Here is a 72,089-nt window from a genome sequence, read left to right as displayed (position 1 = left end):
AAAACACGTGTAATCAGGAGACATTTTACTGCTGCAACGTCTCCCTGCACAAACACAGAAGAAAAAAAACGTCAACGCGACATGTCATTGGAGTGCATGCTTTGAAAAGCGCGGGTCCCGTTTGGATTGGTTGACAGAAACGGTTGGAGAAGAAGAAGAAGAAAAAGAAGAAGACGAAGACATGCCATTGGCTGTTGGGACACGCGACGGTTCCCGTTTGGTCACAGAAACTTGGAGCAAACAGCAGCTAATGTCGAGGCTGGAGGAAGGACGAAGGCAGAAGGCAAGTATCAAACTGAAGCTTAGTAGTATTAGCTTCATTTACCACCATGCCTCTGGCCACCATGCAAATCAATCCGCTAGCATGTCATCAATTGCAAATTATGATGACAAAAGTATGGCCGGGGGCAATGTCATCTGTCCACGCAGACTGCTCCTACTCCTCCACTTGCAGGTGCCGCTAGTGAGACATTTTAAAAATTTTAAATGGATTTTCTTCCAAAGAAGAGAGAACAAATGTTTTCTAAATGATACTGACATTTGGTAATGGGTTATTTCAACCAGCTACTCTTTCTAAAAACTATTATTTTCCTCTTGCCTCTCACAAATATAGGAGGAGCGATCTACTCTGCCTTTTTCATGGTTTTTCACGTTTTAATTTTGGTGCAACACTAGTCAGTGGTCAACATGAAATGCAAAACAATACTGAAAAATATGTAAAGGATAAGATGACGATCATCTTCTAATTTATTGAGGGGAGATCTGCTGACACAGTTTAGGTCGACTATTTCACAACCAATAGCATTTATTTTGATTTTGGCAAATTTCATGATTCATCATTGTTTTTTCTTTCTCTCTGTAGATAAGTGGTGAGAGTTGATTTAATGGCATAAACTGGTGGTTAAGAACTACACTCCTTTCCATGCTGAATTGTACAGTAAAGCAGTGCGCTCCACAGTAGGAGAAACCTTAGTCAAAGAACCCAATGTTGAGCAGCTACCGAGATGCAGTGGAAAGGCACTCAGTACGAAAAGGTACTCTTTCTGTGTTTAAACCAAGGTGAGGCACTTGAATTCAGACAGATTGAGCTCATGCTTGTGATGCAGGACCAGCATGTATACTTTATTGTTACACCTCATGACGTGTCCTATGTGCCAGCATTTGCATTGTATGAAGTGAAACAAGCATGAAATGTTGGAAGCCTGAGCAGGTACTAGATTATTACCCTTTGCCTGTGTACAAGCTTAGTGGGACAAGAGTAATTTCACTTAAGCATAGCATTGTTGACTCGGAGTAATCTGGAATGTGAATTTTTTGTAATGTGATAGTGAAAACAGTATTTTTCATCCCGTCTAGTCCTCCTAGTTATGGATGCAGAGTGTCCACTTCTGTCTTTCATCAAATCAATGTGTAAACTCAGAGACCCTGAGCCTTTCCTGGCGCATCTGCAATGTTTAGGAGCTAAGGACCTGGAGGACCTGAGCTACCTGCAGAAGAGTGACCTCCTTTCTGTCCTGAGACCAGCTGAAGCCAAGAAACGTCTGTCACTGCTCAAAAAGACAAATATGTGTTTTGATTTTACAGAATAAACTTTCGCATTAAAAAATGTACTTATTAGGTCCACCTGTTCAAATGAATGCAGTCCAATACAGCAGTTCTAATAAAACTTCAAAGAATCTTCTCTACATTTTTGTTGATCTATTGAAAAATGTGATGACTACACCTTGTTCTTCACTGATTTCATAGTGGGTGTCACAGTAAATTCTAACCAAATCTAACCAAATATCTAGTTTTGCAACAGTTTGACGTGTTTTGAAAGATGAATCACATCATTTTGTGTCATATACTGTTATATTACATCAAATATAAAGCAATATACAATCTCTTTTGATAAAATAATGTCATTAAAACCAACTAATAACAGAACATTTCTGTAAATTTAAGCTTTCTTTTTCGTAATGCAACATTTATTTACCATAATTCTAGATAATTTAATTGTTTTAAAATATGAAAATGTTTCTAATTAAATGCTAAAACAACCTGAAATAAGGCAAAAATCTTGTTAAAATTACAAGTACAAACTGTATTTTAATTACCGAAAATAACTGTATTTTTACGAGAACGTAATTGTCTGTTATTTTACGGTATTTTTAATGGTGCCCCAGCTGCCAGAAATGTACCGAAATGTCCTCAATCTGATGGTATGAAACTTAAATTGGTTCTCAGAAAGATAGCTGTACAACACACACACACACACACACACACACACACACACACTAACAACCTTCCCTCCTGACACAGCTCCCCACCCCAAGCTGACTCAGCTCTGTTTTAATATATTTAACAAAACTGCTACTTGACATAGTGACAGTCTGACCTAGTGCAATGAAAGAAAACCTCAGTTCAACCTTCCCTCCTGACACAGCTCCCCACCCCATATATTTATTATATTTTTTTCTATTATATTTGCACTACGTTAGCCAGGAGCTAGCATCCAAAATTTCATTATGTACACAGATAATGACAATAAGTTATTCTTGATTTTGATTATGTAACCCCAATTCAGAAAATTTGCTGCAGTGGTTGAAGCCCTCATGAAACATCACAGTCTCCAGCTATGTATCACTGTGACCTTTTAAAAGGATTTTTTTTTTCATTATTTCTGGTTTTCAACATGGTAGCATGGCCACTTACTCAGTATGCTGATGGAGGCTCTGTTACTGTGTGGAGATGGATGTTGTCCTCCTCTACGCTCCACTGTATAATAACATGTTACTTCAACCTCAGCAGGTGAACTCTGCTGTGACATCGACAGAAGCTCAGTTCCTGTCAGTGGCTTCAGACAAGAGACAGCTCCGGACGTGTTTGTTCTCATAAAGAACAAAAAACACTGAGACACAGAAACTGATGACGGAGTCTCACAGATCAATGCCACCGACTCTGTCTCTGTGATCAGCTGTGGAGTCACTGTCAGTTTAGGCTGAGGAGCTAAAAAGGTAAAAACATGGTGGATGGAATAAATGACTAACTGGGAAATGAAACATGTTGATACATTTACAAGTGTACTCACTTTGTATGGTGATGGTCAACATGTTACTGTGTTCAGACTGATGCACTCATAGGTAACAACATGTCACTTCAACTGTAGCAGGTGAACGTTGTTGTACCAGTGACAGCAGTTCAGTTCCTGACAGTGTCTTCAGACAAGAGAAAGACTTGGCTGCTTTGTCTCTTAAAAACTTGAAATAACACTGAGACACAGAAACAGATGGAGTCTGACCGTTGAGAACGACCGAGTCTGTTTCTTCAGTCTCTGTTTGATTCACCATCAAATTAGGAGGAAGGTCTGAAATGTTAGAGGTAAATGTTACATGAATTACATTTACTAATGATCCATGATGAGACATGACGAGTTTTTCAAAATATAATTAAAAAAATACTGTTAAACTGCTCTTCCAATGAAAAGAGACAACATTAAACTCAGAGACTGACCTTGTGCTTTGAGCTCAAAAAAGAAACCTGGTGGAGGAAATGTTAAAAAATTCAAAACAGATTCATCAGCAACTCTAATTTGTTATAGTGGTGTAAGACAACACGTCAGTAACACAAGTCAGTGACATGAGTGTCATCACATGTCTGAGGATCCTACATTAAACATTAGGCAACATTAACAAGAAAAGAAGCTGAGAATAAGTTTTAACTCACACATGAGGATGAGTAGCTGCAGGTTCCCAGCCATGATGAAGTTGAACTATGTGATGGACTACACTACTCTGTAGTCTGACTACTGTGACATCCACCTGCATTAAGAGAATTTGTTTTCAGGAAAACCACAAGATCAGAAGCCACAGAAGTCACATGAATGAGCCACAGAAAGGCAGACGTTTGTTAAACTCGCTTTTAACACAAAATTGTCAGGCCGAGACTCAAAGCAGGACTCAGAATGCAGAGATGACAAAAGGCTTTATTTGGATTCTTCAGAGATCCCTCACAGAGGGACAAACAAAATGGCTACAAAAAACCTAGACGTTAATCTGACTACTGAAAATGAAAAAACTCTCCAGAAGGAGGAAAACTCAAATCAAAGAAACAACTCAAAAAAAACACAAAACACTCCGAATGGAGGAAAACCTCAGGACTATGGATCTAAACTAAGAAAAGACTTAACAAACAAAAACTCTCTCTTCGAGAGGATTCACAGGCTTACTTGAAAACTTCTTTGGTTGAAGACATGAAACAAGGCACGAGAACAGGTTGAGTACGATAACACTCTGGCTCGAGACAAGGGGAACACAGACTACTTAAACACATGGAGGGAAATAGGTGACAGGTGGACACAATCAGGAATCAGGGAAGACAATCAGACTGGTGACACATGAGGAAGGGCAAGTGACCTGAAACGAGAGGAGAGTTACTTTTCAAAATAAAACAGGAAATGACAGGACAAAACAACCCCAAGACAAGACACCCTCACCACGGTGTGACAAAAATTAAATGTTGAATAGATCTTTATCTAATAAATTTTGATCAACTCTACCACAGGGAAGGAAAAACTGATACATACAGGCCATAGTGGCGATCTCACTGAAAATACAAAACATTTGATGAGTGTTTTAATTTTTTTTTTTTTATTATGATTTTATTTTTGGTATGAATGGAGAATTTGTATTTTTGTAAAATTTGTTAATGTGTGGTGATTATTATTTTGATATTTAGAACCAAGGTGTCTGTTTCCACCTGTCAATACTTTAACTGACAAGAGTCAATTTAAGTGAGGTCCTCCAGGGCTCAGGTTTAATAATCTTTATCACTGTGGACAATTATTTCAATATGCAGGCAACAAGAAGATACTGGATAGAGACATAGTGGGTAACTTTATGTATTTAGAGACTCAAATAATTGAGACAAATAATAAAAGAGGGTAAACATTTAATGCACAAATAGGAAGTGAGTTCAGACCACAGTAAAAGGGAAGTGGTTGAGTCTCTGAGATCCAACAAACAATAGAGCCCAGTAGGTCTTTGACCTTATTACTAATATAGACAAGCTAATGTAGGCCAGGTGTAAAACCAGGTCACTTGTCAGATAAAATTAATGAGAAATCCCTCTGTTTTCTTTTACATTAAGAAAATGATTAAAATGTAGCAAGCTGGCCAGGGACCAGTTCATCTGAGCCTCAGAACGAACTCAAATCACTTTATGAACTGATTCGTTCTTTTCTCAGTTCAGTTGAACAGAGCTCAGCCGTGAGCGTGTGGTCTGTGCATGTATTCTCTGACTCGTGACTCTTTGTGAATCTTTGGCCAATGATGCAGCTAGCTGGCAGATAGCACCAGGGGACAGTTTGTGTGTACGTGTGTATGTGTGTGGAGGTGGGGGATGGGGGATTCACTAGAATCACTCTGTCTGAGAGTTCTTCGCCTCCTCCTCACGTCTGAAGCCAGGGATATGCTCTCATAACTTCTGTTTCTCCACGCTAACGGCTAATGTTGAGCCAATCCACACGAAAACAAATGCACACACGTAGTCTCCTTTATTTTAAGAGACTTAGGAACACTTAAACTTGGCCTATTTTTATTTTTGATTGCATTTAAGTTGATATTTCATTCACATGTTAAAATGTACAGTTTACAATAGTGTTTGTCATTTTGCTTTTTATTTATTTTCCACTTTAACAATTTCTTCTTTTCATTTCACAGCAATAAAACACAGTTAACAACCAGACAGTCACATAGGCTACATTTTTTCATTTTAAAGGCTGGAAACGCCTTTTTTGGTGGGTATTCCCACTGCGCAAAGAGCCATCCAAACAACATCTTTTCCAAGTCGTTTTTAGACGTCTAATTTAGGTCCCCCGAAGGTGCAGATTTTAACGCCTTTTTTCCGTCATCTACTGAACGGCAAGTTTTGACGTTCACAGGACCTCTGTATAAGGGCTAGTTCTAATCCAAATGTGGTCGCTGTACACGTCTTTTCTACATCAAATTTAAACTCATTTCGGCCATCGGTTCGATGCTGATTTGATGCTATATAGCTTAATTTAATCGTCCCAGCAGCAGGGACGTTTATTCTTACAGATTATTTTTGTATTTTAAAAATACAGAAACATTCTGGATAATCAACGAAAAAGACTGCAATTTTACATATCAAATGTAAAATAACATGAGATCACTGTAAATGTGAAAATTCGTGTGAGCACATGATATTTCTGTTCTTTTACAAAAAAAATAAAAATTAGAAAAAGAGATTTATTGTTAAAATATGTTCACAAATGTGTCGTAATTTTACAAATATTTGTCTGTTATTTAATGGAATAAACTGTAAAATTCAACAAAACTTAAAAAAAAACATTTAAAATTACTGAGAAATTAATAGTAAAATAACTATTTAACACTGTAGGCCAGGCATGTCAAACATACGGCCCGCGGGCCGGACCCGGCCCGTTGGGACATTTAATCCGGCCCGGCATAAATTTCTGAGTATGTCAAAAAAAGAAGCGAGTCTCTAGCTAATTTCTATTAAAAGTTGTGATTTTTTAAAATAAATACAAACCAAATGCTCCCTCCGGCCGCTAGAGGGCAGTAAATGTGTACAAGCGCTCACGTCAAGCATGCGGCACTGACACGAGTTAGTCACAGGAAATAAACATTCGCAACGTGATGTGTCCAAGTAAAAATAAACCGGCAATCTTGCTTCACCATTCACCACTACTAAACAAGTTATCGGTCAACACACCCTTCCCAAAATGGCACTGTCAAAAAAAAGAAGAGTGGACACGGAGTGCAGAGTTTTCCAGGAGAAATGGACCGAGAAGTATTTATTCACAGAAGTGAATGCAAAACCAGTGTGCTTGGTATGTAATCAGCAAGTTGCAGTGTTCAAAGAGTTTAATATTCGGCGCCACTCATCATAAAGACAAGTATGTCATATTAAAGACAATTAATATTGTGCAGTATATTCTCAGCCTCAGTAGGCACAGCCTAGTAGTTTGATCTGATGTAGTCTAATCTTATTGCCCATGCACTGCTATAACTTTTTTTTTATTTATTTTATTTTATTTTGTATTTCTTTTTTTATTTATTTCAAAGCAGTATGACAATTAAGGCGAAAATATTTTTTTTTATAGCTCCCACTTGAGTTTGTTTAGTGTGGTGAGTTGGTTCAGGTGTAAAACTGCATTCACTCAACTGTTAAAATAAACCAGTTGTGAACACATTCACGGCCAAACATGAAAAATCATTTTTTCCTCATTGTTTTTGAATAAATGTATTGCGCTTAGAAAAGATCCCTTGTCATCCGTGATTATAATATGTAGGGAAGGCTACAAATGTAGGCTGAATGATAAAGCATAGTACTGAAAAACAAAGCTAAATATTTGGAGTTGACATTCTTTTACTGATCCGGCCCCCCTGAGAACAGAAAGTCTGAATCCGGCCCCAGAGCCAAACTGAGTTTGACATGCCTGCTGTAGGCTATTGTGTGTATATATATATACAATCCAATGTAAATCACAACGTCTTGAATTATTTCACAGCATGTCTGAACAAAACACGTATAATCAGGAGACATTTTACTGCTGCAACGTCTCCATGCACAAACACAAAAGACAAAAACGTGAACGCGACATGTCATTAGAGTGCGTGCTTTGAAAAGCGCGAGTCCCGTTTGGATTGGTCGACAGAAACGGTTGGAGAAGAAGAAGAAGAAGAAGAAGAAGAAGAAGAAGAAGACGAAGACATGCCATTGGCTGTTGGGACACTGAACATCCGTCTTTGACGTTACGCTTAACAAGGTCAACAACCACCACGCGGCGGTTCCCGTTTGGTCACAGAAACTTGGAGTAAACAGCAGCTAATGTCGAGGCTGGAGGAAGGACGAAGGCAGAAGGCAAGTGTCAAACTGAAACTTAGTAGTATTAGCTTTATTTACCACCATGCCTCTGACTTTACTCAGTCGACAAAACCAATCCGCTAGCATGTCATCAATTGAAATGTTAGCTAACTAAGATGACAAAAGCATGGCCGGCGGCGACGGCGGCGTCTTCACGTGGCGTCTGCCAGTGTTAGTCATAGATATATATATCTATGAGTGTTAGTAGTCAGCCAGACCAACCACTTTTTATTTTATTTACGCTAACGTTAGCTTAGCACTTAACAGTGAGTCATTACGTTTACTTTTGTGAACTGACTGACACAGGCGGAGAGAAAGAGGAACAACATTTGTTTAGAGCTGCAACAATGAACAATAATCGATTATTAACCCTCTTCTACATTTTCACTATTTTTTTGGCCATAACTTTTACTGCGTATCTTGAAATGGCATGATTTCTGGCTAGGATAGGAAGTTGGATTTTATGGAACGTGTCAAAATGTCAAAGTCAGTTACTCTTTCTTAAAACTAGTATTTTCATCTTCCTCTTGCCTCTCACAAATATAGGAAGAGCCACCTACTCTGCCTTTTTCAAGATTTCAAATTTTAATTTTGGTGCAACACTAGTCAGTGGTCAACATGAAATTCAAAACAATACTGAAAAATATGTAAAGGATAAGCTAATGATCATCTTATAGTTTATTGAGGGGAGATCTGCTAACACAGTTTAGGTCGACTTTTTCACAACCAATAGCATTTATTTTGATTTTGGCAAATTTCATGATTCATCATTTTTTTTCTTTCTCTCTGCAGATAAGTGGTGAGAGTTGATTTCATGGCATAACACAGTGAAGCAGTGCGCTCCACAGTAGGAGAAACCTTAGTCAAAGAACCCAATGTTGAGCAGCTACCAAGATCTAGTGGAAAGGCACTCTGTACAAAAAGGGTCTTTCTGTGTTTAAACCAAGTTGAGGCACTTGAATTCAGACAGATTGAGCTCATGCTTGTGATGCAGGACCAGCATGTATACTTTATTGTTACACCTCATGATGTGTCCTATGTGCCAGCATTTGCATTGTCTGAAGTGAAACAAGCATGAAATGTTGGAAGCCTGAGCAGAAACTAGATTATTACCATTTGCATGTGTACAAGCTTTGTGGGACAAGAGTAATTCCACTTAAGCATAGCATTGTTGACTCAGAGTCATCTGGAGTTTGAAAGATTAAATCTGACAGTAACAGTGTTTTTCATCCCTTCTAGTCCTCCTAGTCATGGATGCAGAGAGTCCGCTTCTGTCTTTCATCAAATCAGTGCCTAAACTGAGAGACCCTGAGCCTTTGCTGGAGCATCTGCAATGTTTAGGAGTTGAGGACCTGAGCTACCTGCAGAAGAGTGACCTCCTTTCTGTCCTCAGACCAGTTGAAGCCAGGAGACGTCTGTCACTGCTCAAAAAGACAAGTATGTGTTTCAGCTTGTACAGAATAAACTTTCACATTAAAGAAATGTGCATAGTTAAAATCTACTTATTAAGTCCACCTGTACTAATCAATGCAGTCCAATACAGCAGTTCTACTATGAATTATACTTCAAAGAATCTTCTCTATATTTTTGTTGATGTTTTGAAAAAGTTGATGACTATACACTACACCTTGTTCATCATTGATTTCTTAGTGGGTCTTAGTGGTGGTGTACTGCATTATATTGAGAAAGGAACAGTTTAAAATATATCAATGGCTACTGAGGATAGAATTATGTAAGCTAATAATATACCCACATTGAGCTATGTGATGTCTGTGTTTAAATATTACTACTATCTGTCCTTTAATAAGGCCAACAACATGTCTTGGACAGTCCTCCAAGCAGCCAGAGCAACCAACAGTTGAGCAGAGCCAGTACCAGTACAAGTCCAGTAACACAGTCTGATGAGATGCCCCTCTCTGGTGAGTACATGCATCTGTTGCACACAATTACTCTTTTGGGTTAGATGGGCTGAAAAATAACATAATCTACCTGTAACTTAGTGTAATATAGTACAATCAGCAGCAGTGAATTGACAGTGTGCTTAGAAATCAGTATCATCAGTTGGGTCGATCTTCTCTAGATTCTGATTCGGTAGCAAATGACACATAACTAATGATGGGATGGGATTATGGGATTATGGGATGAACACAGGATACTTTATCACAATGTACAGAAAAAAATGACTTTTGTATCCAGCAGTAACAATAGTTCCCGCAACAACAATATGTTGTTCATTTAGTTCCCATGTGTAGTCAGTCTGGTGTGTATTTTCTTTGTAGTGTGTTATGTTGAGATCTTGCAAGCTTGTCTGTCCCAAAGCAATGGTGTCATCTATAGTGGGACTCGTGTGACTGCTGTGGTGTTGGAAAAGGCTGTATCTTCTTGCACCTTTATTCTGGTCCTGCCTCTTTAACTGTTATTGGCTGTTATTATTTAATAACCGCTAATGTTTTCTGTCTTCTCTTCAGGTGGTTACAGCTCAGAAACTGCAACTTCACTACGATCAACAAGTAGTTCAAGTATGGACACCACACCTCGTCAACTGTATAGAGCAGGGGTCGGCAACCCGCGGCTCCGGAGCCGCATCCGGCCCTTTCGTTCCTCTGTTGCAGCTCTTAGCAGCGAGTGGTGCGGAGCAAGGATGCTGATCAAAGCCGTTCACTTTTTCACGCTAACTAACTGCCTCAGAATAGCGGCAACTAGTCACTCATCAGTGAACAAGCAAGAGTTACACAACAACTGAATGACACTGAATGCTACACCACACCATGGTTGTAACATCAACCAAAAAACACTGAACTCCCACAGTGTATTGCAGCTCATTTACTAGTTGCTGTTGAGTATTTAATTCAAATGTATTTTTATTTTGGTGCATTAGTGCATATAATTCTAAATTTGAATTGATGGTGATCTTTTAACATTAAAATAAAATGTATTTAATTTTTTGTGCACAAAATATACGCCACAACTGCCGACGTGCAACACCCGCCGGCAGGTCCAGCCCGCAAATTTATTCGACCCCAGGTAAGCCAACCATGGATAAATCCCCGTTATGTATGCATAATGCAATTTCGTTTTCTCTGTAGCAGTTGTTTCATTTCATAAATGCAACACACTATGGGCCTAGCATAGAGGTGAAAACGATATATGCAGTGTTACCTTCATTTTAGATGTCAAGGGGTTTTGTGGCTCCCAGTGTTTTCTTTCCAAATCGCTCTTTGAGTGCTGAGGGTTGCCGACCCCTGGTATAGAATATGGATTCATTTCCAGTGACGTTTCACCAAGTTTCTAATCAGTGTTGTGGATGTATGGTGACTTGTATGTAAATTGGTAACTATTTTTTTTTTATTTTTATTTTTTTTAAACCTTTTTCTTTCATTACCAGTTCAGTTGAATTTTGTTTTGGTTTTGTTTTTGTTTCAGAACCAGTCATTTTAATTGAATAGATTTTGGAATATTGCTGTAATAATGGTTACCTGCTACAGTTGAATAAAAATTGTAGAAATTGTAGCTGTTCTTGTTCAGCTTGGTCTCATTTTTTCTCATGTTTTGAAAAGATCAAATTGTTGTTGTATACTGTTATATTACATCTAATCTAATATAGCCTACAGCCTTTTTAAATAAAATAATGCCATTAATATCTAGTTTTGCAACAGTTTTTTGACGTGTTTTGAAAGATTAATCACATTATTTTGTGTCATATACTGTTGTTTTACATCAAATATAAATTATTATACAATCTCTTCCCATAAAATAATGTCATTAAAACCGATTAATAACAGCACATTTCTGTAAATTTAAGCATTATTGTTCGTAATACAACATTTATTTACCAATTTCTAGGTGATTTAATTGTTTAAAAAAATTATGGAAAATAACTGTATTTTAACGACAAAGTAATTTTCCGTTATTTTACGGTATTTTTATGGCGCCCCTGCTGCCAGAAATTTCATTTTTTTTACTTTTTTTTTTTTTTTTTTTTTTTACAGTGTGGTTTCACATCAAACTGGTTGCTGAGCCAAACGAAGCTACAGGAAAATCAACTGGTACAGCAGGGGGGTCAAACTCCTTTTATTTCACATAAAAAATTTTAATTTGATCTGAAGGGGGCTGGACCAGTAACATAATATTGTATTACCCTATAAATAATGACAGCTCCAAATGAGTACCTTTGCTTTAGTGCAAATAACATTATGAAAGTGTTTACATTTAATAAACTGGACATCTTTTAAGACAAAGTGCAATAAGTTCCATGTCTTATTGTCGTGTTATATCCATTTAGTTTTGTTATTTTTCATAGAAGACGTTTTGCCACTCATCCGAATAGCTTCTTCAGTTCTGATAAACTAGGGGGAAATTGAAGTTTAAATAGGAATAAACTCTGTGAGTAACACCCACCTGAAACTTGCTTGACCAGAAACTGGGGTCACTAATTCCCATAATGGCTGGTACTTACCTGTCCTTGAATGGGGTGGGAGGGTGCCTAGGCTACTTACCCTATGAATAGAGCTCTAACGAGGCTATTGTCAATGGGAGCCTGGAGGCATAAAGTGTGAATGTTGTTGAAACTTCTTGGGGACAGAAGTCAAAACTGAATTATAAATAGTTGGTAAATTAAATCTCTAAACAGAGTAATGTAGTGTATACTGTTCAGTGTAGTGAGAAATGTACAGACTTGTACATTGGGGAAACAAAACAACCCATCCACAAACGCATGGCCCAACACAGGAGAGCCAGCTCATCAGGAAACGACTCAGCAGTCCACCTCCACCTGAAGGACAAAGGACACTCCTTTGAGGATACCAACGTCAAAGTCCTGGCGAGAGAGGACAGATGGTTTGAGAGAGGAGTAAAGGAAGCCATCTATGTCAAAGTGGAAAAACCTTCTCTAAACAGAGCAGGTGGATGAGATTTAATTTACCAACTATTTATAATTCAGTTTTGACTTCTGTCCCCAAGAAGTTTCAACAACATTCACACCTTGAGCCTCCAGGCTTGTTAGAGCTCTATTCATAGGATAAATTAGCCTAGGCACACAGTTCCCCCCATTCAAGGACAGGTAAGTACCAGCCATTATGGAAATTACTGACTCCAGTTTCTGGTCATGCAAGTTTCGGGTGGGTGGTACCCACAGAGTTTATTCCTATTTAAACCTCAATTTCCCACTAGTTTATCAGAACTAAAGAAGCTACTCAGATGCGTGGCGAAACGTCTTCAAGAAATTCTACAAGTCCAGCTGACCTTATTCAGCGCTTTTTTGGATTACCATGATCTGAATGACTGAGAACCTTTACAGACATAGGCAAATGATTTACTAACTCAGATTTATTTTGCAACTTTTAATACGTGTGTTACTCCAGGGCTGGTTTAAATGCCTACAGTGATGATACAAACACAATGACGTTAAGCAGGTTTATGTTTAGCATGTTTATTATCTTATCAGCTGAGTCTGATGGTGTCTGATGTTTGATCATTAACCAAAAAATACATGTCTATGGCAGATTACACATTGGACATAGCAACCAGGACCACTTGGCACATATTCTCTGATTGTTTCCAGGTAAATTAAAAAATGTACATTATATTTCATCAAATTATTTTATTTAGCATCCATGTAAACACTTGAGTTAAAATTTCTGATCCGAATTATTTAAACTGTGCTGTAAAAATATTGTCTATGCAAAGGAGCCATTGACTGAGACTGCAGTTAAATAAAGCTGTTACACTGTTATAAGAACTTCCCTATGGGATACTAATGCAAACACCAAGTAACTTTAATATAAACAAGCATGCAAGAAAAATAATGATTTGCAGAGTGGTCAATCAATCTGGAGCTGGTCCAATGGCCCGAGGGTCTGAGGTACCGCTGCTGTCACTCTACAGAAAAGAAACACAGAGAAATAAATGGACATTTCATTGATTTGGAGCTGTAATGACATGTTATGTGTTTCCGTTTAACTATAAGCCACTTTCAATTTCAGCAGACGTTTCACCACCAAGTGAATAATCTACCTGACTGTTACATCCAGAGAATGAAGTAACTCACCATTTTTTCACTCATAGTTGACAGTACTGTAGGTTTCATCATAATCAGCCTGCAAATGATTTAATAAGATGTTAGATGGAAAGGAGAGTGAGGACAGTCTTATCTACAGACAGAATAGTTATTGTATGAAGGTAAATCTGCCACCATCATCACAATTTTTTGTGATACTTACCAAAGATTTCCATTCATCTAAAAGATAAACAACATCTTTAATAATCACATATAAATAAAATACACTGTGCATAAATAACATGATGTATTGGCATGATTAGAATGATTGGAGTGAATGCAGATGAGTAACATGTCTTGATTTACCTACGATGCTAACTTTTGCTCTGAAGGGAAAAAAAAGAATAATAGTTTATTATATATAATTGTTTATGTCTTTTAGAAGCACAGTTCATGGCCACATTATTCTCCACAAACATCCTCAGCATAAGCTGATATCTTATGTCATGTTCACAATATGAGTGACAACAGTTACCAGTCAAGCATGGCCAATGACACGGTCAGAGTGCTGCTGTTAAAGTGTTGCTCAAGAGTGAATGGATTTGGATTTTGTCATCCATTATATTGGAAACAAATGTATATTGGACAGTATCATAGGAAGACAATGAGAAAAATGAGAGAATGCAGAAGCTGCACAAGCCTCCTCAAGTGTTATAAATGACAGCCAAACCACCCTGAGATAGAGTACAACAAGGAAACTAAGAAACTTTCTTTCATTTGAGACAGTCATAACATAACAATGGTTGGTTTTGTCGAAGTGAAACAATCAATGCAAAACAGAGCAGTATTCAAAAAGAAGTTGCACTCATGTATTTAAAGTATAAAAAGCCTTACCCCTTGGAAGCACATTTCTCTAAAATAAAATGAAAACAAATATATTTAGAAAACTTCATTAATGCACCATAAAACACAGAATCATTTCCGTAGAACAATTAAATTGCAATACACAATTAAATTTCAGTTAACATCGGTTCCTATTCAGTGGTTGCAAAAGTTTTTGGACACCCTTAAAATTTCACACAGTCTCAAATATTATGATGAAATATTTGTGGAAAAAAAATAGTTTCAAAAGATGTTACTGCATTAGACAGACACAAACAAATTATATTTATCTTGTTCGTTGTTTACAAGAAAAACTGAGAAAAATGAAATTCTTAACAGTTTCAAAATGTCAGTTCTCAACATCGTTCATATCAACGAATAACAGAGATTGTGTTCAAAACTGAACAAAAAATAAATAAACCATCATGTCACCAAATTAATATTTAGTACCTCTTCACACAGCTCTAATCTTGGCTGCCATGTTCCTCATAAACCTTTCACACTGTTGTTGTTACTTTTTATTCTTCTAAATACGTTGGTTTGCACTTTGAAACAGACCTTTTGATAATCCACCACAGAGTTTCAACAGAGTAATGTAGGTCTCATGGGGCTCATGGGGACTGACCTGGCCACTCTAAGACCTAGATACTGTGCTCCTCCTGCAGTCAAGTTCTACTTGCCCTGGATGTGTAGCAAGGGGCATTATCTTGTTGAAACATCCAGTTTGGACCTCGATGGAACACAGCATGTGCAGAAGGGAGCATGCGACCATGATACTGCCTCCACCATGTTTGACATTAGGTACTGTACATGCCAGAGATAATAGAAGGAGGAAGATAAAGATGGAAACCTTCTTCCAGTTCCTGACTGTCCCTGTATCTGTACTTTCTGGCTGTACTCTTCCTGTCTGACAATCTGTATCTACAGACGTGTTTCCTGCGTTAGGTTTCTTGTTTTAGTCATTTTGGTCTCTGAAGAACTTTCAAATGTACTGGTTTTAAATCGACACAAAACACAGTATTTTACAGAATCAGTCAGTTTTAAGTTTTTAATGTCTGTTCTAAGAGTGATTCTTAATGTAATATTTCACAAATGTATGGGTGTCCAAAAACTTTTTTTCTACCACTGTACATCTGACTAAATCAAACATGTAGAATCTAATAATGTCAGATACCTAAGCCGCTTCTCATGCATCTGTTGAAAACAGCCGATTATAGCAGCTCTTGCTTTCAGGGGAAACATGTGAGACTTGCTACATCAGTGTAGAGGTGGTTTCTCACTAAAGGGTCTGCGTTTAATTTTGACCCTGGTCGTGGGTGAGCTGTTGGTTTCCTTTTGCAGCTGCACATAGTCAGAGTGCACATGTACACTTTGACTTGAGATACTTAGATGGAGTCGTCCCAGTTACAAACATCGTTGTGCCATTTTTGTGCCGGCGAACTTTACTAAAACACCTTAACCGCGTCGCCTATGCCTGCATAAAGACCGAAACATACGCGTGTGTACAGGCACGTGTACACCAAAAATGAAAGGGTGACGGGTGATAAGTCTCATGCCATATGCAAACGCAGTGGACGCCTGTGTGCATGCTCGTCTCAATGTACAAAAAACGGTCTGTTTATTGGTTTTAACAACCAAAAAAAGAGCTGGGTGGCTAGTGGCAACAGGTTTACTCAAGTTTTCTAGCCAGAAAAAACAGCATGTTTACTTTTTCTGGCCTTAACAGGGAACGTTGTGGACTTAGAACTTTTCCTGCGGTGCTGAAAACCCGTTCAGACGGCAGACGCAGAGCACAGGTACTTTCTGGCCACTCGTGACATCAGGAGAAAATGCCTGTCGTCTGCTTGTATAACAGGATCCAAACAGTAGGCTGTTATTTCAGCTGCGACGGTGTCCTACCAAGGTGAAGTTGATTTGATATTGGATATTCGGATATTCAACAGATATTCAAAACATGGAACGGTGTCTTTTTTCAATACCTACCAAGTCATGTGACCTAGTGACTCCAAACTAATGCGGAATAGTTCTCCTATATAAGTGCATTGCAATTTTTTATAATGACGGTAATGGCGGTATTAAAACTGATTTTGAAAGACACCGCCATTACCTTATTACCGTATTACCGCCCAAACCTATCCTGGTAGCTCTGATGGGGCTTGGGGTTCATCTATAAGTTATGGTTTCTCATAAACAATCCCGTATGAACCTGCGACTATGTGTAACAGCGGATCTGTGTAGATATGCTGCAGAACATAGAAAATGAACAACTGCCAGGTCCTGATGATCCAGTGTACCTCGTGCGTAAATGCACACAGCCTCTTCATCAGTACAGCCTGAGCAATGTTACAGTCCTTGATATACCTCAACATCCTGTTATAGGCGTGCACAGCTATAGGCGTTAACGCGTGTGTCACTATTGTACTAAAGCCGACGCTTCAGATGCCTTACGTGTGAACGTGTAGACTTGAAATAGCCTAAACTGTCACATTGTCTCTTTTGGTAATACATGGACTGCTTGAATTGTGAAGCGGACCTGCTGTTAAACTCAAAATTCTTCATTATAAAATAAATGATTATTTGTCCATTGAGACGAGTGTCCACTGCGTTAACATGTGGCACAGCACGAATGACCCCTTGCTATTTGATTTCCACAAACACCATACAGTGTGTGCCTGTACACTCTAACAGTCACGTGTGGTTTTCATATCACGTATTTGAGGAGTAGTTCACCCGTCACACACCCGTCACGTAGATGTATGCGCAACGATGTGTGTGTGAGTATGTGTGAAATTCTGAATTTTTTGCCAAAAAAGTAATCTACAGACTTAATATATGTGTTCAGGTTTAATTAATAAAAAAAAAAAAAAAAAGAAAAAGCATTGTTCCCACCTTCTCTCTGTTGATTCCACACAAGTCCAATTCCCAGTAACACAACACCAAAGTTACTCCACAAGCAGTCATGATCACAACCATGACACTTCTTCTTGTATCTGTTTGATGCGATTGAACAACAGAGCAACAAAATGTTCACACAAGCTGATGACATTTAAATCTTCAGTATTACTAATACTAGAGCACAGGACATGAATGAGAAAGGAAAACAATATAGTTTAGGTAAAAAATAAAATCCAAAGGGATTTGTGAACATGACATACATACAGCGGGTAAAATAAGTATTGAACACATCACAATTTTTCATAGTAAACACATTTCTTAAGGAAACTCTGATTTTTGGTTCGTTCCATAGATTTTCCATTGGATTCAAGTCAGGTGATTGGCTGGGCCGTTCTAGCAGCTTTATTTTCTTTCTCTGAAGCCAGTTGAGAGTTTCCTTAGCTCTGTGTTTGGGATCATTATCTTTCTGAAATGTCCATCCTCATTTCATCTTCATTCTGGTAGATGGCAGCAGATTTTTCTCAAGAATGTCTCAGTACATTTTTCCTTTCATTTTCCCTTCAGTTATATGAAGTTTGCCAGTACCATATGCAGACAAACAGTCCCACACCATGATGTTCCTGCCTCCAAACTTCACTGTCAGTATGGTGTTTTTGGGGTGATGTGCAGTGCATTTTGTCCTCCAAACATGGTGTGTGTTATGGCATCCAAAGAATTAAATTTTGCTCTCATCTGACCAGACTATGTTCTCCCAGTATTTTACAGGCTTGTCCAAATGTTGTGCAGCAAACTTTAAACAAGCTTTAACATGCTTTTTCTTCAGAAGTGGAGTCTTGCGTGGTGAGCCTGCATACAGGCCATGGCTGTTGAGTGCATTGCTTATTGTTTTCTTTGAAACATTGATTGTATCTGCTAATTCCAGGTCTTTCTGAAGCTCTCCACAAGTGGTCCTTGGCTCTTGAACAACTCTACTGATAATTCTTTTCACTCCTCTGTCAGAAATCTTGCAAAGAGCACCTGGTCGTGGCCGGTTTATGGTGGAATGATGTTCTTTCCACTTCTGGATTATGACCTCAAAGGTGCTCACTGGAACGTTGAGACGTTTAGAAATCCTTCTGTAACCAACACCATCAGAATGTTTTGCAACAATAAGGTTGTGAAGGTCTTCAGAGAGTTCTTTGCTTTTACCCATCATGAGATGCTCCTTGTGTGACACCTTGGTAATGACACACCTTTTACAGGCCATCAGTCTGGACTGAACCAGCTGATATTCATTTGCACTGACAAGGGGCAGGATGGCTTTCTGATCACTGATAGATTTCAGCTGGTGACGTGGCTTTCCATGCCTTTTTCCACCTCCCTTTTTGCGTGTGTTTAATACTTTTTCCTTCTGTTATTTGACATTATTACACATAACTTCAGAACTACACAGTTCTGAACTTATTTATTTTGGTTTCTATCTATGTATGGATTACTTGGGTTGTTACCGACACCTGATAGAAATTTCATGTCAATAGTACCTTTAGAAATGTGTTTACTATGAAAAATTGCGTTCAATACTTATTTTGCCCTCTGTATCAGTGGGCTTGTCCGGGCAAAGTTTCATATTAACACCATGCATTAAGTGGAAAAATTGTGGCAACGTTCAGAACTAAATCAGGAACATTAAAAGCCATCTCAGTAATAAATGACACAAACGTTTTGTATAATAATGTATGTGAATCATTAGTCAAATTTAGCAAGTGCGTCACCTGATGCTGGGTTCATTGTTGACTGGGAAGCTGAGGTGGTGGAGCTCACAGTGTTATGTGGCATAGAAGCAGTCGAATCTGGTGGATAAACACAATATGCATCAGATATCATCCAAAATCAGTGCAACTTTAATATTCATGTGAACGACTCACTGCCACTTTTGAAAAAAACACATATATGCACGGGTGCACACACACACACACACACACACACACACACACATCCTTGTATGACCATCTTTGTGAGGACACTCATTGGCATAATGCATTCCCTCGCTCACCCAAACCCTAACCATCTCAACTAAATGTCTAACCCTAACCTAATTGTAACCTTTACCCTAAAACTGAGTTTTAGCCTTCAAAACAGCCAAAAAGTGAGGACAGGTCAAAATGTCCTCACTTTACACAAATGTCCTCAATCTGCTGAACTTCAACTGGTTATCAGAAGGATAGCTGTGCAAGTACAAACACACGCACACATATTCTGCTATAAAAAAAAAACATCATATTCAGCCATTAAAAAAAAAAAAAACATCAATTCAGACATTTATTCACAAATATTATTTAGACAGGTTTAAACTACAATACATCCAACATTAACTGAACTAAAATTCAACTTAAATTTAACTGATTTGTGCTGACTCTAAAGATATAACAACATATTAAAGTCACTCACTCTGTATGGTGATGGTGGAGAATTCACTGTATGGAGACCTTTCAGTTTGGACTTCATAAAAACAGCTGACTTTAACCACAGCAAGTGGTAGGCTGTTTACTATGTCCAGAAGCTCAATTCCTGTCAGTGTCTTCACACAGGGGAAGTCTTTAATAATTCCTTTTGATGCAATTAAAGTGTAGAAATGACACTGAGACACAGGAACAGATGATGGAGGCTCACACCTCAGTGTGACTGAGTCTGTCTCTGTGATCACTGATCTAGTCACTGTCAGTTTAGGAGGAGGCAGAGCTGAAAAGACAGAGGTCAACATATGTGGATGAAATATGTACGGATACTGTACGACTGATCATTAAAAAAAAAAGATAATCTCAGGGACTGACCTTCAATCTGATGAAAAGAATCTGTCAGAGAAAGATTTTTAAACAAGTGAAATAGATGCACTAGTCACTCATGAGAAACCTCACCACAGCATAAGAATATTTAACCTGCAGCTAAGATGCAACTAATGTAAAACTGTTAATATACGCTGCAGATAAAAATACTTAGTGAGACATATAACGTATTAACCTTACAATCGTAAGTAATGGTGTTCCTGTATCGTTGTGTAAGCGCCAATGTTAATGATGAGACGTTTAACTTACAGATAAGGACAATAAACAGAAGGTGTCCAGTCATGATGAAGCTGAATACTACTCCTCCAGGAAGTTTTCTGGTATCAGCGTACAAGTCACTGACACGTTATATACTTAATGGCAGGAAACCACAGTAAGCATGAGAAAGAGATAATAGCATTCAACAGGCCACAGAAGCACACACTTCTGTAAATGTCCTCACACGGCAGCACAACAATCATCTCATCTTCTACTACCGCTTATCCTCAATAGGGTTGTGGGGGTTGCTGGAAGAAATCGGAGTACCCAGAGACAAACCACAGGTCTCACACCTCAAAATGCAAACTCCACCCAGAATTACGTTTATTTATACAATATGAAGAAGAATCCACATTGTCTCAAGATAATTTTTCAGAGGAAGAAATGTTGAGCAGAATGTTGAGCTCTTATGAGAGGGACGTCTGCTTGAGGCCAGATGAGTAGAGAGAGAAAAAACATGAGAGAAGAGAAGAGAAGAGAAGAGAAGAGAAGAGAAGAGAAGAGAAGAGAAGAGAAGAGAAGAGAAGAGAAGAGAAGAGAAGAGAAGAGAAGAGAAGAGAAGAGGGAACAAGATGATACAAACATCTGTCTAAATCTTACATATACATCTAATCATGATACAAATAAGAGTACTAGATAACACTGATGCATGTTACATGACATATTCCTATGATATGATATACAACGATCAGGAGCAACACTATGAACTCCAAAACAATTGTGACTCATCAGAGAATGGATGGATGTGCAGATCGATACTGAAATATCGATACTGATACCAGTTACCAGAAAATCGATTTCTCAAATGTGTCTCAAACAAAGTGTAAAGTAACTATAAACTACAGAAGGACAGAAGAGGAGAGCACAGTGTCAGAATTAAGAGGCAAGTTTCCATTATTATAGTAGTTAAGTTCAGTCTGATGGTGCAGCCATCAGACTGAACTTAACTCCTGTCGATTCTGTGGATTTTGTTTGTGTGTTATGCTGATGTCTGTGTAACTTTGTGTACAAGCTACTGGACACTGAATAAAGTATTTTTAATTCATCATTTGTAAATACACTACCCTTAAGTAGTGTTTAACCAGACACATTAGGTGTATTTGCACAAGGTATCGGTATCGCCGATACCAGCCTGAATTTTAATCAGTATCAGATCAGAAAGGAAATCGGTTGTATCGATAGGCTTTGGGTCTGATGAGTTAAGGAGAGGGGCCTGTGTGGATACTTGGATCAGTTTGGGATCTAGTGAATCTGGAGGCCAGGTCAACGCCTTGTGCTGTTCTTCATGTATTTTCAGTTGTTCCTAAACCACTTTTGTGTGTGACTGTGTCAGGCTGCATCCTGCTGGGGATGGCTGCTGCCATCAAAGAGTGTCATTGCTATGGGGTGGGGTGCCTGGTCTGGTCCATGTGGGTGGTACATAAGTAACATCCACATGAATACCAGGTACACTGTATTGTCACAAGATGGTCAATGTTATTTACTTCTCCTGTCAGTGGTCATAATGTTGTGGCTGATCGGTGTATACTTACAAGCTCTTTCTAAATTTGGTATGTTACAATAGTCTTTATTATACTCTAGGAGCTGAACCCCCTGAACCCTGTAAGGAGGTCAAAAAAGCTCTTAAACATTTTGTAAATAATGGTAAAATCTGTTTATGTATGTACACAATATATGCATCTCATTTTCATTATAAAAAAAAAGGCAGGCACAAAGCTGTGAATGTTACTGTACATATACTTGATGTCCAAAGACCACGTTTTCTGCCTGGATAATTACTGACAACATTTGTTTCTGACAGGATAAAGCCTGTGGACGAGTGGACATGCAAGGCTCAGGTTCAACAGCAGAGGGCAGGATATGTGTTCTGTATCTGCAGGATGTACTAGGCTCTGTATGAAGCCTTTACAAACATACTAACCAGGTTGCAGATATTTGTTGCTATGTTGAAACAGAAACTTGCCATTATTCCAAAAATAAATACAATAAATAAATGTTATATCTCCCTGATACTAATCCTGCAGGTCTTCCAGTGTTTACTAGTGTTTCATTACAGTGCTGTAGGCGTTACTGTCCAGAGCTACTGCAGCTGGCTCCTCAGGGATTACATCATACACATGGTATACTTCAGACTAGGAAAAAAAGACAGTGAGAGCTCTTTAGTTCTAAATAGTAATCATGCTCAGTTCTACAACTAGTAAGTTTGTCACTCACCTTCTCATTTTCACACGAATGTCCAGTAATTTGATCAAATCCTAAAAAATTACAAGAATCAGAAGTGTTTTATTGCACCATTTGTCTTAATAAACTTAATGGGACAGTTATTATGTTTTTTTTAATTATTGAATTTTAATAAAGGTAACTGAATGTTTTGCCTTTTAAGTCTGATCGTTTTATCCTATACAGTGTATAGGATACTGTGCAAAAGTTTAAGGCAGGTGTAAAAAAATGCTGTAAACTAAGAATGTTTTCAAAAATGGAAGAATTAATAGTTTATTTTCATCAATTAACAAAATGCAGTGAATGAACAGAAGAGAAATCTAAATAAAATCAATATCTGGGGTGACCAGCCTTCAGGACAGCATCAATTCTTCTAGGTACTTGTTGGAATTATTGTACATAAGTTATCCCATATTTACTCTGAGTGTTTATGTATCTATTAATCTCCAGGTAGGCCAATGTGCAACAGTATATGTCTGTAGAGTTGTTTTGCAGGAAGGAGAAGTGGAGAGACGTGGTTTCATCCCGGAGCCATCGGTGACATGCAGGAAGTGCGTCTCCCCACAGAAATAAGACTGAAGACGGAGCACACAGTCCTGAGGACAAGGTCGAAGTGATTAAATACGTACCAAGAAGAAGATAATGCTTGTATCATGTGAAGAGTTACAGCTATGTATTCCCCTCCCCATTAGTGCTGTAACTCTTGTTGTAAATCAGGGACCTCCCTAAAGAAATAAAGAGAGGGTACGGCAAGGTACGTTTCAGAGCGGTAGGAGATAACTGAACGTATCTCTGCTGTTCTCCTCGCGAGTAAAAAGGAACTCTTGTCTTTCTCTTCTTTGTGCAATGTTTATGAATGTTTTAGGTCGCTGAACCTGACAGTACTTGCACATGGTTTTAGAGGGAACTCGACTGGTAGGTTGTTCCAAACATGTTGGAGAACTAACCACAGATCTTCTGTGGATGTAGACTTCCTCATATCCTTCTGTCTCTTCATGAAATCTCAGACACACTCCATGATGTTGAGATCAGGGCTCTGTGGGGCCATGACATCACTTTCAGGAATTCTTGTTCTTCTTAATGACATTGGCTGTATGTTTCTCTTTTCTGCTGCAGAATAAATTGGGGCCAATCATACTCCTCCCTGATGGTACTTCATGATGGATAAGTATCTGCCTGATTTCTCAGCATTTCAGTGAACAAACTGCCTTCAGCTACAGACAAATATTTATATCGACGTGATGTGATTTTCTTCGAAGTTTCCTTGGCCTTTCACTTGACCTTGACCATCCTGGAGAATCCCTGACTTTGAGCACCTATAAGGATTGATGCTGGTTTGAAGGTAAAGGGTAGTAACACCAAACATTGATGTGACTTAGGTTTTTCTTTTGTTCACTCACTTCGCATTTTGTAAATTAATCAGAAAATAAACAACTATTATTTATAATTTTGATAGCATTCTGAGTTTACAGCATTTTTCCTTACCTGAGTACTGTATATATACAGTGAGTACTGGTGTGGAAAAATGCTGTAAACCAGGAGTCTTCAATGTTTTTCAGACCAAAGACCCCTGAAGTGATGGAGAGATTAAGAGGGAACCCCCACCTACTATATGTCTTCTATATTACACTCTGCGGTAACGTCTTCCTTTTATCCCTCTACTAAAATATGTCATATTCATGTAAATGTGTATTTAAAGAATGTTTGATTTGTGGGGGAATATTAATCAATCCCACAGATTGATTATAAAATGTATATATACATTACTCGGGTGTGGAAAAAATGCTGTAAACTAAGAATTCTTTCAAAAATATTACTGTATATCCACAGTACTGTGCAAAAGTTTTAGCCAGTTGTGGAAAAAATGCTGTAAAATCCTAAAACATTTGCACAGTACTGTATATATGTACAATACCATATTTTTTCTAATAGCGGATTGGGTCTTTACTTACTCAGCCATCCAGATCACCTACCATTATGGAGGCAGACCTTATTTAGAAGGAGGCCTTTATTTCTAATGCCTTTGTTTCATATACGTGCCATATACTCAAAGTTTTCCTATGATTTACATTTTTTTCCCACTTAGCAGCTACACCATTCACGCAACAGCAGCTGGGCAGGATTAATAAACACTTAAGCATGGGTGGTCACAATGGACAAACATATAAATGTCACTACTGTATCAGTTTGAACTATGAAAAATAAACAAGGTCCATTTATTGAGTAAATTGACGAGGTTTTAAATGGTAAGATACACACATGAAAACATGACCGATAAAGGGTAACCGTCCCAATGTCAGAACAACTTATTGTTCGCGGGTTGATATTAAAGCGTTTCACAGCTCCCTCCCCTGTATTTTTTTTCCTCTGGCTATTTACTGAATACTGGCCACAATCAGGGGAAACACAGTGTTTACTTTTTAAAAACAACTCATGCTAGACATAATTATGGTTTGTTGTCATAAACACTAGGAGAAAAAGCAGAAGCTTACCACCAGTGGGATAGTTGGCACCAGGCAATGAGCTGATCACATGGTAGGACTCAATATTCCCTGCAGGTAACTTTTTTTTTTTTTTTTTTTTTTTTTACAGGAGGAGAGCAGTGTTAGAGGCGAAAGAAGCCTTGTTATGCACATCAGTAGTATAGGATCTGTGATTTTGACTTTTGCCAAAAGGAAATTACCAGTTCTCCAGGATCAACACTCGTCATGTTCACAGATTCACCTACAACAGGGGACAAAAAAAGCTCAATGCACCGAAAACAAAGATGCAAATCATACCATATATGTATGAAGTGATGTTGTGATGTTGACCAATCAGTAAACGTGTACATTACCAGTAACACTGGCTTGTAATCTGTATGGGAATGAATAAAACTCTTGTTAAATAATCCAGGATGTGAATATGTTTTTTCCCTCTGCTTCAGTAGCTGATGCTCCAGTGAACCTTTACTCAGCATTTACCTGAACTTCATTGTTAAACAAGGTAACTCAGCTTTTGTTGAAAATAATTTTTTAAAACAAATCTTACCTCTTGTCACTATACTTCCCTGAATAATGTAGGAAAAAGAAAAAGACGAGAGTATGAAAAGTGCAGTCAGTAACCACTGAGATCAGTTCACTTCTGTTGATATTTTTAGTGGTTGTCATTTCCTGGTTATAGTCGACAGAATGAACTCTGGTCCAAAAGACGGAGCAGCTTTTGCATCTTTTTACATTTGCAAACTGAGGTAAAAGTGGTACTTCAACGGTGTACACACAGAAAAACACTTTGGAGCTTTCAAGCCGAATGAGTTCAGTCCTTACCACTTCTTCTTTTGATGTGAACTAATACCACTCCCAGTAGGATGAAGCCCACAGTCACTCCAAAACCAAGCACAACTACTACCAACTTCCACATCCACAGATCTGTTTCAGAAAAACAAAGACCACAAGTCTCAATCCTACAGAATCAGAACAAAAGAATCAGATGACATTACACCAACAAGATAATATCTACCACTAGACTGGAGGTAGTTATGTTAAACATTGTAAATATGCAAAACTTGTTTCTGAACTGCATGACAATCCACAAACACAGCACAAGGAGCATTGTTACAGAAACATGATATCTATGTGAAGAAATTTTGTTCACCTGAAGATGCCTCTGGTGTGGTGACAGGAAACAAGCCCAGGGTCAAAGCACCTGTACCAGGTCTGGTAGTTCCTCTAGAAACTGTTTCTTTAAGAAACAAAAGACAAATATAAAACAATGAAAAGAGAAACGTTTTATTGTGCTCTAGATCTAGACCTGGTGTGTCATTTATTGGGAAACTCATTTTGTGTGTCACCTTTTAGGGAAGTAGATAGTGAACCAAAACTGCTACGTGACATAGTGACAGTCTGACCTAGTGCAATAAAAGAAAACCTTTAGAATAGTTTCAGTAACTGGTTGATGTAATGGACTGATGTTTAGATACATGTCTCACCTGTGGTCATTCTGAAAGATGTGATTGTCTGGGTTGTCATCTCCTGTGTTGTTGTAGATGGACTTGTGTCTGTCAGTTCTACGTGAACACAAATAAATTAAACTGAGTCAGTCAGTTGAACTGTGAAATCCTCCCTACAAACACACACACACACACACACACACACACACACACACACACACACACACACACACACACACACACACACACTAACAACCTTCCCTCCTGACACAGCTCTGTTTAAATATTTTTTAATATATTTATTATATGTTATAAGTTATTCTTGATTTTGATTATGAAACCCCAATTCAGAGAATTTGCTGCAGTGGTTGAAGCTCTCATAAAACATCACAGTCTCCAGCTTTGTATCACTGTGACATTTTAAAAGGATTTTTTTCCCCCCCATTATTTCTGGTTTGCAACATTGACAATACATTGACTTAGTGATACAACTAAGAACATGGTAGCATGGCCACTTACTCAGTATGCTGATGGAGGCTCTGTTACTCTGTGGAGATGGATGATGTTCTCCTCTACGCTCCACTGTATAATAACATGTTACTTCAACCTCAGCAGGTGAACTCTGCTGTGACATCGACAGAAGCTCAGTTCCTGTCAGTGTCTTCAGACAAGAGACAGCTCTGGACGTGGTCTTTCTCATAAAGATCAAAAAACACTGAGACACAGAAACTGATGATGGAGTCTGACAGATCAATGCCACTGACTCTGTCTCTGTGATCAGCTGTGGAGTCACTGTCAGTTTAGGCTGAGGAGCTAAAAAAGTAAAAACATGGTGGATGGAATAAATGACTGTTACTGGAAAATGAAACATGTTGATACATTTACAAGTGTACTCACTTTGTATGGTGATGGTCAACATGTTACTGTGTTCAGACTGATGCACTCGCATGTAAGAACATGTCACTTCAACTGTAGCAGGTGAACGTTGTTGTACCAGTGACAGCAGTTCAGTTCCTGACAGTGTCTTCAGACAAGAGAAAGACTTGGTTACTTTGTCCCTTAAAAAGTTGAAATAACAATCAGACACAGAAACAGATGATGGAGTCTGACAGTTGAGAAAGACTGAGTCTGTGTCTTCAATCTCCTGTTGATTCACCGTCAAATTAGGAGGAGGAAGGTCTGAAATGTTAAAGGTAAGTGGATGTTACATGAATTACATTTACTAATGATCCGTGATGAGACATGATGAGTTTTTCAAAATATAATTAAAAGATACTTTTAAACTGCTCTTCCAATGAAAAGAGAAAACATTAAACTCAGAGACTGACCTTGTGCTTTGAGCTCAAGAAAGAAACCTGGTGGAGGAAATGTTTAAACATTCAGATTCAACAATAGTTCATCAGCAACTCTAATTTGTTATAGTGGTGTAAGTCAACACGTCAATAACAGAAGTCAGTGACATGAGTGTCATCACATGTCTGAGTATCCTACATTAAACATTAGGCAACATTAACAAGAAAAGAAGTTGAGAATAAGTTTTAACTCACACATGAGGATGAGTAGCTGCAGGTTCCCAGCCATGATGAAGCTGAACTATGTGATGGACTACACTACTCTGTAGTCTGACTACTGTGACCTCCACCTGCATTAAGAGAAGTTGTTCTCAGGAAAACCACAAGATCAGAAGCCACAGAAGTCACATGAACGAGCCACAGAAAGGCAGACGTTTGTTAAACTCACTTTTGTGATGTGCAACAAAACACTGAATAGATCTTTATCGAATATATTTTCATCAACTCTACCACAGTGAAGGGGTTTGAGATGAGTCGGGGAAACTGATACATACAGGACACAGTGGCACTCACATTGAAAACATTAACATTTTCTTTTAGTGTTTTCTTAGCGCTCATTCTAATGTTTTTACATATGCACTACTTAAGCAAGGAGCTACCACCCAAAATTTATAAATAATAATGACAATAAATGATTCTTGATTCTAGATTTAGAACCAAGGTGTCTGTTTCCACCTGTTTCCAATCTTTGTGCGAAGCCTAAATCAGCTGGCTGCAACTTCATAACAACCATGGACGCACAGCGCACACATGTCAAGTATGGAGGAAGTTGTAGAGATGAGGACCCAGATGCAGGACTATAGATGAGGCACGAAGTTCAAACAAAAAGTATTTAATAACAAGCAAAAGGCGCTGCAAGCATAGCAGGAAAATACAAAATCCAAAAATCAAAAGAAATCATCAACATGACATGGGAACATGAACCATAGCATGAAGACATTAAGCTAACATTAACGACGCGACAAGGAACAAAGGGAAAGGCAGGGCTATATATACACATGAGGACTGAGGGATGACAAGACACAGGTGAGACACATCAACACAAGTGAGACCAATAATCAATCGCGAGACAAGGAGGCACAAGACAGGAAATCCACAACTTAACAAAATAAAACAGGATACACAACATGACACAGACAGACATGACAAAACCACACGATGGACAGGAATCTCGGAAACTTGGCAAAATAAAACAGGAAACTTCAAAACGTGATCACAAAATAAAAGACAGACATAGAACCTTGACAACACAGAACTAATCCTTTATAGCAACAATGCAAACTTAAGTCTTTTCTGTACAGTCAAACGTTTTTATGCCTGAACTGACAAGAGTCAACTGAAGTGAAGTCCTCCAGGGCTCACTTTTAATAATCTTCATCACTGGGGACAGTTCTTTAAATATGGAGGCAACAAGAAGATAATGGATAGAGACATAGTGGGTAACTTCACTTAGTTAGAGATTCAAATAATTGAGGCAATAGTAAAGGGTAAATATGTAATGCATATTTGCATCGTATATAGGAAGTTATTTTAGACACCACTAAAAGGGAAGTGGTTGAGTCTTCAGCCAGGCTAACACGTTTCTGAGACTCAAGTAACAGCTAGAGACCAGTTGGTCTTTGACCTGAATACTAATATGGACATGATAATGTGCCCACAGTGACATCAAGGAGGTTTATGCTTAGCATGTTCATTATCTTAGCAGCTTAGGCTTTGGTCTGTTATCATTTTAATATTTGGTTGTCTGGCCTGAATTGGCCTAGACCAAGGTACAAACTCAAATGCAAATTTTTGAATCCAAATTGATGAAGCAACTTTGTGACTAGTATGATGTTGGGCCTACAAGCCTGAGTGGAGCATGTTTGGTTTGACTACAGCCTGACCACAGGAAAGCGCCAAAAAGTTCAAACAGAGGAAGTCCTAAAAAAGACTTCCTTTCCCATCATTCACTGCGGCCTTCGAGCCTATGTGTGAAATCCAGTGGAGTCAAATCCTTGTCTCTCACCAGTGACTGTATCTACTGAATGAGCCCACAGGACGTGATGTCACCGTTACTATAACTACCAGAGACGCCCACCCACTCGCTGCTTCCAAATGTAACTCTCGCTACCGTCTGAGGTACACTAGTAAGATTACTTTTCTTTATTTTAACAAGGCCACATGTTCACTATCTTGCCGGAAGAGCTCGTAGACGTTCCCTTTCTTTTTCTTTTGTTCAGTCTAATGTTTTGGATTTACATCGAGGACGCTGCATAACCAGCCATCACCTGCCAAGGATCAGCCACCGTACAACAGCTGGTAAGTTACGGACCCATGGTTGTCTGAGCATCAAGAAGCCGAGCCGGACCCCAGAACGACAGGGAAAAGCCGCTGTTGTTAGAGCCATAAGGAGCCCAGTCGAAACTCAGAATGACAGAGATAATTAGTTTTAATTAACTTGTATTTGTGAAACTTGTGAGTGCTGCTTATTTAGTTGACAGTCATCCACTGCGATCAACTGATTAACCAATATCACTGGACAAGAACCAGTTCCCGACCAGGCAAACTCTGGTTCGCTAACTCTGCTATTGTATGGGAATATTGTGATTATCAGCTGAAGTGACGACTCTCTCTCTCTCTCTCTCTCTCTCTCTCTCTCTCTCTCTCTCTCTCGAGTGCATGCTGGGAGATTGTGGTGTGTGAGTGAGGCGCTGAGCGAGTTTGTGTTTTCAAACTTTTTTTCTGTTTTTTGTTATGTATTGTAGTTTATTTTGACTTATTTAATTACTGGGTGAGGTTTTCAAGTTTTAGTTGTTGGTTTTTGGGGGGGAGTTGTTTTTTTTTTGTTGTTTTTTTGTTTTCCTTTTTCTCCTGCCGGCGTCTCAGACGCCATGGTAAATGGAGAGTTTTCCAGGCTCACGCGGAAGCATGGCATTAAAATCTCTGCCAGCTTCCCGTGCAGCGTGGAAGACATTGCACTGGTGGTGGGGGAGAAGGTCGGACACGGCAGCGTAAAGTCGGCCGCAAGGATGAACGGCGCCGTGGTCATCTTCCTGGACCAGGTGGACAAGGTGAACCGCGTCATCGAGACCGGCATCACGGTGAACGGTATGTATGTACCAGTGCTGCCGTTAACGCAGCCTGCAACCAAAGTGATTCTATCAAATGTCCCTCCGTTCATAACCGATGAGTTTCTCGGTAGAGAACTGTCCAGACACGGGAAAGTGGTTTCCCCGATCAAGAAGATCCTGTCTGGATGCAAGTCTCAGTTACTGAAACACGTAGTGTCTCACAGAAGACAGCTGTATATGATACTTAACAACCGGGACGAGGAGCTCAATCTCGTTTTCCGTGTCAAAGTAGATGATTATGACTACGTGATATTCGCAACCTCATCGGTTATGAAGTGCTTTGGTTGTGGTGAGGAGGGACACACCGTGAGGGCCTGTCCGGGGCGGGGTGATCCGAGTCCGCTTGGTCCTGGTGGAGCGGCAGCTGCTGGAGCCTCCGGATCCGCGGGCGAAGCGCCTGCACCGGACGCAAGGCCGCGGCCGGCTCCACGCAGCTTGCCGCGTCTGGGAGCTGCCGTGTCTGGCCCGATTCTAGGGGGGTCAGACACTATTACACACAATGTAAGCGGTGAAGATGAGGGGGGTGAGGTGGTGGTAGGTGAGGTAGGGGAAAGTAAAGGGGGTGCTGAGGCGAAAGAAGAAACTGGTGTGTGTGAGGAACAGATGGACAAGACAGGTGAAGTTAGTGGGACACAGGAGGGAAAAACAGGTGAGGAAGGGGAATTGCAGGCAGGTAAGGCAGATGAGGAGGTGAACAGGGCGGGTGAGAAAAGTGACGGAAAGCATGAGCAGGTGGAGGAGGCTAAGATGGAAGAAGAAGGGGCATCAGCAAAGCCAAAACCAGCTCATAAACGTAGGAGAAAAACAAAGAACACCGTTAATGAGGCAAAAACAAGTAAAGTGGGGGTGGACAATGGGAGGAGGCAAGTACAGACGGATGAAAGTGGGAGTGAGGAGGAGTGTGTGTCAGATAACAGTGATGTGATAGGTTTCAACCTGAGTAGCAGTCAGCAGAGAGAGCTGTACACTGCGGAAAAGATTAAATGTTTTCTCCAACAGACAAAAAACCAACACAGTGTCAAAGTAGAGTTTTTCCCTGATTTGTCATTGTTTTATGTTTGCCAGACTCCACATGAGCCAAAGAGGAGAGTCTGGCATCACAGACCAGGAGTTTTTTAGGCTAAAGAAACTTGTGTTGAAAGTGAAAAAAACAAATGAACAGTGATGATTTAAAAAACTCCAATGTGTATTTTAACTAATTTATTGATTTTAAAAGTTGCTCTCCTTCTTTCTTTTAACATGGATAGTTTTAGAATGGGCAGTTTAAATGTTAATGGAGCAAGAGAGGTGAAAAAAAGAGCACTTATTTATGAAACTACCAGAATGAAACGCATTGATGTCATGTTTCTACAGGAAACGCATAGTGACTCTGGTAATGAAGCAGACTGGAGAAGAGAGTGGGGAAGGGGAAGCCATTTTAAGTCACAGCAGCACTCTGAGTGGAGGAGTGGGCTTCCTCTTCTCCAGGAGTTTCTCTCCAATCTCACTGGAGGTCGAGCACCTAATCGAGGGGAGGTTACTTTTAACTAAAGCTCGGTTTGAACATTTTACTGCTGTTTTTATCAACCTATACGCTCCAACCAACGGTGCAGAGAGGAAGCTGTTTTTACAAAAAGTAAATGATGTTTTAAATAGCGTTTCCTCGGAGGATTTCTTATTCGTGTGTGGGGATTTTAACTGTACTGAAAATGCGCTTTTAGATCGCAACCATGCAGAGCCTCATCCAGCAACCCAGCAGGCTTTTAGGCAGCTGGTCCACTCTCATGGCCTGGTGGACGTGTGGAGGAGGATGCACGCAGACAGCAGACAGTACACATGGTCCCCCCTCAGAGAGAGTAGGATCTCCTCAGCCAGACTTGACTGTATTTATTGTTTTAAACATCATTTTAATACTTTTAAGTTGCGTAGAATTGTACCTACAGGATTCTCAGATCATTCCCTGATTTTTTTGTCATGTTTTTATTAGGAACATTTTACTGTGCATATTTAAAAGTGCATATTGGCATTGTAATTCAGTTTTAACACTTGATAAAAAGTTCAGGGAGGTTTTTATTTATTTTTGGCCCTGTTTTTAGACAGAGGAAAGCTGATTTTAGTAGTCTTAGGCAGTGGTGGGACCATGGCAAGACTGAGATTAAACTTCTCTGTCAGCAGCACACCCTCAACGTTACCCGAGACATCACCAGATCTGTGAAAGACCTGGAGAGTGATATCGTGGAACTAGAGACAATGAGTGAGTCCACAGGAGAACGAGGATATATTAAAATCCTCAAAGAGAAAAAAATGGCTTTAGCCGACCTGCTAGACAGTAAAGTACAAGGTGCACTGGTCAGGTCCCGATTCCAGAACATCACTGAAATGGATGCTCCCTCTAACACTACTGTAAATATGCTAAAAATGTAAATAAAGTGTATTTTCAAAAATCAAATCTCTCTCTCTCTCTCTCGAATGCATGCTGGGAGATTGTGTCGTGTGAGTGAAAATCTCTGCCAGCTTCCCGTGCAGCGTGGAAGACATTGCACTGGTGGTGGGGGAGAAGGTCGGACACAGCAGGGGTCGGCCGCGAGGCTAAACGCTATTTTAAGGTTATCTTATTCTGTAGAGTGCCTGATTATATTTGCCTTTATATCTCACCATCATTTGAGAAAACTGTCAGCACCACATTGCCTTGTCCAACCAGGTCACTGAATATTTCTTCATCGACTTCTGTCCCTGTTGCGTCCTTGTAAATGATTTGTGCATCTTTTTACTTGGACATGCAAAAAAATATTCACAAAGTAAATTAACATTAACAGGAACAAGGGTAAGATAGACTGATTGTCATCATGTGTATATATAGCCCTGCCTTTCCCTTTGTTCCTTGTCGCGTCGTTTATGTTACCTTTATGTCTCCACGCCATGTTCCATGTTTCCTCGTCCTTGTTCCACGTCATGTTCCATGTTTGATGGTTGTTTTGTATTTTTGGTTTTCCTGCCGTGCGCAGCGCTTTTTGTTAATTATTAAAAACCTTTTTGTTTGAGATCATGCCTCATCAGTAGTCCTGCATCTGGGTCCTCACCTACAACTACCCCAACTCCAGTGTTTTACGTTGATTCTGTGTCGGATTTCCTCTCCTGGTGCAATGACGCGTGTGGCTCGCATCGAGCGTCAAAAATAGAACAGGGGCGTAATGCCCGCGTGGCCGAGCGTTGAGACGCTTCTAGGACGCGTCTGAAACGGAGCACTACGGAGCCGGTGGAAGTTGATACATTTACTTTAATGGGCGCGTATTACTCGCGATGACACGATGCTTCCAATACGCGACGCGGACGGACCCGGTGGATTTTAGGGGTAAACCTAAGCCAAAGCATCTTGTTTACCGTGTAGCAGTGGTTGGGTTACGGAGAGACAGAAGCTGGGCAAGTGCAATAGACTTTTATTTGCATGGTTTGACGAATAGTGTGTTTAATTGCATGGAGTGTTCTGCATTTAGTGTTCTTTTATTGTTCTACTGCCCAGCTGAGTCTATTTGACCCATGTTCTGTCAGATCACCTACAGAATGTCCTCCTTGTTACAGGCCGTACCGGGGGTTAGTAAGCCTTGTTAGCCACAGCTACTACAGATGTATAAAATAATTTGATAGGATTGTAATTTGATTAACATATTACAGCTGTGTTGTCATTAATTATTTATGTTAATGGTGGACGGGTCAATGTCTGGAGCATTAATAGTTTTGAACATCTCACTCAACCTCGGCAGGGGAACTGTGTTATTTGTACATATTCTGCAGGTTTAAGATACATCAATCTGAAAAGGGCTGGGGGAAAGGTGCTGTTTTCTATGAGGCGATGATGAGAGAATGGAAAGCGGATTTCCTGGATAATAAACTGACTTGGAGCACTGATTTAATATTAGAAGTTAATGGAGAATCAGAGCAACATTTACACACACTCTCTGTGGCCAGTGTAAGTCTTATACATTTTCATCCCTTTATTGTCAGTTTTGCCAACACTCTGTGTCTGTCTGTTCTATCACATGCTAACGTCTTTTATAACTCAGAAATGCCCAGAAGGGTGTGTGCTCACTGGAATGAGGACATAAGTGCTGTTTTTTTTTTCCCTGTCAGAGTTGGTTGTACACAGTCAAACCTCTGATGTGTGATCACTGATAAGATGCACTAAGGAATTGTCCAGATACAGTAAGCGGCATGCTCAGAGGAAGTTAATGTACAGTATGTATGCCCCACTGTCTTTAACAACATTAAAGTATATGTAACACAGACACAGTCTCTTATATCCCTCAAGGAAACCATGGCTCCCCCTGGCTGTGATCTCAGAGAAGAGACAGGTTGAAATACAGTAGGTCAGTTTGATGAAAATTATTAAGTGATGACAATGATTTGCAGAGCACTTTGCTGCACTTTGATGTTGTGCAATTATGACTATTTCTGATTATTTATAAATTACAATACATACATTGTATATGCAAACCAAGATTCTGAATCTGAAAAGCAGCATAAATCCTTATTTCAACTAAAGTCATCCAGTATAGAGAGCACAAGACTTAATCCTAGATAGATGAACCTAAATGAACCTATACACTCCTGCATAATACAGTATAAATTCATGCGTTGAAAGGAAATGTTTTACATTTATTCAGACCATTTCATTTGTACAGAGCCAAATTAACCATATATAGTGGTTACATATTGTTAGTTGTCTTACTATTGATTGACAAAACTCAAAATCAAATCAATTATTTAATACGTAACATAACAACAATAATATATACACATATCCTCTTAAGTAGCTCCAGTTGCTATTTATTAGGATTGGCCTGCATCTTAACTAAAGAAGGATGCTATTCTGTTACAGCAGCATACAATAAGAATCCTCATGAAACACTGATCAGTCACAACATTAAAAGCACTGGCAGCAGAAATATCATTGACCATCTGGTGACAATTCAAAGTTCTGCTGGGAAACCTTTGGACCTGGTATTTATGTGGATGTCACTTGGACTTATACCATCCACCTAGACCAGACCAGACACTCCCACCCAATAACAATGACGCTCACCAGCAGGATGCAGCCTGATGCACACACACACACACACACACACACACACACACACACACACAAACACACACAAACAAACAGTTTAGGGACAATTTAAAAAACATGAAGAACAGCACAAGGTATTAATCTGGCCTCCAAATTCACTAGATCTCCAACTGATCAAGTATCTGTGGGATGATCCACAGAGACCCCTCCCCTCAACCCACAGGACCCAAAGACCCCCACTAACAACATCCTGTTACCAGACACAGGACACCCTCAGAAGACACATGTCCATTCTCTGATGAGTCACAACTGTTTTGGAGGCACAAGGGAGACCTACACAGTATTAGGAAGGTGGTCATAATGTTATGTCTGATCAATGTTTCAGTGTGGCTGCAGGAGGCTGTACACTCCATCCTGCTGGGCAGATGGAGCTGGCTCCTCTGAAATGGTCGCATACACATGATATATGTCTGACTGGAAAAGAAAGACAGCAAATGTCAGAGTCTATTAATAAAGTTACATAGCAAAAACTATTTATAACGATGGGCCTTTCCCTCACTTACATGTTCATTCTGAGACTCTTCCCTTTGCAGCTTGTCAGAACCTGCAGGTATGAAATATAACACACACATTGAAACTACAGTAGTTTTCAGGTTAAGTTCTTGTTTCCGTATTTATTACTGTACTTTATTAAGCTTAAAATAATTATTAACAAGAAACAGAAAGTAATTTCACTTTTTTTGCCATTTTGCAATGAAATAGCACTGACGATAAACTAAAAATGAGTTGTTGACCATAATATTGAATGAACACCATGAATCCTGTTCTAAATGTGCATCACACTACACTCAGGTCTGGGAAAACAAATGGCTCACCAGCAGTAACACCAGCATTACGTTCTGAGGTGATCTCACTGTAGGTTTCATCATTACCTGCAGGCAACTTAAGGCAACAAAAAGAGAGAGATGAAGAGAGAGAAAGTAATGAATAATAATCTATGACACTCTAATTTCTCTTTATTTGCCTTATTATGTTCATATTTCATCTGAGAGTAGAACATGTTGAATTACCTGTCTTCCATCATAAATAGTCTTCATGCATATATAGTCTACGAGAGACAGTAACACAAACCTTAATAAATAAAAATAAATCCAATACAGTAAACTATTTCAATGAACAGCACTTTATACATAATTTATACGTTACCTGGTTTACAATTGGCTTGTGATCTGTACAGAAATAAATTAAATGTTTTAATAAAGATAAAGAAATAAAGGAAAGTTGTTCCATCAAAACTGGTGAGTTAGCTGCTGTAATGATTGAATTAGGGCTGTCACAACATCAGATTTTCACTTCTCGATTATCGTGGGCAAAAAAAAATTCGTTAATGATATTATCACAATATCAACAACAATGCATCCTGCAATGCATCTTTAACTTTGTGTAATTTTCTCTCTTTTTCGAGATGAATTGCGTTGAAAATAACAATAGAATCGAAGAAAACTGGGGCACTGGATCATTTACACAATATTATCATATGCACAATTTTAACACAATATTGAAATTTCATTGATACTACAATTATCGTCAATACTGGTGCACCATGACAGCCCTAGATTGAATACAAGATGCATCATATGCAGGTTTGAGAATGAGAGTTTTTTTTTCTCATTGGGCAGGAAAACCTACAGGAAACCTCAAATCCACAGTCAGACTGTGAGATTGTTTTCACATGGAGGAGATTTAAAACAAACTCTGACAGACAAAGATCAGGAAGGAAGACTAACAAACTGAAAACAGCTGCAGTAACGGTCTGGCAAAGCATGACAACGGCAGAAACCCAGCGTTTGGTGAACCGGAAAGTCTGCTTCAACTTGAACTGCATCTTAGTTGTTCAATATACAATTAACAAATCTAATATGGTAGCATATAGTCCAAATCATGAAGACTGTGTCACTCCAAAATGCCTTTTTGATGTGAGAGGTCAGAGGAGAATGTGCAAACTGGTTGGAGATGATGGAAAGGCAACAATAACCCAACCACTGGTTACAACCAATGAATGCAGAATATCATCTCTGAACGCACAACATGTCCAGCCTTGAAGAAGATGGGCTACAGCAGTAGAAGACCACACTGGGTGGTCACTCCTGTCAGGTAAGAACAGGAAACTGAGACTACAATAGAAGATTGGAAAAATGTTGTCTGGTCGGACGAGACTCGATTTCAGTTGTGACATTCAGATGTCAGAGTCAGAATTTGGCGTAAACAACATGAAAGCATTGATCCATCCTGCTTTGTATCAATGGTTCAGGCTGGTGGTTGTGGTGTGATGGTGTGGGGGATATTTTCTTGGCATACTTTGGGCCCCTTGGTAGAAATTGAACATGGTTTAAACGCCACAGCCTACCTGAGTATTATTGCTGACCATGTCCATCCCTTTATGACCACAGTGGACCCATCTTCTGATGGTTACTTCCAGCAGGATAATGCACCGAGTCACAAAGCTCATATCATCTCAAAATGGTTTCTTGAACATGACAATGAGTTCACTGAACTTCAATAAACTCCACAGTCACCAGACCTCAATCTAATAGAGCACCTTTGGGATGTGGTGGAACGGGAGATCAGCATCATAGATGTGCAGCCGACAAATCTGCAGCAACTGCATGATGCTATCACGTCAACCTTTTACTAGCAAGGTGTACATAATAAAGTGTCCGGTGAGTGTATATGGGCCTAACTGTATCTCAGAAATGAAACAGTTCTGTACTGAGTAATGGCCTTAAATCCCTCCAAGCTGCTGTAGACGGCTGACATTTAGTTGCTGTTACTGCTGCACAAGTGGGTCACACCCTCCAAACAAGGGTTGATTTACTTTTGCAACTCACAGACATGTACAAATGATTAGTAAATCAGTAGCAAAGTCAGAAGGACATAAAGTATGTCCTCAGATTCTGTCTTTGACTTATGTGAGTTTAAAACCCAGAGATTAATGACAAATTAAGAGCTTCTCCTGAAGCTAAACTTCTGTATGTATGTATATATGTTAGTTTTTTACCTTGTGTGTGAAGACGTCCCTGAAACATGAAATACAAAGTAGAGAGGAGAGATGTCAGACTGAGTAATAAAGTTGTTTTGCTTTACAGTCACAAGGTGCTAGATCACAAACACCCAACCACGTTAATGCAGAAGTAAAGCACAGAGATTGTAAAGTGATAATACTTAGTAAAAATAAAATCAGCCCATTAGACAATTATGTGACATTCCCTGATATATAATAAAGACATACAGTGTACATGACATTATATGACACACTGCTCTCACCACTTCTATTGGTTCCAAGAATTACCAGCACCACTAAGATGGCAGTCACAGCTGTGTTTTTTACTGTGTTTCTGTTTTGGGAAAGGTAGTAGAGCTGAGACTGGCAGTGACTGATGGTTGAAGACAGAAAAATAAAGTGAGTGGTTAATGGAACAAGCAGACTCACAATCAAAGCATCTCAGCTTTTTCTTAAAATAATACAAATGTTCCCTACCTGTTTGTACATCACCAGGATCTGGATTCATAGTGGTTGTGTTAGTTGAGGTCAAAATATCTGGAGTTATGACTAAGTTATATCAGAAAACACAAAAATATCAAAAGTTATTAACATTACAAACTTTCAGAAAACGAAGTGAATCTCTGAGAACGTAACATGTCACCTGTTGTTGGTTTCTCTGATGTGACCGAGACAGAAGAACTATCAGTGTTCTCAGTCTGACCTGATGGAGCAACTGAAGCATATTACAAAATGTGAATACAAAGAAAAACCGACTTGTGTTTTACTTGAGTTATTCGTAACATAATGAAAATTCGTACGAGTTGATTTTGTGGATTGGTTTTTACATGTTGTATATAACATAACAGTAATACCTGTAGTCTTATTATTTGTTGCGTGGTTCATGTTATCCATAGTACCTACAAAGAAAGAAGTCAATTTTAAAAAATGAATAAAATATGTCAATTTCATGTAAAGAATAAATAAATAAAATAAATAATAATAATAACCAACCTTTGGGCACTAAACTATTTCCTGTCATATTCAGAGTATACCATACGTTAGCTGATGTAACTTTTCTCATTGTTACAGTAGTGGAAGCAGTCGAGTCTGAAGAGTAAAAGAAAAACAAAAGAGAGAAGAGTGTAAGACAACAGTTAAACACTATGACCATCTTTTAGTTTTTGGTTTATTCTTAAACACATCAGCTTTAATTTAAATTGATTCAGGTCAATATGGTGTGCTACGCCCTGTCTTTTTAAATCCAGAGTCCTTAAATAAAAGGTTTCAAAAATAACTGGATGACTCTGCTTCCTTCGGTGATGAAGTCACTGAGAAATATCAGCGTGTCAGATAAAACTAGCAGCCGTATGTGGCCAAGACAAAACCGAAGCGCCACCACGTTTGAACGCAGAGGTGAGGTCACAGTGTTCCTTTTTTTGTGTTCCTTCTTCTTTCTGAAGCGTAAAACTGCAACTAGTTTGCTTTTGTGTGTTTATGTAAGCTGCAGCTTTCTGTCTCTGAGAATTGTGTCTCATGTTTTATTTATCTGATGGTCTTATCATGGTCTTATCATGACAATATTGTTTTCAGGGGCAACGTGTATAGAATGTGTTGGCTTCCGGTGTGTAGATCAGTCACTGTGTTAGTGCTGACGTTTAATGAGCCACTGCAGACACCGTACTGAGGAACACTCTGTTATACAGGTTACCGGGTCGGGGGCCAGGAGGTTACACTGCTAGATGCCACCGGTCTGTATGTTGTCTTATTGCATCCTCATCGTTGGTTGATAAACCAGGTTGTGAGTAATAAGCCTGCATCACTCATGAGAACACGAAACACGGTGTTCTCATAAAGGAGTTTTTCTGATATATATTCCTTTTTTTTCAGTTTCATTATTAGATCTCTTCTCACGGTCAGCTTTTTATTCCTCTTACTGACGCATGACTTGACCTTAGTGTAAAGGGGAACAATCCATTAACTCACACATGGGAGCGCTTTGTAAAACAACATAGAGTTCGCCAAGGAACACTGAACAGTCAGGTGTCCTGTTACTTTTAAACCACTGTTTAAATGGCACCGTCAAACGTATGTAATGTTGTCAGAGGAGGTAGGAGTGGTGTCTCTTGACATGTTAACAGCTGAACTGCCTGTGTTAATACAAAACTACAATGTGCAGTCTTTTACAGAAGTAACAAGTTCAGATGTTCTCATCTGTTTGGATATTTTTCTACCTGTGGTCATAGTGGTCACACATTGTCTTCCATTTGATTCGTTTTGGAAAAAGTCTACAATAAAGAAAATAGATTTGCATTAAGAATAAACACTGATGATATTTCTGCCCAGACAAACACAGAACATACAATACAATACAATCATGGAGTGCCTATTGTAAAGCCGCTCACTCTGAAAATAAAAGCAACACTTTGTCACATATAGCTTCAGTGTTTGAAAAACTGGTGAATTTTTGAGTCACTTTTTTGCACATTTACAACAATATTTGTCAACTTAGAGATATTTTAAATAGTTAAATCAAGATATTAACTGTTACACCTAAATATTAATACTAAATATAAATGTTTCGGGTGAAACTAAATATTTAGCTAATATGCAAATTCAAATGCCGGAAACCGAAAGTACCAAAATAAAAGCTCAAGGAGGTCAGTGTGTTTATTGCACTTGGATTGTAGAAAAAATTATTGTTACATGATTGTGAAATGTGTTAATTCACAACAAGACGACACAAAAAGGTTAGTTTGTGACATTTCTCAGCATCTATAGGTGTATTCTGACATTCATGGTTCCCAGGAAAGAAAAGTTAATGAAGAACTGACCCACTACTGGGCGCCTACCCACTACCAGGCATCTGGTAAGGTCGAAACTATCAATGTTGAACTAGAGTCCAGGATTATTTAATGAGAAAGTAACAGATAAAGGCAGCAGTTCATATGTGGTTATTGAAAAGCTTTAACCTAAGGAATGAATGAAAAAATATCATGATAAATCCATGAATTCAGTTTAACAGTGACACAAACGGGATCTTCTAAACAGCTGATGCAGTCAAAACGACAACACTGTACAACTATTTTCAAAACCCTGGTGGTGGTAATATTATTATTATTATTTTTTTTATTGTTATTATTATATTATTATTATTATTATTTTTATTGTCATGTTTCTCTGTGTACACAAGTACACAGAGAAACATGACAATAAAAATAATCTGGAATATAGAAATAATTATTTGCCTCAATACTTAACCTGGCCACAAGTTACAATTTTATGAAGATAAAACACTGATAATAAATAAAGTATTCTAAGTCATGACTCACAGGATACTCTATAAACTATAACAAGTACATTAAGAGAGAAGCATTTTAGTCCATATTGAACAGAAAGTGAGAGAATGAGTAAGAGAGAGATGAGTTTATTTTGACTTCAATATGTTTGACTGTATGACTGTCTCATTAACATGCAAATAATATGCTTGTTCAATTGATTAGCAGTTGATTTGATATTTATTTGATAAATTTCAAAGAACATGTGGTCATTTACTGTAAACTAGTATCGTTGACTTACCTCTCAGGTTGTATCTATCACTACGAGGAGCCAGAGACAGAGTTGAGTTGACTTCATATTCCAGACTGTAATCACAGCTGGCCTCCTTTTGTTGAACGGAGCATAGATACTTCCACAAATCATTAGTCTGAACAGTAAACAGACAGAACAACTGGTTGGTTTTTGAGCTCCTTGTCTTCCAGGTTTTAACTGTTACTACTGGACGACTCTTCTCCAAAGTACAGGTTACATGTTGTATCATGTTCCACAGATGCAGGCAGAGAACAAGTGAACATATAAACATTTTCAGTAGGATGAACGCTCAACTCTGGTCTTTGACCTACGTACATGAGGATTATTAGAAGTCAGGAAATATAACATGAATCTGAAGTCAAGTGTAACTGTCTGAATCTGTGTTGACATTCACAGAAGTTCTAGTTTCACTGTCATTATATCTTAAAATTAACATTCAACATAGTGATCATAGTGATACGTCTGAGTCATCTTTAATGTTCAAGTTAGACTGTTATGAGAATAATTACTCTGAATGATGTTTTGTTAAACTGACAAAGCTACAAAAACTAAATGCAACACGTTGTCCTTCTAAAGTTTGATTACACTAGAAAGAACTGGAAAGATTATAACTCACAGACTGACCTCGTACTTGAATCTTATGAAAGGAACCTGTTGAAAGTAAAATATATCAGCAATGTAAATCCATGTAATAATAACTCATTATTAAATTATTAAATAAGATTTGGACTGAACAGTGAAGTTCCTTATCACAGTAACAAATACACAATTATAGACAGAATGGACAGTTTGTCTCACTACGGATATTAGTTTGTGATGACACACCGCACTTCCTCAACAAATGAACACAATAACAGCACGCAAAAAAAATCACCAACCATAAAAAGACAAAATGTGGCTCACTGACTAAATCTAAAGGAAGTTTTCAACTTACACATGAGGATGATGGGCAACAGGCGTCCAGCCATGATGAAGCTGTTAAAGCAGATAACTGAGTGTGTGACTGCAGACGTTGACCAAGTAGCATAAACTGTTCACAGGAAAACCACAACAGCTATCAGAAGTGAATCTACAGGCCAGAAAAACATGCATAGTGGGAGTGTGTGCGTGTGTAAAGCTCTTCACATTTAAACCCACAACTGTAAATAACTATGCAACTACTATTCTGACAGGTTAACTATTTCTCATGTCTATGTTGAACCCACAAATGTATGTAAAGAACAGGTACAAGCATATGTTTTGTGTTACACTGTGAACAAATAAAAAAGAAACTGAACTTCAACTTTTGTGTTTATGGTTTTTATTTTTTAAAGCATAATACTCAGCTACACTGTTAAAATGAAAAGCCTACCAAAACTCAAAAATTTAAGGCAACTGTCTGCAATAGATTTTCATGTTTTGAAGTCTAACTGAAAATCTTAAGTTTTGAGGAGAACTACATGAAATTCTGCCAACTAATTATGTTCAGATAGCTTGATTTTCTTGTAAATAACAACTTAAAATGTTGAGTTCTACATACTAATGCTTGGAGTTGTAATGACATTTTGTTCAGTTAACTTGAATTTCTTGTAGAAATCACCAATCAACCTAACAAGCATGTTTTTAGAAAATGGGAGGAACCCAGAGTACCCAGAGACGCTGACGCAGGGAGAACATGCAAACTCCACCCAGAAAAGCCTGAGAATAACTCAAACCCAGATCTTCTCACTGCGGGCGGCATCAGTGGTAACCGCCAAACCACTGTGCCACCCAAACGCCAAGGCAAAGAGCGTGAGAGAGAGGGAGCGCAGGGAAACATTGAAATCAGAGCAATTGTTCTTATTTTCTTTTTTTGCCTTAGAGATTTTTTTAAAATGTGATTTGCACAGATTGTCTTTATTTGTTCTGATTAAAGAGAAGTCGATATTTGGCAGCTTGTTTTATTCTTTTACAGAGGTACAAAATATATTCTTCATAATTACATTCACAAATGTTCATTGTAAATATCATCATTTTCATACACATTTCATACTTAGTATCAGTATTGGGATATTAGACTTGGTATTACTTGATATCAGATCGAAAGGAAAAATAGTGGCATCACACATCCCTACTCGCAGGCTTGGCAAGTAGAAGAAGGAAACTGAAGCCTCCTCTCATTACACAGTGCATGTTCAGAAAGCTGAGTTATCACCAGGGGTCACATGCTCAAAGTTAAAATATTGAGATTGGCAAACATATAATATGGAGTCAGATCAACTTCACACAATAAACTTAAAACATTTAGTTGAAGCTGATACCTCTTCATATTTGCAAAAATTATAAACATTTATAGTTCAGTTAATGTAAAGTTAAGACTTGGGTGAACTAATTTAAGTTACCATTTTCCCAGAACATGAGAAATCAGAGGAGATGGCAGAAAAGCAACAGCTGAACTTTAACACTGCAAAGCTGTACACTTTATCTCTCAGGGCTGATGCAGCTGTTGTCACTCTATGAGAAGTAAAAACATGAATATGATTTAGATTTATATGTGTAAATGTTCATTTTATAATGCACACATTTCATTATTGAACCAGTAACAACATGGATGTCTAGTCTTTAGCAGTTTTCAGCAGAATGTGCACCACCAAGTGGCTGATCAGTATTTAATCAGCTCAGTGTGTTTTTCAGTTGTTCCTCTAAAACAGTCATTGTATTCAGCATAGTAGTAACAGTCACAACAAAGACAGAAATGTAGAAAAACACAGAGCAAATGAATCCATTGTACTTGTTCACAGTCTGTCTATGTATTCAGAAATAAAACCACAGCTCACCATTTGTGAACTCATAGGTGACAATACTGTAGGTTTCATCAAAGCCAGCCTGCAGATGATTTAATAAGGTGTTAGACTGAAGGAAGAGCGAGTGAGGACAGTTAGTAGAAGGAGTGTCTATCGTTGATACTTACCAAATACTTTCCATCATCTGAGACAGAAACCAAAGCACAACTTCAGAAATAAATGCAAATTAAACATCCATGTATAAATAAAAGTGATGTAGAGAACAAGCCTGATCAGTCACAACTGTCAGAAATGCTTATAGCTATGGGAGTAACATTAGTCATTTATTTATAAATACTTTAAATAATCAGTGTGTATATACTTCACAAATACATTAACACAGTTAATGTATTTAAGTCATGTATCCTTTTTCAATGTAATCCCAGCCCAAACTGACAATAAACACTTTGTTATGTTATGAAACATCTGGAATTGTGTTAACACCGTACATGTACTGCCTGCAGGCATATAAAAAAATAGTCTGTTTAGACGTACAAGTTTAAATGACAATTGACACAATGACACAATGCCCTCACCTCTTCTTCTTTTGGTTCCAAGAAGTACCAGTACCCCTAAGATCAGAACCACAGCTGCTCCAAGACACGACACAACTACTACCAGTTCCCATTTTGACCTTTCTGTTTGGAAGGGCACAAACTAGTTTTATTTTTAACTCTCACACACACAAATAAATAGGCCTTTCACAGGCCTCGATATATCGCCATGTGCATGCGATAGAGGCTGGATGACATGAGGTTTCACTTTATGCATCGGTCTAAGCACCTGGTCATGTTGGTTCCATAGGAATGAATGGAGTGAACCCTCCTGTCAGTCGACTCTCTTTGTCTCAGTGGAAGGTGGACTAGGGGGCCGAGCCGCTAGCATCAAGTTAGTCTCATAAGGAGTAGAAAACTATGGAGGACCAACTCATAATAACACTCATAACTAAAAATAAATTAATAAATAAAAATACCAAAATATATGCCATAATGAATAAATGAATCACTTAATACCTAAACATATATAGGCATAAATAATTAAATAAATAAATACCAAAATATATGCCATAAAAGCTAAATTTATTTATTTATTGATCCACGCACTTTAGCATGCACAATGTAATGTAATGCAGATGAAGGGGCTGTCCACACTGGCTGACCTTTTCGCCTATTGGTTGGTCGTGAGTGCATGAATCATCTCCACATGCCTTGCTTTTCTCATCCAGCCAGGTAGTTTGAATTGAAATGGTGCAGCAACGGCAGGCAGGAGCCAAGGCTTGCTGTACAGGTCAAGCTGAATGGTAAGAACAAGATCTGAGCCATCAACATGCACTGCATGAAAAGATCTGCATCCGGGCCTGGATACAACCACACACTTCTGGTTGTTTCTAAGGGTGTATTAGCATCTCACACCTTGGGTATCACTCAGTGCGTTTCCATGCACGTGAAAAATCGAATTATTGCCTTAATCGGAATATAACAGGAGAACTTAAGTGCATGTAAACACGTTACTCCGATTAGAATCGGAGTTCTCATTGTCCGATTGAAGCCCCAGATAATGCGATTGGAATCGGGGTTTTCATCAGATAATGCGTGTGCGCATGCTCCACGGCCGCTGTGCTGGCGTGTGACCCCGGAACAAAAAGTTGTTGTTTGAAATGCCGGTACGCTGCATGAACGATTCTTGTTTATTATATCACGTAATAGGTCACCCGGAAATCGGGCCGTATTAACGTGGTATTAACCCACTGAAAAGACACCTATCGCCACCTAGTGTGGAAGAGGAGAACAGTTATTCGATTTTCTTGCGCTGCATGTGAACTGGGACAAGGACTTGAGTGAGAAAGTCAAATTTTGAGTATAGCTCGATTAAGCTCTGCATGTAAACGCACTGATTGTTGCATTGGATTGGTGGTTTTCCCCACAGTGGTCCCACCGCTGTTGGTCAAATGTGTAGGGAGGGGCTTATTTTATATGTATATATTAAACTTATCATAATTTAATTTGTATGACACATATGATTTGTGTGTAAGTGTATAAAACATGCATTAATAAAAACAAATTCAGTGCAATTTTTCATGCTGTTAAAGACGTCCCAGGCAACTCTCTAGTGATGAGATGCTAGATATTTTTTTTTGTGACCGCTGTCGAGCAGCAACTGCCACTTTATCACATATGTTCTGACTCTGCCCAAAATTAACTTCTGGCAAAATTAAGTTCTGGCAATCTATATTCAAACTCTTTTCTGACCTACTAGGAATGCCCATGGAACCTCTTGCCATAACAGCAATATTTGGTGTAGTACCGCAGGACTTCTGCTCCACTCGACATAGCAAAAACATGATAGCCTTTGCGATGCTACTGGCTAGAAGACTCATATTGCTTAAATGGAAAGATAAATCTCCCCCTCCCCTACCTTCAATCAGTGGATCAGAGACCTTCTGCACCATCTGACTTTAGAAAAAATCCGCTATGCCACAAGAGGCTCTGCCCTTTATGGTAACCAGTTTTAGATCATGTTGAAAAGATAGATGCCTCCGATATCTTAAATGAGTAGATGTAACCCCTCCCTTTTTCAATTGTTTATTTATTTATTTAGTATTTAGTTATTTAAATAATAATGGTGGTACAGTGGGGTGGGGTTGTGTGCGGGGTGGGATTGTATTGAAATGTATGTCAAATTGTTCCTTTTACAACTGGAAAAAATAAAAATACTTTGTTTAAAAAAAAAAAAGTGGAGGCCAGATGACCCACACAAGCTTTCCGTCCAAGATGGCATCGTCTTCATCTGACAGTTTACCATAGATCCTCCTTGCGGCTATGGACTATACCACCTCTTGCTTCGTACAGCTGCAAAAGCACAGAGAACACAGAAGTTTGAGAACGGAGCACATTAGATAGGACAGTCAAAGAAAATCATGGATAGATGCGGTCCTTTACAATTCAATATAGCCCACAAACAGTAATGTCACCTTGTTTGTGCATCATAAATCCCTTCTGCACGGTGTTACAGGATAACTGGTGTCCAAACTCTGTTTGCCGCTGGAAAATCCCAGGTTTCTTCAGCACACCATGCTGAAAGTTAAAAAAAGCAAAAGATGAAGTGAGTTTCAAATGAAACTGATCTCAGAGGGTATCGCCAGAAACGCACTCCCACTGGTTGTTTGTAGTCACGTGTCTGCCATGGTTACACCTGGCATGTGCATGCAAGCAGGAAGAACTTGCACAATAACAGAAAAGAAGAAAAGAAAACTGCCTAAGGTATGTAATTTTTACAAGTAGGATCTAATTTAAACTTTTAATGTGAAATTATAACCTATATTTTTAGGTATTTTCAGACATTTTTTTTTTCATTGAGGAAATAAATTCATTACACATTTTTAATTGAGAAATATGAAACCACAAGACTTCAGTGTGCGCAAAGAAAGAAAAATAAGCATTATTAACAAAGAATATTATTTTAATATTAACAATTATTTCATCACCGTAACATTAAAGCAGTTTTTTTTACATTAATTTTTGTTATGTTTTTGTGTCAAAACATTAAATTGAAAAAAACACAACTATAGTATAAGAGTCTGACACATTTCATGAAGGGATTAAAAATTAAGAGTAATTGATTCATCTAACAATACAGCAAATGAATAGACGGACACATGGCAGGTCTGTCTTGGTTAGCTCTACAAGTTTCTGAACGTTAACAACTTTCATCTCCAGAGTTGTGTTTTTCTTGTCAAACTCAGTCGCAGTGCCATCTGGCAGTTTTTTGGTCCTTGACCTTGTCACCCACTCACTCCAAGACACAATGTTGTTTTTTGTTGCAGGATCCACGGCCACAGGGAATATAAGATCCTTGCAGGCTTCACATCTGCCATACATGCAATAATTTTTTTTTCTATATCACAGACTGATGAAGCCACCAGATTAGTAATAGATATTGATTATTGGGGCCTTGAAATGGGTGGTAGGTGGAGAAAAGCTGCATGAAGGGCTTTGCCTCTCCCCAGTTAGGGCCTAGCTGGATGACATGACGACTGTGACGTCAACTGCTCCATGTACTAGCAGACTGCTGGATAAGTTAAACAGCAACTTGCAGTGGGCTAGGATGAAGGTGAAGCGAGTAAGTCTAGGAGAATCTCAGTTGTTAAAGGAAAGGTAGTAGATAATAAATTTGTTATAAAGGAGGAGGTGATTTCCACAGTGCTAGAGAAGCCAGTGAAGAGTCTGGGAAGGTGGTATGACGAAAGTCTCAGCGATGTAGCACAGTTTGAGGGATTGAGACAAGATCCAAGGTATTTCAAGCATAGACCAGTCAGGGCTCCCAGGAAAGCTGAGATTATGGTGCATGCAATTCGGGTTATTGCCCCAACTAATGTGGCCACTGACAGTGTATGAGGTTCCTCTGACAAAGGTTGAGAAGCTTGAAAAGATGATTAACTCATCAATTAAGAGATGGCTTGGTGTCTCACGCTGCTTAAGCGGTGCACCTTGTATGGGAAAGGCATACTGGAGCTCCCAGTAACTAGTCTAACAGAGGAGTTTAAGTGTGCTAAGGCTAGACTGGAGATGACTCTGACTGATGACTCAGTCGAAAGATCCAGTAGTCAAGCGTACAGCCCCCACGGTTAAAACAGGGAGGAAGTGGAACCCAAGAGACGCGGTTCAGGAGGCACAGGCTGCCCTCAGGCAGGGATATCATGGGGCATGTGCAGCAAGGGCGTGGTGGCCAGGGACTGTGTGCAGGGAAACCTCTGTGGAGCAAGGCGTCCGCGGCGGAAAAGAGGAAGATGGTAGAGGAGGAAATTCATAAGCAAGAGGAAGTAATGAGATGCACGAAGGCAGTGTCGCAGGCTAAGCAAGGACAGTGGGTGAACTGGGAGAGTGTAGAGAAAAGGAAGGTGTCGTGGAGAGGGCTGTGGAGAATGGAGGCCAGTAGGATTAGATTTATGATAGGGGCAATTTATGATGTGCTGCTATCTCCGCAAAACCTTAACCAGTGGTTAGGGAAGGATGCTGCCTGCCCACTTTGTTCTTGTGAATGTACGCTCAGCCACATTTTGTCAGGTTGTAGGGTTAGTCTCTCCCAAGGGAGATACACCTGGCGCCACAACCAGGTTCTGAAATGCTTAGCAGCTGCAATTGAGGAAAAACGGATTGAAGCAAATTCCTCAGCTGCTACAAAGGAGAATAAGCATATTATGTTTGTTCAGGAGGGAGATAAGGCCAGACCAGCGAGATTCAGGCATAATGCGGGGCAGCTAATTGTGGGCGGGGCCTGGGAGCTGAGGACCGATTTAGATGGCGGTTTGAGCGTTCCACAACAGATAGCCATGACCCTCAAAAGACTGGACGTGCTGTTGTGGTCTGAGAAAGAAAGGATAGTGTATTTTGTGGAATTAACCGTCCCCTGGGAAGACAGAGTTGAAGAGGCGAATGAGTGCAAGAGAAACAGATATGCAGAGTTGGCATCGGACGCGAAGCAGCGAAGCTGAAGTGCCCGTGTGCGCCCAGTGGAGGTCGGCTGCCGTGGATTTGTTGCCAAATCCGCCATTGCTCTCCTGTGTGAGTTGAACAGAGGGTTGCCGTACAGAATATGTCCCTGGCAGCGGAGCGAGGGAGTTAGTGGTTGTGGCTACGTAGCAAGCATGCTAGCTGGGGAGCATGCTAAAGGTAAGTCTAGCTATATGCTAACATTAAGTAGCAGTTGTAGTTAGATTAATCTAATCTGTTGGTTGAAAGGCACATGGTGGCGTGGTGGCTGCTAGTTAGGCTCGTTTGCTGGTGTTTTCTTTTGTGTAATTTCTGATCTTGGCAGAGGGGAGGAATGTTGTTTGAAGCCATCATTTCTTACTTACTTCTGGCGGTTAGGCTAATTAGCTGGTGTGTGATAGAGCTATTTTGACATAGGCAGAAGGAAGAGATGCCTGGTCGAGTGTGGTCACATTCCCATCATTTCTTACCTACTGCTGGTGGCTAGGCTAATTAGCTGGTGTTTTCTAGTGTTTTATTTCTGTGGCTAGGCTAGTTGTATCTCGTTTCTGACATAGGCAGAAGGAAAAGATGTCGGGTCGAGTGTGGTCACATTCCCATCATCTCTATTACCTACTGCCGCTGGCTAGGTTAGTTAGTAGCTGACCACTGGTCTGCTGGTTGGTTGTCCAGTTGGACCTGGCTTCTAAAGGAGTTTTGCCTTAGATCATGGCACAAGGGATTGTAACATCTTGTCCTGTGTATTAATGAATATGTATTTATTATCTCAAGCTGGTGCTTGAAAAATTCTCATGAATTTTACAGACAGATGTTTCTCCGTCTGAAACCTTTGTCTCAGGGCTTCAGCTTAAAAAACTGGGAGCGGGACACATTTATGCCTGGGTTCTCTCTGAGGAATCTCTTGTGGAGATACCATTTATTACTATGGATGTGATACTATGATTTCATGCAGATAAAAATTCACCAATAGTTTGAGGTCCCTAATATCTTCTTTACAGTAAGCTATCTAATTGATAACCCTTTTAAGAACATGAGATATTACACATTACGGTAATATTCACCTAAAAAAACATTACCATAGTGAGCATCAAGGCAACGGTCCAGGATGAAACATCGAAAATCCAAGAATACATCGAGAAAATGGCCCCAAATGATGAACTGCTATGAGAACAGAAACCCAGTTGTTTCCGTACATAGTGAAACTTCAACAAACAGGCTCATTGAACTGGCTTACATTGGTTTTCGCACATATTTAGCTGTAAGTGTGATCAGTTTTGAGTTGTTGTATTCAAGTTGTGACACTTGTGCTTTAATTGAGTTTCACTTTTACTACCTGTGCTTACCATCATGCAACACATGTGAATCAGTGTAAAAATGTGTTTTTCATGGTGAGAATAGGTCTGCAAGTTGTGTATCTGCAAAGTTTTGCCAAAAGGTCAGCCAATTTGATGAATGGGTTCAAGGAACTGAGCATTTGGTTCAGACAATACGATTGTTGTCCATCCACTGTCTTAGCAATTTTAACAATAACGCTCCCACTTTAGGTTGAAAATCATCTGCTTTAGAAATCTCGTAGTAATACTGAGACTAATGAGGGTTTTGTATTTTTTACAGTGTCAGGTGGACCATGACATTGTTAGGTTGATGAATTAAGAAATCCTGACAAACTATTTTTCTCATTTTAGAGACAGTGTCTTTGCCAAAAATGAATTTCCAAGCTCTGGCTAAGCAACAACAAGCTCATCAAATAATTCTCACCCAGGACTGGGTTTGGGACTCAAGAATGCTGTACAAACAACAAGAGAGATTGAACTGGGTTGGATGAGTTATGAACATGGTTATTTCAGGCAGGTCAGCCTGGTGGGGGCACAAGAGAGATCATTGCCAGGAAAGAAGACAGTAAACAGAATTCTCCGGGATGGTAAAGAATTATTATTTCCAAAGGAAGAATCTTCAAAAGGAAGGGTTGAGGACTTTGACTTCACATCCTGTGTGATGGGCTCATAGTCTTTAGCTGGTACAGTCACAGTTGGGGAGTTTTTGGAACTTTTCTGGAACCACCAACAAGATCCCCACTTTGTATCATGCCTTTCAAGAACGGAAGTGGTGTGACGGCCTGCCCGCCTGTTTTCTCCCTGGTTGAGTGAATTCCCTATGTGGAGGTTGGGACAGGTCGTCAGGCCAATTTGCCTCACCTGTGGGTGTATTGGGAATAAGGATTTAAGGGTAACAACTAAGTATTATTTCCTCCTGCATTCAGGACTTCACACAAAATACTCCACTCCTCCAGATATTGCATACTGACTCTCAACATTACATTTCATACCTTTTTTTTTTTGGTTTATCCATGTATACATTCTGTACTAAGGATCAGTTACTGCTAATAGATGAGAAATAAAAGACTGAGATATTGGATAGAATATTAAAGGATTCCGTTAAGGGCAGTTTGCAAGCAGGTTTGTTGGAACAGGGAATAATTATGCCTGTTGTGGGAACTTCGGTGTCTGCAGGTTTGTCTGCTGTTATGAGTTCTGAGCATCAAAAAGAACTCCAAACAAAATCACGAATAGTATCTACAAGTACAACTTGAAAAAATGAAGCAGAAAGAATTGGCTTTGGAAGAGATGAAGCAAAGGACTGAGCTGGCTAGGCGAGGTGCAGAATAAAAAACTAGGTTTGCCTGATAATGAGAGCCCTGATGGTGTAGCAGTGGCATCTTTTGATACTTTCAGTAATTTACACCTGCTTCCAAAATTCAATGAAAAAGATCATGATTATTTCTTTGCATTATTTGAGCAAATAGTTAAGTCCAGGAAATGGGTGTGATCAGGCGCTAACGTTGCAATTTGTCCTGACCAGGAGTGCCATTGGAAGAGTGAGTGTCCAGTCCTCAAAGCAAAAACTAAATTCTTCAATGCAAACGTAAGACCAGCTGCTTTGACAACTCATCCCAGTTGCAATTGACATGCAGTATGTTAAACCCATGCAGCGGAAGAGTAAGGAGGATTTTGGACTATTCATTTTGAGGGTTTTGTGTATTTACAAGGTAGTGATGAACAGGTGCAAGTAAAGATACTGCATGATACTGCCTCATTTGACTCATTTGTGCGTGAGTCTATTTTACCCTTCTCATTGGACGCACAGCCTATGTCTTGTCCCAGGGTTGATGAATGGGCATGTTGAAATGGGTATGCGCACTGTGTTGCTGGTGAGGGTGTGGGCTTATGGTCCTCTTCCCCAGGGTTGGAAACTACTGATGTTGGTTTGTGAATGCACTGTTTCATAAAGTGCTTCCACTTGGTGAGATAAGTAGTTCTACTGATCACCATTTTCTGCAAGGGGGCTTATTTGTTAGAAAATGGGTGCCTCATGGAGAATCTCTTGTTGGGGAACCTGTTCTTCAGTTTGTAGTGCCGAGAAAGTTTTAGGACTTGATCTTGCTAACTCGCCATAACAATGTAGCTGTGCATCCAGAGGTAATGAAAACATATGACCGGGTGTTGAGATACTGGTTTTTGCCCCCTGACTTAAACGTGACATCTCAGCATATATAAAAACATGACACACGTGTCAATTAACCAGCAAGCCCAACCAGTCAATAAGACTAGCTCCTCTTTGTCCAATTCATGTGGATGAGCAGTCGTTTGAGCATTTGATTTTTAACTGTGTTGGGCCGTTGCCTCATTCAAAACTGGGTCACACTTATTTGCACAGTAAAAACACAGTACCAAGTGAGAGAGGGGACCACAGCACCTGACCACAAACAGGTGACAACAAAAAAATTACAGCTGAATAATGCCATCACACGAACAATGCCAATCTGATGATATTATCATGTCAATAGTGCCACTAAATGTCAGTGCTCAAGATCTCACAATATCAAAAACTCCAGCTCGAAACATCTCATCTCATCTTCTACTACCTCTTATCCTCACTAGGGTTGCGGGGTTGGCTGGAGCCTATCAAAGCTGTCATTGGGCAAGAGGTGGGGTACACCCTGGACAGGTCGCCAGTCTATCGCAGGGCCAACGCAGAGACAAACAACTATTCCCACTCATACTCACAATAGGGGCAATTTAAGGTCACCAATTAGCCTTTGGAGGCGGGAGGAAACTGGAGTACCCAGAGAAAACCCACGCAGAAACAGGGAGAACATGCAAACTCTATCCAGAAAGACTCGAGCTTTTTGACAAGCTCCCTGTTAACCAAGTTTTCTGCTTAAACCTCTTTTTGTTGAATGATCTAGTTTCGTCTTTTCCCTCTTAAGAAACGATTAAATCCTCAGGTCGATGTGGTCCCTTTTATCTCCAATGTCTGCTCAACTGGTGAAGTCCTGATTCTCGCACTAGCCAGGTAATCAGCTTGATTCATCATGCAACGAATAAATGAAACGCGAATTAGCTACCGGTATGTTATATTACTACGTTAGCCGAGCTAGCAAGACCTGTGCAGTCCCCGCCCCTTTTTTCATATCAGCCAATGAGAAGTGCTCTGAGGCTCCGAACTTCAGACCAACTACCCAGACTGAGCTGTGCGCTGTACACGTACATTCACATATAGCAGTTCACAAGTCCACAACACTACAGGCCAGGGCCATCTCAGCTGTGACCCACCAAGCGGAAACAGAGACACAGCATCAGGCACAATAACCTATTCACACACAACTACACTACAAAAAGCGTCTACAGAAGAAATTGCATTCATCAAATGCGGACATTTCACTGGGGAGTTTATTTATTATGAAGTTTATTACTTGTTAACGCAACAACATTTTTGACACAGGAAAATTTACAATAGCTGATAATACTCTGGGGGGGCAGTGCCTCACTGGCCCCTAATGTGAAGACACCAGAAGAGAAGAGAAGAGAAGAGAAGAGAAGAGAAGAGAAGAGAAGAGAAGAGAAGAGAAGAGAAGAGAAGAGAAGAGAAGAGAAGAGAAGAGAAGAGAAGAGAAGAGAAGAGAAACACGATGACATATACCCGACTAAAGCATAAATTTACAACTAATTATGATACAAACCACAGTACTGATGTGATAAGGTATACAATGATCAGACATAACATTATGACCTCCAAAACAGTTGTGGCTCACCAGAGGAGTGTCATTGCTATGGAGTGGGGTGTCTGGTCTGGTCCATGTGGGAGGTACATGTCTAAGTAACATCCACATGAATACAAGGTACATTGTATCGTCACAAGATTGTCAATGTTATGTATGTCTCCTGTCGATGGTCATAATGTTGTGGACTTAAACATTTTCTAAATAATGGTAAATATCTGTGTGTATGTACACAATATATGTTGAATGTTGTTAATGTTACTGTACATAACGCTTAATTTCCAAAGACCACCTTTTCTGCCTGGATGATTACTGACAACATTTGTTTCTGACAGGATAAAGCCTGTGGACCAGTGGACATGCAAGGCTCAGGTTCAACAGCAGAGGGCAGGATATGTGTTCTGTATCTGCATGATGTACTAGGCTCTGTATGAAGCCTTTACAAACATACTAACCAGGTTGCAGATATTTGTGGAAACAGAAACTTTCCTCCAAAAAAAGAAAATAATAATAAAAAATCTCCCTGATACTAATCCTGCAGGTCTTCCAGTGTTTACTAGTGTTTCATTACAGTGCTGTAGGTGTTACTGTCCAGAGCTACTGCAGCTGGCTCCTCAGGGATTACATCATACACATGGTATACTTCAGACTAGGGAAAAAAGACAGTGAGAGCTCTTTAGTTCTAAATAGTAATCATGCTCAGTTCTACAACTAGTAAGTTTGTCACTTACATTCTCATTTTCACACGACTGTCTAGTATTCCTGTGATCAAATCCTAAAAAAAGGAAGACAATCACAAATGTTTTATTGCACCATTTGTCTGAATAAACTTAATGTGACAGGTATTTTTATTGTATTTTAATAAAGGTAACTGAATGTTTTACTTTTTAAATCTGATCGTTTTATCCTATACAGTACTGTGCAAAAGTTTTAGGCAGGTAAAAAAAAAATGCAGTAAACTAAGAATGTTTTCAAAACTGGAAGAATTAATACTTTATTTTCATTAATAAACAAAATGTAGTGAATGAGTGGAAGAGAAATCTAAATAAAATCAATATCTGGGGTGACCAGCCTTCAGGACAGCATCAGTTCTTCTAGGTACTTGCACATGGTTTTAGAGGGAACTCGACTGGTAGGTTGTTCCAAACATCTTGGAGAACTAACCACAGATCTTCTGTGGATGTAGACTTCCTCATATCTTTCTGTCTCTTCATGAAATCCCAGACACACTCCATGATGTTAATCAGGGCTCTGTGGGGCCATGACATCACTTCCAGGAATTCTTGTTCTTCTTAATGACATTGACTGTATGTTTCTCTGTTCTGCTGCAGAATAAATTGGGGCCAATCATGCTCCTCCCTGATGGTACTCCATGATGGATAAGTATCTGCCTGATTTCTCAGCATTTCAGTGAACAAACTGCCTTCTGCTACAGACAAATATTTATATGGACGTGATGTGATTTTCTTCTGCTGCACTAAGTTTCCTTGGCCTTTCACTTGACCTTGACCATCCTGGAGAATCCCTGACTTTGAGCACCTATAAGGATTGATGCTGGTTTGAAGGCAAAGGGTAGTAACACCAAATATTGATGTGACTTAGGTTTTTCTTTTGTTCGCTCACTTTGCATTTTGTAAATTGATCAGAAAATAAACAACTATTTTTTATAATTTTGATAGCATTCTGAGTTTACAGCATTTTTCCTTACCTGAGTACTGTATATATACAGTGAGTACTGGTGTGGAAAAATGCTGTAAACCAGAGGTCTTCAATGTTTTTCAGATCAAAGACCCCTGAACTGAGATTAAGTGGGAACCCCCACCTACTATATTTCTTCTATATTACACTCTGCGGTAACGTCTTCCTTTTATCCCTCTACTAAAATATGTCATATTCATGTAAATATGTATTTAAAGTATGTTTGATTTGTGGGGGAACATTAATCAATCCCACAGATTGATTATAAAATGTATATATACATTACTCGGGTGTGGAAAAAATGCTGTAAACTAAGAATTCTTTCAAAAATATTACTGTATATCCACAGTACTGTGCAAAAGTTTTAGCCAGTTGTGGAAAAAATGCTGTAAAATCCTAAAACATTTGCACAGTACTGTATATATGTCCAATACTGTATTTTTTCTAATAGCGGATGGGGTCTTTACTTACTCAGCCGTCCAGATCACCTTCCATTATTGGAGGCAGACCTTATTTAGAAGGAGGCCTTTATTTCTAATACCTTTGTTTCATATACGTACCATATACTCAAAGTTTTCCTGTCATTTACATTTTTTTTTTTCACTTGCAGCTACACCATTCACGCAACAGCAGCTGGGCAGGATCAATAAACACTTAAGCATGGGTGGTCACAATGGACAAACATATAAATGTCACTATTGTATCAGTTTGAACTATGAAAAATAAACAAGGTCCATTTATTGAGTAAATTTACAGGGTTTTAAATGGTAAGATACACACATGAAAACATGACCGATAAAGGGTAACCGTCCCAATGTCTGTGGTCCCTGTGTGTTACTACATCTATAATCGGCGTACGCAGACTGTATTCAAGACCGGCTTTTATTTGTCCTCTGAATATTAACTGAATACTGGCCACTATTAGAGGAAACACAGTGTGTACTTTTTAAAAAGTGCAAACAACTCATGCTAGACATAATTATGGACATAATTATGGTTTCTTGTCATAAGCACTAGGAGAAAAAGCAGAAGCTCACCAGCAGTGGGATAGTCGGCACCAGGCAATGAGCTGATCACATGGTAGGACTCAATATTCCCTGCAGGTAACTTTTTTTTTTTTTTTTTTACAGGAGGAGAGCAGTGTTAGAGGCCAAAGAAGCCTTGTTATGCACATCAGTAGTATAGGATCTGTGATTTTGACTTTTGCCAAAAGGAAATTACCAGTTCTCCAGGATCAACACTCATCATGTTCACAGATTCACCTACAACAGGGGACAAAAAAAAGCTCAATGAACCGAAAAGAAATGTGCAAATCATACCATATATGTATGAAGTGATATTGTGATGTTGACCAATCAGTAAACGTGTACATTACCAGTAACACTGGCTTGTAATCTGTATGGGAATGAATAAAACTCTTGTTAAAATAATCCAGGATGTGAATATGTTTTTTCCCTCTGCTTCAGTAGCTGATGCTCCAGTGAACCTTTACTCAGCATTTACCTGAACTTCATTGTTAAACAAGGTAACTCAGCTGTTGTTGAAAATAATTTTTTAAAACAAATCTTACCTCTTGTCACTACACTTCCCTGAATAATGTAGGAAAAAGAAGAAGACGAGAGTATGAAAAGTGCAGTCAGTAACCACTGAGATCAGTTCACTTTAAACTGTTGATATTTTTAGTGGTTGTCATTTCCTGGTTGAACAGAATGAACTCTGGTCTAAAAGACGGAGCAGCTTTTGCATCTTTTTACATTTGCAAACTGAGGTAAAAGTGGTACTTCAACGGTGTACACACAGAAAAACACTTTGGAGCTTTCAAGCCGAATGATTTCAGTCCTTACCACTTCTTCTTTTGATATGAACTAATACCACTCCCAGTAGGATGAAGCCCACAGTCACTCCAAAACCAAGCACAACTACTACCAACTTCCACATCCACAGATCTGTTTCAGAAAAACAAAGACCGCAAGTCTCAATCCTACAGAATGAGAACAAAAGAATCAGATGACGTCACACCAACAAGATAATATCTACCACCAGACTGGAGGTAGTCATGTTAAACATTGTAAATATGCAAAACTAGTTTCTGAACTGCATGACAATCCACAAACACAGCACAAGGAGCATTGTTACAGAAACATGATATCTATGTGAAGAAATTTTGTTCACCTGAAGATGGCTCTGGTGTGGTGACAGGAAACAAGCCCAGGGTCAAAGCACCTGTACCAGGTCTGGTAGTTCCTCTAGAAACTGTTTCTTTAAGAAACAAAAGACAAATATAAAACAATGAAAAGATAAACGTTTTAATGTGCTCTAGATCTAGACCTGGTGTGTCATTTATTGGGAAACTCATTTTGTGTGTCACCTTTTAGGGAAGTAGATCGTGAACCAAAACTGCTACTTGACATAGTGACAGTCTGACCTAGTGCAATAAAAGAAAACCTTTAGAATAGTTTCAGTAACTGGTTGATGTAATGGACTGATGTTTAGATACATGTCTCACCTGTGGTCATTCTGAAAGATGTGATTGTCTGGGTCGTCATCTCCTGTGTTGTTGTGGATGGACTTGTGCCTGTCAGTTCTGTGTCAACACAAAAATATTTAACCTAAGAGTCAGTTTCTTCCCCAGAGCTGTGAAATTCCCCCTACACACACACACACACACACACACACACACACACACACACACACACACACACACACACACACACACACACACATTGATTTTGATTATGAAACCCCAATTCAGAGAATTTGCTGCAGTGGTTGAAGCTCTCATGAAACATCACAGTCTCCAGCTATGTATCACTGTGACATTTTAAAAGTAAAAGGATTTATTCTTTTTTTTCTGAACTCTGCTGTGACATCTACAGAAGCTCAGTTCCTGTCAGTGGCTTCAGACAAGAGACAGCTCTGGACGTGTTTGTTCTCATAAAGAACAAAAAACACTGAGACACAGAAACTGATGATGGAGTCTCACAGATCAATACCACTGACTCTGTCTCTATGATCAGCTGTAGAGTCACTGTCAGTTTAGGCTGAGGAGCTAAAAAAGTAAAAACATGGTGGATGGAATAAATGACTGTTACTGGGAAATAAACATGTTGATACATTTACAAGTGTACTCACTTTGTATGGTGATGGTCAACATGTTACTGTGTTCAGACTGATGCACTCGCATGTAAGAACATGTCACTTCAACTGTAGCAGGTGAACGTTGTTGTACCAGTGACAGCAGTTCAGTTCCTGACAGTGTCTTCAGACAAGAGAAAGACTTGGCTGCTTTGTCTCTTAAAAAGTTGAAATAACACTGAGACACAGAAGCTGATGGTGGAGGCTGACAGTTCAGAGAGACTGAGTCTGTCTCTGTGATCACTGGTGGATTCACTGTCAGTTTAGGTGGAAGAACCTCTGAAAAATAAAAGTACATTAGATACATTTTGAAGTATTTTCTGATCATATGATTTTAGTGGAAGATTGAGGACTAAGACATACATTTATTTATCTATTTAGTCAGTTAGTTAGTTAGTTAGTTAGTCGATAGTGATTTACTTCTCAGTAGTTTGGACTCACTGTGTATGGTGATGGTCAACATGTTACTCTCTGGAGATGAAAACATATCAAGGTAAAAACATGTCACTTCAACTGTAGCAGGTGAACGTTGCTGTGTCAGTGACAGAAGTCCAGTTGCTGAAAGTGTCTTCTGACAGGAGAAATGTATGGCTGGTTTGTCTCTTAAAAAGTTGAAATAACAATGAGACACAGAAACAGATGATGGAGTCTGACAGTTGAGAAACACTGAGTCTGTTTCTTCAATCTCCTGTTGATTCACCATCAAATTAGGAGGAGGAAGGTCTGAAATGTTAGAGGTAAATGGATGTAACATGAATTACATGATGAACCAATGGTTTTTCATAATATACTTAAAAAAATTCAGTGAAGTCAAACTGCTCAAATTAAACATTAAAAGAGAAAACATTAAACTCAGAGACTGACCTTGTGCTTTGAGCTCGAGAAAGAAACCTGGTGGAGGAAATATTAAAAAATTGAAACAGATTCAACAATAGTTCATCAGCAACTCTAATTTGTTATAGTGGTGTAAGACAACACGTCAGTAACAGAAATCAGTGACATGAGTGTCATCACATGGCTGAGTGTCCTACATTAAACATTAGGCAACATTAACAAGAAAAGAAGCTGAGAATAAGTTTTAACTCACACATGAGGATGAGTAGCTGCAGGTTCCCAGCCATGATGAAGCTGAACTATGTGATGGACTACACTACTCTGTAGTCTGACTACTGTGACCTCCACCTGCATTAAGAGAAGTTGTTCTCAGGAAAACCACAAGATCAGAAGCCAGTCACATGAACAAGCCACAGAAAGGCAGACGTTTGTTATACTCACTTTTGTGATGTGCAACAAAACACTGAATAGATCTTTATCGAATATATTTTCATCAACTCTACCACAATGAAGGGGTTTGAGATGAGTCGGGGAAACTAATACATACAGGACAAAGTGGTGCTCATTTTGAAAACATTAACATTTTATTTTAGTTTAGCACTCATTCTAATGTTTTTACACATGTACTACTTAAGCAAGGAGCTACCACCCAAAATGTATATATAATAATGACAATAAATGATTCTTGATTCTAGATTTAGAACCAAGGTGTCTGTTTCCACCTGTTTCCAATCTTTGTGCGAAGCCTAAATCAGCTGGCTGCAACTTCATATCAACCATGGACACACAGCGCACACAGAACTAATCCTTTATAGCAACAATGCAAACTTAAGTCTTTTCTGTACAATCAAACATTTTTGTGCCTGAACTGACAAGAGTCAACTGAAGTGAAGTCCTCCAGGGCTCACTTTTAATAATCTTAATCACTGGGGACAGTTCTTTACATATGGAGGCAACAAAAAGATAATGGATAGAGACAGAGTGGGTAACTTCACTTAGTTAGAGATTCAAATAAATGAGACAATAGTAGAGGGTAAATATGTAATGCATATTTGCATCGTATATAAGAAGTTATTTCAGACACCACTAAAAGGGAAGTGGTTGAGTCTTCAGCCAGGCTAACACGTTTCTGAGACTCAAGTAACAGCTAGAGACCAGTTGGTTTTTGACCTGAATACTAATATAGACATGATAACGTGCCCACAGTGACATCAAGGAGGTTTATGCTTAGCATGTTCATTATCTTAGCAGCTTAGGCTTTGGTCTGTTGTCATTTTAATATTTGGTTGTCTGGACTCAATTGACCTAGACCAAGGTACAAATACAAATGCAAATTTTTGAATCCAAATTGATGAAGCAACTTTGTGACTCGTATGATGTTGGGCCTACAAGCCTGAGTGGAGCATGTTTGGTTTGACTACAGCCTGACCACAGGAAAGCGCCAAAATTTTCAAACAAAGGAAGTCCTAAAAAAGACTTCCTTTCCCATCATTCACTGCAGCCTTCAAGCCTATGTGTGTTTGACGTGTGTCAAATCCAGTGGAGTCAAATCCTTGTCTCTCACCAGTGACTGTATCTACTGAATGAGCCACAGGACGTGAAGTCACCGTTGCTATAACTACCGGAGACGCCCACCCCCTCGCTGCTTCCAAATGTAACTCTCGCTACCATCTGAGGTACAACAGTAACGTTACTTTTCTTTATTTTAACAAGGCCACATGTTCACTATCTTGCTGGAAGAGCTCGTAGACGTTCCCTTTCTTTTTCTTTTGTTCAGTCTAATGTTTTGGATTCACATCGAGGACGCTGCATAACCAGCCATCACCTGCCAAGGATCAGCCACCGTACAACAGCTGGTAAGTTTACGGACCCATGGTTGTCTGAGCTGCAAGAAGCCGAGCTGGACCCCAGAACGACAGGGAAAAGCCGCTGTTGTTAGAGCCATAAGGAGCCCAGTCGAAACTCAGAATGATGAGGAAACGCCCTATCGCTTAACGAAGCGAGACAAGTAAGAGGTTGAGTGCCTGGGCAGAGATAATTAGTTTTAATTACAAGACGCCGTCCTGGCACAGCCTACATCACTCCGTCGCCATCTAAGTCACACAACTCCAGTTATCCGTTATACCATCCTGTTATAATTTAATCTGCCACTCTGTTGTTTGTTGTGGTTATACACTGATATTTGCTGGATTCGTGTCAGTGCTTGAACACACACTTCAAAACATTTTATGACTGTATCTTTATTAGGCAATTTGGTCTTGGTCCCTGGCACAGGGTGGTGCCCCGAGGTTCACTACTTGTAGTAACTATTTATAGATGTAGATTATTTCCCTTCATTATTAATATTAATTGTCAAGAACCAAATTGTGCCCCTTACTCTTACTGTAGCCCAACAATGGCATCTCAAAAAGCACTACACTGCTCCACACCAGTCAGCAGGTAATGGCATAGTGGAGTGCATGAATCAGACCCAGTTGGATATGTTGTGCACCTTGGCAGCAGAAAAACAGCATAAGTGGCCTGAATACCTCCCTGAGCTGTTACATGCCTACAACAACACTGTTCGTGGACCACAGGGCCAATGCAACCCTATTGTTCATGGGGAAAAGAGCGTGGGTGCACAGACAGTTGGAGAAACAGGTCTTCTCTACAAGACAGGGCCGGCTTTTGGCATAGGCAATGTAGGCGGTCGCCTAGAGTGCCATCTGCTGGAGGGGTGCCACCACGCACCCCTGGCCTCAAGGAAAAAATAATAATTATTGAAAATTATAAATATTAATGAATAAATAAACAATGATGTTCCCAAAATGTGGTGCTGCTGAGTCACATGACGGGTGCGCCCCTCAGGGTCAGAGGGATCAGAGCTCAGGTCACAGACAGGTGTTGGTTTTGTTATTTACGAGATGAAAAGGCCGTCCAAGCCCTTGGGTGGCAGAAACGAAAGAGGAGGAGAAGAGGAAGTTGCAGTATAAAGGTAACATTAGGCTGTACTATTGTTTTTTAATTATGCCGTATTAATTATAATCTATTCCATGCAATCTTAAAATGAATTCATTACTTAATCATCTTAATTCATTTCTGTAGTAATTAATCTTACCACACAAAGAATAATACCACATTTTAATGAAAATACACAATTGCAAATGTAACTTCTGTATTCAAAGTTTGTGAGCATTAACTGTAACATTACCAAAACTTTGAAAAGTGAAAGTGCAACATATTTCTTAATATTACTTACTACTGCATGTGGCATTTTACAGCTAAAATGTTTAAGTTTAGCTGTTTTAACTACTGTAATCATTATTTCATTTAAGTTTTTGCATTGTACTGAGCAACACAAACTGGGTATAGGTGAAAATGTAACAACCTGAATAACATTTCCTAACATCAGCCCTAGTACCACAAGTAACTCTCTTTCTTCCTCTCTCATGTTCCATACGTACTTGCCCTGTATCTGTCTGTGGAACCAGCTCATCACCACAGGTGGCCCTTTCATGTTGGATGCTGCTAATATTAAACTGAACTTCAGTGGTGCTGCTGAACAATTCAGTTAATTTGTGACATTTAGTGGCTTCACTCTCTAAATGTCGCATTTCTCAGCCTGTCATTTCTCAGCCTTCTCAGCCCCACCCTTTTCTTTCCATTTTTTACCAGCGTTATCCTTATTGTTTCTATGGTCATTGGTCAAATATACTTGAACGTCTTTGCTACTACTACTACTACTACTACTGCTCCACTTCTTCTTCTTCTCCTTAATTGGCGGGTACGGTCGGGCCACTGGCATCCAACTTAAAGGTGCACTGCTGCCACATACTGTACTGGAGTGTGAAACAGTAGATTAGCAGGTGGAAAAAAAAACAGGTGATGAGTGGGTGGGAAAAAAACAGGTCATCCTCCTACTGTCTTATCACTTTTGATATTGTCTTGAAATTCAGTAGCCAAGTGATGAAAATACAAGCTGCAGCAGTTTTTTTATTATTATTATTATTACTACTTGTTTTTGCTTGTAATGTAATAAGTTTACTCTGTAAACGGCGGAGAGTAATCTCGCCTAGGGCACTAAATTAGGTAGAGCCAGCCCTGCTACTACGTTAGGCCAGAATGGGGAGGCAAAGAGGTTTTATGCAGCAATGCACTTAAACCCTGCACACCCCTTCAGGTCCAGATCCCAGTAGCTAAGCCAAGGGAAGAAGATCAAACCCCAGCACCCTCATTCTACTACACTCCTCAAAAAAATAAAGGGAATACCTAAACAACACAATGTAATTCCAAGTCAATCATACTACTGTGAAATTTACCTTTTGATGGAAGTGTGATTGATTCACTGAATCACTTGTGAATCAATTTCACCTACTGTTGTGCAAATTAAACAGACAACAGGTGGAAATGAGAGGCAATTAGCAAGACAACCCCTATAAAGGAGTGGTTCAGCAGGTGGTGACCACAGACCATTCTCTGTTCTCATCCTTTCTGGCTGATGTTTTGGTCACTTTTGCATTTTGTCAGTGATCTCATCCCTAGAGGTAGCATGAGGCGGTGTCTACAACCCACAGAAGTTACTCAGGCAGTGCAGCTCATCCAGGATGGCACATCAATGCGAGCTGTGGCAAGAAGGTTTGCTGTGTCTGTCAACACAGTGTCCAGAGCATGGAGGAGATACCAGGATACTGGCCAGTACACCAGGAGACATGGAGGGGGCCGTAGGAGGGCAACAACCCAGCAGCAATTCCGCTACCTCCTCCTTTGTGCAAGGAGGAACAGGAGGATGACTGCCAGAGTCCTGCCAAATGACCTCCAGCAAGCCACTAATATGCATGGTTCTGCTCAGAGTGTCAGAAACAGACTCGATGAAGGTGGTATGAGGGCCCAATATCCATATGTGGGGCTTGTGCTTACAGCTCAACATGTGATTAGGATTTGCCGGAGAACATTGAGATTGGCAGATAAGCCACATGCGTCTTCACGGATGAGAGCGGGTGCACACTGAGCACATGTGATAGACGTGACATACTCCGGAGACGGTGTGAAGAACGTTATGCTGCCTGCAACATCCTCCAGCATGACCAGTTTGGCAGTGGGTCAGTAATGGTGTGGGGAGGCATTTCTTTGGAGGGTTGTACAGCCCTTCATGTGATAGCCAGAGCTACTCTGGCTGCCATTAGGTACATGGATGAGATCCTCAGATGTATTGTGAGACTATATGCTGGTGCAGTGGGCCCTGGGTTCCTTCTGATGCATGACAATGCTAGGCCTCATGTGACTGTACTGTGTCAGAAGTTCCTGCGTGATGAAGACATTGATGCTATGGACTTGCCGTTCCCCAAACCTGAATCCAATCAAGCACATCTGGGACATCATGTCTTGTTCCATCCACCATTCAGATCTACGATGTGTTATTTTAGTGTTCCCTTTATGTTTTTTTGAGTATATCACTGGCATAGATCAAACAGCAGTAGACGGGGATGAGGGTGAGGTACAACTAAGGCATTCAGCTAGGCCAAATATATGTCAATCCCACCAGCTCACTATAGAACTTCAATTGTCGCAGAGACTGCTAACCTTTAGCCATGGTTTTTATCTGAGTGCTGTGTGTTTTTACCATATATGTTTTTATTTTGCTGGAACAGTTTGGCTTTTTAACATGGGGGTCTATGGGGATTTGCCAGGAAGCCTCAAGCAGTCATTTGATGAACTGCAATTTTACACTTCCATGTGGGCTTCATCGCCCACGTGGAAGTTGCTGCATAAGACCCGGAGGTTGCTGCCTGGCTGCCACCCTGGAAAACTGAACTGATGGGCCAGGTTGTCGTATTTCATTGTGAATTTATTTTCGGATGGTACCGTCCCATGTTTTATTGTAATAAATGTAGTTTTAATTGGAAGTTCTATCTCCTTGGTTCTTAACTCTTGTCCCCTGATTTTAAAGAACCTGTGAGCCTTTTACAGAGTCCTAGGGCTCTTTTAATTATCCATAGGTGGTGTCTATTTATTAATATTTCTATTTTAGAGTGCTGCCTGTTGCCTGGCCACAAACATATTCTCTCATGTTTCCAGGTAAATAAAACATGTACAGTATATTTCATCAAATTATTTTATTTAGCATCCATGTAACACTTCGGTTAAAATTTCTGAACAGAATTATTTCAAACTGAGCTAGAAAAATATTGTCGATGCAAATGTAGCCATTGACTGAGACTGCAGTTAAGTAAATCCATTACACTATTCTATAAACGTCTTAATGCGATACTAATACAAACACCAAGTAACTTTAATATAAACAAGCAAGAAAAGGGTGGGGCCGAGGGTCTGAGGTACTGCTGCTGTCACTCTACGGACAAGAAACACAGAGAAATAAATGGACTTCCTTTAGTGCCCTCAGTCATTTCACATCATATGGTCCATTCATTGATTTGTAGCTGTAATGACATGTGTTTCTGTTCAAGCCACTTTCAGTTTCAGCAGATGTTTCACCACCAAGTGAATAATTTACTCGACTCCAGAGACTGAAGCAACTCACCATTTTTGCACTCATAGGTGACAATACTGTAGGTTTCATCATAATCAGCCTGCAAATGATTTAATAAGAATAAAAGGAGAATGAGGACAGACAAATATACAGACAGAATAGTCTGAAGGTTGTGTGAAGGTAAATCTGTCAGTAGAAGCAGGATTAAATCACTTCTCGTTGTGAGACTTACCAAAGATTTCTAGTCATCTAAAAGATAAACAAAATACCTTTAATAATCACATATGAATAAAATATACAGTGCATAGACAACATAAGGCATTGGCATGATTAGAATGGTAGCAGTGAATGCAGATGAGTAGCATATGTCTTGGTTTACCTATGACATTGACTTTTGTTGTTTGGAAAAAAAAAAGGATAGTTTATTAGTAGTCTTGTGTCTTTTAACAGCAGATTATATATAGAGAGAAACAAATGCATATTGGACAGTATCAAAGGAAGGCAATGAGAACTCATGAGAGAACACAGAAGCTGCATAAGCCTCCTACAGCTTTAGAAATGAATATAATGTTTGCATGAGTCATTTCAAACACCCAAACCATCCAGCGATAGAGTACAATAGGCACATTTATAACAAAGTAATTTTTTTTTTCATTTAAGACATTTAAGTCACTGAAGACATTGTCATCATTAGATGACAGTGGTTGGTTTGGGGGAATTAATAATATGAAATAATCAATGCAAAGCAGAGTAATATTAAAAAGAAGTTGCAGGCTAGCACTCATGTCTTTAAGATCTTAAAAATTCTCACCCCTTGGAAGCACATTTCTCTAAAATAAAATAAAAAAAATCATATTTAGAAAACTTAATTAATTCGCCCATGAAACACAGAGTAATTGGCATTTCACTACCAGAGAACAATTTAATTGATACACATAATGAAGGCTTATAAACTGAATTTAGTTGTATGTTTTTTGTTTTTGTTTTTTTTTTTCTCTTACCAATCCTGCTCTGGCTAAAGAGAAGTGCAAATCCAAGAAAAAATCCAAGAAAGACAACACTCAGGGTCACAACTGCTCCAATTGTCCACACTATCTTGCCTGATTAAGAAAAAAAGGCCAAGATCAGCATAAAACCTGTGAAACTTCTCTTCAGGGTGGTCACTGATAACATGCTGGGTCACAAACACTGCTCTTTATTATTGTTCATCATTCTGGTTTTTGGGTTGGTCACCTCAAAATTTGACAGTTATTCCAAAATGATCTATTAAGCATAAACTAATCACTTAAAGTAACCAGTTAAATGATTCAAATTAGCAACTTGCATGGGATAGATGTGGTAAAAATATTTATAAATATCCCCATCTAAGAATTTCATTCTCGCACGTTGATGCAAAGATTAAAAATCTTTTTCTACCTACTAGTTCATCGCCAGATGCTGGATTCATTGGGTCTGCAGAGGTCAAACTACCTGCAGCAGCGAGAGTTACAGTATATCAGTACCAGAAGACAAAAAACATTACAATTTTCAAGGATCACAGGCAACATGACACATTATCTTTTGTAGTTTTCACTGTGTCTGAGAGGAAAGTAGCAACAGAAGAACGAACAGTGTCATGTGGAAAAACCAAAGTCTGTCTGTCAGTCGGACCTTCTGAATGAACAAATCACACATGATTGCTAAAGTAAAATGTTATCATGTAAATAAAAAGATAAATAACAGTTTCTCACTTCCTGGATTATTAAGAAGATATTTTCAGGAATCAATATTACCACCATCTAAAGGAAAACTTTGTCACCTGATGTTGGTTTTACTGATGTAAGAGAAGCAGAGTGTGGCTGAATAGTTTTTCTTGGTCTTCTGAGAGTCAGAGCTAGTGCATGTAAAGAGATGTTACTAAATAACATTTTCAGTAAGTGGTTTGTAATAATGTTATGAAAGTTAAGTAAACCTAACAAAGAGATGAGGAGGAACAATGTGGTTTTCGTCCCAGGCGTGGAACCATGGACCACCTCTTTAACTTTGCTAAGGCACTGGAGGGAAAATGGGAGTTTGCCCAACCAGTCCACATGTGTTTTATGGATTTGGAGAAGGCTTACAACTGTGTCCCCAGAGGCACCCTGTTGGGGGTACTCCTGGAATATGGGGCAGACGACCCCTTGCTAAGGGCCACTCAGTCCCTGTACCAAAGGAGAGAGAGTTTGGTCCATGGAGCTGATGTAGTCCATGAAGTCAGACTCGTTCCAGGTGAGGGTTGGTCTCGGCCAGGGCTGCCCTTTTTTTTATGGACAGAATTTCTAGGTACAGCCGGCCAGTGAAAGGTGTTAAGTTTGGTGGTTGGAGGATGTTGTCTCTGCTTTTTGCAGATGATGTGGTCCTCTTAGCTGCATCGAATTACAACCTCCAGACTCCTCTGACTGGAGTGGTTTGCAGCTGAGTGTGAATCAGCTGGGATGAATATCACACTTCCAAGTCTGAGGCCATGGCCCTCAGTCAGAAAAGGGTGAATTGCCCACTTGGGGTTGGAGAGGAGGTCCTGCCTCAAGTGGAGGAGTATCTTGGGATCTTGTTCACAGAGGCTAGGATAAAGCAGGAGATTGACAGACACATCGTAGCAGCATCTGTGATGTGGGCGCTTAACCGGTCTGTCGTGGTGAAGAGAGAACTAAGTTGAAAGGCAAAGCTCTCAATTTACCGGTTGATCTACGCTTCGAACTTTGGGTAATGGTAATGACCAAAAGAACAAGATCGCTTTCGCAGGGTGGCCTGGCTCAGCCTTAGAGATAGGGTAAGGAGCTCAGTCACACAGGAGGAGCTCAGATTTGGGAAGAGGAGTCAGTTGAGATGGTTCTAGTAAAGATGCCTCTTGGATGCCTTTTGTTAGAGGCAGTCCAGGCATATCCCAAAGACATTTTTTTCATTTGCACCACGTTCTTCTTTCTGTACCTCGTTTAGAGTTTGTGATTTTGCAGCGTTTCTGTATTTGTAGGTGTTTTCTCGAACTGAGACGTATTGGGTTGTTGCCGTCTGTTTGGCCCTTGTCGGTCACTGTAGTGAGCGGTATTGGCAAAAGTTCAAGAGGGGAAGGAGCCGGTGATTGCATACAGTTTGCACCTCACTGTACGTAATGATGCAAACTATATATGATAGCAATCGCAGCATCTGGACCAGACAACAGCCGAGAGAACCTGTGTGACAGGTGGGATAACCAGTCCGGACCTTCAGATTCTATGAAGTTATGTTTAGTATTTTGGGCCTTGCTATGGTTCCTCTATATGATGACGTGAGCAACAGGTGCCAGGGCACAGTTAGTTCACTTAACTGTCCTTTATTAGACCACAGCCAGTTAACAACACATGGTGTCGACCTGCCAATGGAAGATGGACAGCACAGGTATCCCCACGCCACAGATAGAGAACAATGAGTTTGTGGGGGACTCAAATCAGGACACAGCTTTTCAAAAAATGAAAGATCTTCTGACACAGGACCCTGGTCCTGTGCTACTCTGACCACACAAAATATGTAAAGCTGCAAGTCGACGCATCAATATGTGGCTTAGGAGCCGTACTGCTACAGGAAG

The 72,089-nt window shown here is 39.5% G+C and overlaps 1 protein-coding gene and 4 long non-coding RNA genes across 13 annotated transcripts; all 5 read right to left on the bottom strand.

Annotated features, from left to right (window-relative positions):
* Window positions 1-13,321: 13,321 nt before the first annotated feature.
* Window positions 13,322-22,089, bottom strand: LOC125006966. The gene is made up of 6 exons (XR_007112624.1): window positions 20,090-22,089; window positions 19,414-19,491; window positions 17,657-17,757; window positions 14,109-14,798; window positions 13,937-13,985; window positions 13,322-13,767 (listed from the first exon to the last, which is right to left on the bottom strand). It is a non-coding gene; the product is annotated as an uncharacterized LOC125006966 (long non-coding RNA).
* A 60-nt stretch (window positions 22,090-22,149) lies between these two features.
* On the bottom strand, window positions 22,150-34,290 carry LOC125006372. 9 transcript variants are annotated; one of them, XM_047582342.1, is made up of 16 exons: window positions 28,918-32,498; window positions 28,438-28,532; window positions 28,219-28,245; window positions 28,047-28,069; window positions 27,788-27,914; window positions 27,410-27,703; window positions 26,930-27,007; window positions 26,792-26,848; window positions 26,596-26,682; window positions 26,268-26,369; window positions 25,993-26,011; window positions 25,799-25,818; window positions 25,646-25,686; window positions 25,455-25,524; window positions 22,957-22,997; window positions 22,150-22,874 (listed from the first exon to the last, which is right to left on the bottom strand). In XM_047582342.1, exons 2-16 carry the CDS (start codon window positions 28,469-28,471, stop codon window positions 22,782-22,784), a joined length of 1,113 nt encoding a protein of 370 aa, XP_047438298.1. In that variant the 5' UTR covers window positions 28,472-28,532; window positions 28,918-32,498; the 3' UTR covers window positions 22,150-22,781. The 9 variants fall into 9 exon arrangements, with proteins under 9 accessions (XP_047438298.1, XP_047438294.1, XP_047438293.1 ...); XM_047582338.1 differs by lacking the exon at window positions 28,918-32,498 and adding an exon at window positions 34,234-34,290 and having other exon boundaries at window positions 27,788-28,069; XM_047582337.1 differs by having other exon boundaries at window positions 27,788-28,069.
* Window positions 34,291-40,450: 6,160 nt separating this feature from the next.
* LOC125006393 lies at window positions 40,451-44,014 on the bottom strand. Its single transcript, XR_007112576.1, has 4 exons — window positions 43,962-44,014; window positions 43,652-43,678; window positions 43,016-43,142; window positions 40,451-40,546 (listed from the first exon to the last, which is right to left on the bottom strand). It is a non-coding gene; the product is annotated as an uncharacterized LOC125006393 (long non-coding RNA).
* A 1,409-nt stretch (window positions 44,015-45,423) lies between these two features.
* Window positions 45,424-46,422, bottom strand: LOC125006397. The gene is made up of 4 exons (XR_007112579.1): window positions 46,365-46,422; window positions 45,957-45,973; window positions 45,823-45,871; window positions 45,424-45,499 (listed from the first exon to the last, which is right to left on the bottom strand). It is a non-coding gene; the product is annotated as an uncharacterized LOC125006397 (long non-coding RNA).
* A 15,297-nt stretch (window positions 46,423-61,719) lies between these two features.
* LOC125006389 lies at window positions 61,720-62,841 on the bottom strand. The gene is made up of 4 exons (XR_007112572.1): window positions 62,766-62,841; window positions 62,297-62,391; window positions 62,074-62,100; window positions 61,720-61,932 (listed from the first exon to the last, which is right to left on the bottom strand). It is a non-coding gene; the product is annotated as an uncharacterized LOC125006389 (long non-coding RNA).
* Between the last annotated feature and the right edge of the window lie 9,248 nt (window positions 62,842-72,089).

Source organism: Mugil cephalus, chromosome 4 (assembly GCF_022458985.1).
Source record: "Mugil cephalus isolate CIBA_MC_2020 chromosome 4, CIBA_Mcephalus_1.1, whole genome shotgun sequence".
NCBI classification, from domain to species: Eukaryota; Metazoa; Chordata; class Actinopteri; order Mugiliformes; family Mugilidae; genus Mugil; species Mugil cephalus.
Note: the sequence above shows the minus strand (reverse complement) of the source record. Positions and strands in the feature narration are given on the sequence as shown.

Coding starts and splice junctions, on each gene's coding strand:
- LOC125006372 (XM_047582338.1), bottom strand. CDS start 28,471: ATGGCTGGGAACCTGCAGCTACTCATCCTCATGT. Junction 27,008..27,409: donor AGCCTCCATCAGCATACTGA/GTAAGTGGCCAT, acceptor GTGTTCACGTAG/AACTGACAGACACAAGTCCA. Junction 22,875..22,956: donor ATTCGTGTGAAAATGAGAAG/GTGAGTGACAAA, acceptor TTTTTTTCCTAG/TCTGAAGTATACCATGTGTA.